The 72,089-nt window shown below is 38.5% G+C and overlaps 2 long non-coding RNA genes across 2 annotated transcripts; both read right to left on the minus strand.

The window, feature by feature from the left end:
* Nucleotides 1-9,236: 9,236 nt before the first annotated feature.
* LOC131406366 (uncharacterized) lies at nt 9,237-15,233 on the minus strand. Its single transcript, XR_009220122.1, has 3 exons — nt 15,108-15,233; nt 12,359-12,510; nt 9,237-9,703 (listed from the first exon to the last, which is right to left on the minus strand). It is a non-coding gene; the product is annotated as an uncharacterized LOC131406366 (long non-coding RNA).
* A 5,181-nt stretch (nt 15,234-20,414) lies between these two features.
* LOC131406365 (uncharacterized) lies at nt 20,415-57,172 on the minus strand. Its single transcript, XR_009220121.1, has 6 exons — nt 57,083-57,172; nt 43,221-43,316; nt 41,975-42,168; nt 40,098-40,273; nt 21,395-21,515; nt 20,415-20,454 (listed from the first exon to the last, which is right to left on the minus strand). It is a non-coding gene; the product is annotated as an uncharacterized LOC131406365 (long non-coding RNA).
* Nucleotides 57,173-72,089: the final 14,917 nt, after the last annotated feature.

Below are 72,089 nucleotides of genomic sequence, written 5' to 3' on the forward strand. Positions count from 1 at the left end.
AATTAGAAAACTGAATTCAACATACATTAAAGGGATCACACACCATAATCAAATGGGATCTATTCCAAGGATACAAGGACGGTTCGGCATCAGTAAGTCAATCATTGTGATACCCCACATTAACATAATGAAAGATGAAAATCATAAGATCATCTCCATAAATACAGAAAAAGCATTTCACAAAATTCAACATCAATTTATGATAAAAACTCTCAACAAAGTGGGTCAATTAACAACAAGGATACATTCTGAGAGATACATCATTAGGTGATATTGTCATTGTGCACCTCATAGAGTGTACTTACACAAACCTAGATGGTATAGCCTACTACACACTGAGGTTATATGGTATAGCCTATTGCTCCCAGGCTACAAACCTGTGCAGTATGTTACTGTACTGAATACTGTAAACTGCTGTAACATAATGGTATTTGTTTATTTAAACGTATATAAACGTGTATCTAAACATATCTAAAAGAACAGCTACAGTAAAAATATGGTAGAAGAGATAAAAAATGGTACACCAGTATAGGGCACTTACAATGAATGCAGCTTGCAGGATTAGAAGTTGCTCTGAGTGAATCAATGATAGAGTGGAGAGTGAATGTGAAGATATAGGATGTTACACTACTGTAGACTTTATAAGCGCTGTACACTTAGGCTACACCAATTTATAAAAAAATATCTTTCTTAATAATAAATTAACCTTAGCTTACTGTAACTTTTTTACTTTATAACCTTTTAAATTTTTTTAACTTTTGACTCTTTTTAAATAACACTTAGCTTAAAAGAGAAACACATTGTACAGCTCTACAAAAATATTTTCTTTTTTTTAATATCCTTATTCTATAAGCTTTTTTCTCTTTTTAATTTTTAATTTTTTTTTTCACTTTTTAAACTTTTTTCTTTAAACTAAGACACAAACACACACATTAGCCTAGGCCTACACAGGGTCAGGATCATCCATATCATTGTCTTTTACCTCCACATCTTGTCCTACTAGAAGGTCATCAGGCGCAATAACATGCATGGAGCTGTCATCTCCTATAATAACAATATCTTCTTCTGAAATATCTCCTGAAGGACCTACCCGAGGCTCACCTTGAGGAAGTGTCACTCTTTTCAGAAATACATCTGTGGTGGTTTGCTTGTTTGTTTGTTTTATCATAGATTTTCTTGTAAGCAGATAATGCAACATGAACATTCCTCTCTATTAAGGAAAACCTTTTGATGTTAGGGTCTATGTTTCCAAACTTTTTAAGGAGCTTGTTGAGGGGTCTGCAAAAGCTTCTGATAAATGCCTAATTGTGAATTTTCTTGGAGGTTCTTCTTTTTCTTCTTCTGCAGTTTCCTTTTCTCTTGCGTATTCTTTAGCTATGAATTCCTGTTCCAGTTCCAACAACTCCTTATTGGTCAATTTTTCAGGAACCACATCCAGGACCTCCCCAATGTCATTCTCATCCACACCCAGGTTAAATTTGTTCACCATTTCAAACACAGAATTATTTATTTTTGCAACCTCCTCATCCTTGGCAAATAATTTGAAGTCATGGATGAACCTCTTGAGTGTCTTCTTCAGATGTCATTGTCGATGCAAATAATCCATAATCAATCTACAAATCAAAATTGGGGTGAGTTTATTATGAGCCAAATTTGAGGACCATATAGCCCAGGTCCTTCCTTCCCTAAGGAAGGAAGGGCACCAAAGAAGTGGGGTGTACAGTGTGGTTATATACCATCAAAGAGCATGTATCACATATGATTGCAATGTCCCTTTTACAATGGTCACGAAATTGTCCTGTCAGATTCCCCTGTCAGCATAGTGATTGATGGATACAGCAGAAAGCAGGTCTGCTGTCTCAGTGGGCGTGGCAGGTAGCGCATCTGTTTTCTCTAGTTGGGTGGTCACAGGATGAGCACAGCAAGCAAATCCTAGCCTAGGGAGAAATGCTTATCCTTAAGGAAATGCCAGTGTGGGGGAAGTTGCATACTTATATTAAGGGCATTTGTTCTTGTCTTTGGGACATGTTAATTGCTTAAAGCAGATATACATTGTACGTTCAAAGGCCACAGGCCCTTTTGGAAAAACAAGCTCAGGCTGAATTAGTTTTACACCAAACGGCTTCCTCATATGCTCCAATATATCCTATTGCTTGCCATTTATTTATCACCATTCATATAGTCCTTGGTAACATCACCCCATGCCCAAGCCAGGTTTTTTATGCAGTCATATATGTTGCAATCTTTCCAGAACGACATGAGTGTCTTCTTCAGTTGCAGTGATAGCCTGGGCAAAAGTTTTCCTCAGGTAGTAGGCCTTAAAAGCTACTATAACTCCTTGATCCATTGGTTGGCTCAAAGAGTTAGTGTTTGGAGAGTGAAACACCACTTTTATATTGGGAAGAAGATCACCAATAAAAGAAGGATACCCGCTAGTATTATCAACAATAAGCAAAACCTTGAAAGGTATGTTATTCTCCAAACAGGACTTCCTCATTTTTCTGGCATAGCAAATCAGGAGGGTATCTGGGAAGGGGAGCTGGGTCATCCATGACTTCTTATTTCTCCTATAGTACACGGGCAGTGTGTGCTTATTAATATGCTTGAAGTTCCCTGTGGGTCTAACTGTGCCAGATCACAAAGGATTTCAATTTGTAGTTTGCAATATTGCCCTCAGCAAGACTGTTATTGTGTTCATAAAAGCCTTGAAACCTGGCACTGATTTGGCCTCCTTTTGGATACAAGTCCTTTCAGACATCAGTTCCCAGGTTATGGATGTTTCTTTTTTTGTTTTTCCATTTTCATACTTACACTTTATTTTTATTTATTTATTTTTTGTTTATTGCAGTAACATTGGTTTATAACATTGTATAAATTTCAGGTGTACATCATTATACTTCTATTTCTGCATAGATTACATCATGTTCACCACCCAAATACTAATTACAACCCATCACCACACACATGTGCCGAATTATCCCTTTCGCCATCCTCCCTCCCCCCTTCCCCTCTGGTAACCACCAATCCAATCTCTGTCTCTATGTGTTTGTTCATTGCTGTTATTATCTACTACTTAATGAAGGAAATCATACGGTATTTGACCTTCTCCCTCTGACTTATTTCACTTTGCATAATACGCTCAATGTCCATCCATGTTGTCACAAATGGCTGGACTTCATCGTTTCTTATGGCTGAGTAGTATTCCATTGTGTATATATACCACATCTTCTTTATCCATTTGTCCCTTGATAGGCACTTAGGTTGCTTCCAAGTCTTGGCTATTGTGAATAACGCTACAATGAACAGAGGGGTGCATGTATCTTTACGCATTGGTGTTTTCAAGTTCTTTGGATAAATACCCAGCAGTGGAATAGCTGGATCATATAGTAGTTCTATTCTTAATTTTTTGAGGACTATCCATATTGTTTTCCATAGTGGCTACACCAGTTTGCACTCTCATTAGCAGTGTATGAGAGTTCCCTTCTCTCCACATCCTCTCCAACATATGTTGTTTCCTGTCTTGTTAATTATGGCCATTCTGACGGGCGTGAGGTGATATCTCATTGTAGTTTTGATCTGCATTTCCCTGATAGTTAATGATTTTGAACATCTTTTCATGTGTCTGTTGGCCATCTGTATATGTTCTTTGGAGAAATGTCTGTTCAGGTCTTTTGCCCAATTTTCAATGGGGTTGTTAGTATTTTTGTTGTTGAGATGTATGAGTTCTTTATATATTTTGGAGATTAAGCCCTTATCAGATGTATGGTTTACAAATATCTTCTCCCAATTGTTAGGTTGTCTTTTCGTTTTGTTGATGGTTTCCTTTGCTGTGCAGAAGATTTTTAGTTTGATGTAGTCCCATTTGTTTATTTTTTCTATTGTTTCTCTTGCCCGGTCAGACATGGTGCTTGAAAATATCTTGCTAAGACCGATGTCAAAGAGCGTACTGCCTATGTTTTCTTCTAGAAGTTTAATAGTTTCAGGTCTTACATTCAAGTCTTGAATCCATTTGGAGTTAATTTTTGTGTATGGTGTAAGGTAAGGGTCTACTTTCATTTTTTTGCATGTGGCTATCCAGTTTTCCCAACACCATTTGTTGAAGAGACTTTCTTTTCTCCATTGTATGTTCTTGGCTCCTTTGTCAAAGATTAGCTGTTAATAGATGTGTGGGTTTATTTCTGGGCTTTAGATTCTATTCCGTTGATCTGTGTGTCTGTTTTTGTGCCAGTACTGTGCTGTTTTGGTTACTATAGCTTTGTAGTATATTTTGAAATCAAGGAGTGTGATACCTCCAGCTTTGTTCTTCTCAGGATTCCTTTAGCTATTCGGGGTCTTTTGTTGTTCCAAATAAATTTTAGGATTCTTTGTTCTATTTCTGTGAAAAATGTTGTTGGAACTTTGATAGGGATTGCATTGAATCTATAGATTGCTTTAGGAAGTATGGACATCTTAACTGTGTTAACTCTTCCAATTCAAGAGCATGGAATATCTTTCCATTTCTTTGTGTCTTCTTCAATCTCTTTCAGCACTGTTTTATAGTTTTCTGTGTACAGCTCTTTCACCTATTTGGTTAAGTTTATTCCTAGGTATTTTATTCTTTTTGTTGCAATTGTAAATGGGATGGTATTCTTAATTTCTCTTTCTGCTACTTCATTGTTAGTCTATAGAAATGCATCTGATTTTTGTGGGTTGATATTGTATCCTGCAACTTTACCATATCCGTTTATTATTTCTAAAAGTTTTCTGGTGGATTCTTTAGGGTTTTCTATATATAAAATCACTTCATCTGCAAATAGTGACAGTTTCACTTCTTCCTTTCCAATTTGGATCCATTTTATTTCTTTCTCTTGCCTGATTGCTCTGGCTAGGACTTCCAGTACTATGTTAAATAGGAGTGGTGAGAGTGGGCATTCTTGTCTGGTTCCTGTTCTTAGAGGGATAGCTTTCAGTTTTTCACCATTGAGGATGATATTAGCTGTGGGTTTCTCATATATGGCCTTTATTATCTTGAGGTACTTTCCTTCTATACCCATTTTATTCAGAGTTTTTATCATAAATGGATGCTGTATCTTGTCAAATGGTTTCTCTGCATCTATTGAGATGATCATGTGATTTTTATCCTTCATTTTATTAATGTGGTGTATCACGTTGATTGATTTGCGAATGTTAAACCATCTCTGCATACCTGGAATAAATCCCACTTGATCATGGTGTATAATCTTTTTAACGTATTGTTGTATGCGATTTGCTAGTATTTTGTTGAGGATTTTTGCATCGATGTTCATCAGTGATATTGGGTTGTAATTTTCTTTTTTTTGTGTGTTGTCCTTGTCTGGTTTTGGTATCAGGGTAATGTCGGCTTTGTAGAATGAATTAGGGAGCTTCTCCACCTCGTCAATACTTTGGAAGAGTTTGAGAAGGATAGGTATTAAGTCTTCTTTGAATGTTTGGTAGAATTCACGAGGGAAGCCGTCTGGTCCTGGACTTTTATTTTTGGGGAAGTTTTTGATTACTGTTTCGATCTCTTTACTGGTGATTGATCTATTCAAATTCTCTACTTCTTGATCCAGTTTTTGAAGGTTGTTTGATTCTAAGAATTTATCCATTTCTTCCAGATTGTCAAATTGGTTGGCATATAGCTTTGCATAGTATTCTCTTATCATCTTTTGTATTTCTGAGGTGTCTGTTGTAATTTCTCCTCTTTCATTTTTGATTTTACTTATTTGTGCCTTCTCTCTTTTTTTCTTGGTGAGTCTAGCTAAAGGTTTGTCACTTTTGTTTATCTTTTCAAAGAACCAGCTCTTGGTTTTCTTAATTTTTTCTATTGTTTTTTTGGTCTCTATTTCATTTATTTCTGCTCTGATTTGTATTATTTCCCTCCTTCTACTGATTTTGGGATTTGTTTGTTCTTCTTTTTCCAGTTCCTTTAGGTGCATTGTTAGATTGTTTATTTGACTCATTTCTTTTTGTTGAGATAGGCCTGTACTGCTATACACTTCCCTCTTAGAACCGCTTTTGCTGTTTCCCATAAATTCTGGCATGTCGTATTTTCATTTTCATTTGTCTTCAGGTAGTTTTCGATTTCTTCTTTGATTTCTTCGTTGACCCAGTCGTTGTTGAGTAGCATTTTGTTTAATCTCCACGTATTTGTGGCTTTTCTGATTTTCTTCCTATAGCTGATTTCTAGTTTCATACCGTTGTGGTCAGAAAAGATGCTTGGTATTATTTCAATCTTCTTAAATTTATGGAGACTTGTTTTGTGGCTTAATATGTGATCAATCCTGGAGAATGTTCCATGTGCATTTGAAAAGAACGTGTATTCTTCGGTTTTTGGATGGAATGCTCTGTATATATCTACTAGGTCTATCTGTTCTAGTGTATCATTTAAGGCCAATTTCCTTATTGATCTTCTGTTTGGATGATCTATCCGTTGGTGTAAGTGGAGTGTTAAAGTCCCCTTCTTTTATTGTGTTACTATCTATTTCTGTTTTTATGTCTGTTAATAATTGCTTTATATATTTAGGTGCACCTACATTGCGTGCGTTGATATTTACAAGTGTTATATCCTCTTGTTGGATTGTTCCCTTGATCATTATGTAATGCCCTTCTTTGTCTCTTTTTACAGTTTTTGTTTTAAAGTCTGTTTTGTCTGATATGAGTACTGCTACCCCAGCTTTCTTTTCATTGCAATTTGCATGAAGTATCTTTTTCCATCCCTTCACTTTCAGTTTGTGAGTGTCTTTAGGTCTGAAGTGTGTCTCTTGTATGCAGCATATATATGGGTCTTGTTTTTTTATCCAATCAGCCACCCTATGCCTTTTAATTCGAGCACTTAGTCCATTGATATTTAAAGTAGCTATTGATAAGTATGTACTTACTGCCATTTTTTAACTTTTTTTTTCTCAGTGTTTTAGTAGTCCTTCTCTGTTCCTTTCTTCTTCTATACAGAATTGATGGTCTCTTTAGTTTGACCTCTGTCTGAAAGCTCTACTCTTTTACTCCCCTCCTCCCTCCTTTTATGGTTTTGATATCATATCTAACCTCTTTTTTGTGCATTTGTATCCATTACCCTCTTATCATGGAAATAGATAATTTTTGCTATTTGTGGTCTTCTCTTTTCCCCTTAAATCAGTCACTATAACATTTCTTGTAGCACTGGTTTCTTGGTGACAAACTCCTTTAATTTTTGCTTGTCTGGGAAATTTTTTATCTCTCCTCCCATTTTGAATTATAACCTTGCTGGGTAGAGTATTCTTGGCAGTAAGTTTTTTCCTTTTAGCACTTTAAATATATCATGCCATTCTCTTCTAGCCTGTAAGGTTTCTGCTGAGAAGTCAGCCGATAGCCTATGCGGTTTCCTTTGTATGTAACTTGACTTTCTCTTGAGGCTTTTAGGATTCTCTCTTTATCTTCAATTCTGGACATTTTGATTATGATGTGTCTTGGTGTGGGCCTCTTTGGGTTTAACTTGTTTGGGGCTCTCTGTGATTCCTGTACCTGGATGTCTATTTCCTTCCTTAGGTTAGGGAAGTTGTCATCTATTATTTCTTGAAATAGATTCTCTGCCCCTTTGTCTCGCTCTTCTCCTTCTGGGACACCTATAACACGGATGTTAGTGCACTTGATGTTGTCCCACAGGTCCCTTAGACTGTCCTCACTCTTTTTAGTTCTTTTCTCTTTTACCCTGTTCAGCTTGGGTAATTTCTTCTAGTCTTTTGTCCAGCACAGAGATCCGTTCTTCTGTATCCTCTACTCTGCTTTTGCGTCCCTCTAGTGAATTTTTCATTTCCAGTATTGTATTCTTCATTTCTGATTGGTTCTTTTTTATATCTTCCATTTCTTTGTGACATTCTCACTGAGTTCATCTATTCCTCTCCCCAGATCAGTGAGCATCCTTGACACTCTTTGTTTGAACTCTCTGTTGGGTAGGTTGCTCATTTCTGTTTCACTTAGTTCCTTTTCTGGGGTTTTTGTCCTGTTCCCTTACTTGGAATGTATTCCTTTGCCTCCTCATTTTGCCTCTTTCCCTGTGCTTGTGTCTATGTATTAGGTAGGTCAGCTATGTCTCCTGCTCTTGGATAGGTGACCTTATGTAAGTGATGCCTTAGGAGGCCTCCAATATGCTTCCCTCAGTTCTCAATGTTCCAGGGGTGCCCCCTATGTGGGCTACGTGTGTGCTTCTGTTGTGGTCTGTTTGCTCTCCCTGTAGGCACCCAGGGAGGCTGAGTTATGCTCCTGGCCCGCTGTTGTAATGCTCAGCTGCTTGTAGTTGTTGTGGGCCTTTCAGTCTCTTTATCAGGGTGTGGGGAGCCCCCGCACAGTTGGCTGCAAGTTCTAATACCACATTTGTGTTGCAGTATTTTTTAAGTGAGTAGGCCCCCAGTGTGGCAGGTTGTTAGGCTTAGGGCCTTACAATTGCTGGAAGCCTCCAGCCTTTAGGTCTCTTGTCATCTCTCTGAGGATTGCAGCTGGGTGGGGCTGGCCTCAGGCATGGGAGCACCCACTTGTTTCCCGTTTTGGAAGGTGGCGCAAACCCCCATGTGGCTCTTTGAGTAGCACAAGTCTTCTGCAGCTGACAAGCCCTGCTGCCCACAGGTCCACACACAGTCAACACAGTCCTGCCCCGTGTACCCGCCCCGACCTCCCGAAGCGGACCCAGTCTCTCCAGGGCGGGAGCCCCACACACTCCACCACTGCCCCACACTCTCTACCTGCTCCTTGTGCACGCCCTGCTCCCCTGAAGTCGGCTCAGTTGCCAGGCTGCCGCGAATCCAGTCACCAACCTATGCAAGCCCACAAGTTGCCTGATGGTTTGTTGTTGGGTGGGGCCAGTCTCTAGGGTGTGCTGCCTGCCCTGGCTGAGCTGGATTAAATCAGTGCTCTAGCGGGTGGAGCAGACCCTGGGCTAGCAGGCCTCAGGGAGTACTCCAATGGCGTCTGTGTCAGCACGCCCACACCAGGCCACAACAATGGCCGCCGCCAATGTTGAGAAATGGGCAGTTATCGTTTTCATTGGTTCCAAGTAAGAATGGAGAAAAACTGGAAATATTAAGTTGGAGAGTTGTAGCCATATATTAGATAATACTAGACGAATTTAGGATTTATCAAAGACTGGCAAAATGTGTAAGCCTGAATCTGAAAGAGTACATTAGAGTTTTTTACTGAAACATAATTTTCTCTATAGTAATCATCTTTTCTACCAGAGACAATCAAAGTCACATGAATTTGTTTGCAAAATAACTCTAGTCTTATTCAACTTTGCTTTATTTTTTACCTAAGTCAGCAAGAATAATGATTGGCCACAGAGGTGTTTTGAGCTTGTATGCTGGAACTTTTCTTAAGGAATCGCAGAGTAGAAATTAAAAGACCTCTTTAGGCTAAGAAGTCAAGCCTAGTTCTTGTCATCACATTTTGCTGGCAATACCCATATATTTGAGCAAATTCCTCTTTCTCAAGTTCTCCAAAATAGCCTGTGGTTCCAGGTCCTGCCATGAACTTGCCATCCTTGCTCACCTCTAAGACAGGGAACACTATTAGCCAGGTTGAGGCGATTTTCTCCAAAGGGGGGCTTTATAAGCATTTATCCCTTAAGTCAATCACGTTCTTAAAGCTGTCTGATCGTATTTGATTCAATGCACATCATTCTCAAATATGACATTCCAGGCAAAGCCTTGATAATATAGCCAATGTTTCCAATTATGTCCTGTTATAAGGAGAAAAGATTCTATTGAAGTTACGCAAATAAATATATTTCCATAAAAATAAGAATACTAAGAATGTTCAAATTATGGAAGATTAGGTAGGGAGAAAAGGTAATTGTTGCATATTTGTTCACAAAGGTATACTTGGTTTTCTTAAGTGATCAAAGACCTGATAAAGACAACGTGAAGCAGAGGAAATTATTTTAAGACATGAAACCTTGGTTTCCCAGGCTGATTCTTTAAAAGGTAAAGAAAAAACTTTTTTACAATTTCTGTTAAGAGCCATCCAGTAACCTCTGTAAACTGTTTTGTGTTAGCAGAGAGACAGAACCAAATTCCAATTTTGCATCATTATAGTATTAATTCTTGGGCTAATTTTTAAAACCCTCTAAATAAATCCATCAAATCTTAGCCAACTTTGACTACACAAGACTAGATTCATTTTCCAAAATTATTTTTCCAGAAACATTCTACAATTTTTTTATGTCCATTTAATTTTGGTCTTACTCTTAATCTTTCGCAATCTGGAACAATTAGTCATTCCAATTTAGGTCAAAATTACTCTCTTATTGCCCCTAACAATAACACATCCTTCATCTCTTTCTTTACCAAAAATGCATCTTTTATTCTCTGCATACACAAGTTTTTTTCTTTAACCTTATTAGTCATAGTAGTGTCATTTACATATATTGATTAGAATTTTTAACCATTAGTCATCTTTCTTTTACTAGGAACTAGTACTTTTATTAGGAACTAGAACTTTTATGAGAAAACTAGGATGTAAACAATTTTTAACTGTCACATACTATCATTCTGTAGCAAAGTTATGAGCACATAATTTCATATCTTTTAGATGTATATGCTTTTTGATAGTACAATTTCTCATGTTTATTAACAGGCCAGATATACTTATCTTTTCTGTACTGTTTTAAAAAAAAGATACTCAAAATAGGAAAAACTATTGTTCAGTGATTAATGTTTCAATATTTAACTCATTTGGGAATGATCTAGGTATTCAACAAATATCTATTATCTACCTTAACTTAGTATAGATTCAAAGTTTCAACTTACCAAAATGTTTGTGGAACTATTTTTAGTAGATACATTATAAAACATATTGATTGTTTAAAAGTTCATTTATAAACTTTTATCTCACATATACTGAAGTCACTTGTTCTTAAAATTATGGTTAACTTGATCATGAAAATACTTGAGTTAAACAAACAAATCTAACCATCATCCTAAGTTATTTTTCTTGTGGACAAGTATGGCAAATAGCCAAAAAAAAAAAAAAATCACAGAAACTACAGAACTTAAAAAGTTAAACATATGGTTCCTCCCTCTTTGTTTTTCTTTCTTTCTTTTTAAAATACCATGCTTGACATGCATCTAGCAATTCATTTTTATTGTACACTTTATTTAAGGTTGTTTTTATAGTTTTATAATTGTTACCTTCTAAGAGAGAGAACTTAAGGTTGCTTGACAGGTAAAAATAGGTAGAAAAAAATGTATATTTGCATTATATTTAATGCTGGCAACTCAGAAGATACGTTTGTTTTTATTTTACCAATAATTTTAAAAAACTAGCTTTATTTACCCAAGATTGTCCTTGATTAAGTGAACTTTAAAAAAAATTGGATTCGTTTCTATATTTCTGAGTTTTAGAAATGCTTAATTTATAGAAGTGCTCACATATCTCTAGGCCAATTTGAATCAAACTCCATAAAGTGATTTTATGAAATAATTTGGTAATACATACATGCATAAACATACAGACACATGCAAACAAGATCATATAGCTTTCATTCTAAAATTTTAGCCATGAGTTAGTAAAACGTAGTTATAAAGTCTCACTGCTTATCTCTACTTTATATTTTTATCTAAATGTGATTCCGGCAAATGGGACAATTTCGGGTTCCCTGTTTACCAATATTTCTGGAGGAGACTTTTAGATTTTCTTTTTCCCTGATATGTAATCTGGTGGAGGCTGGGGACTCCATTTTAAGCCAGTGACTGTGGAAACTTCTAGCAACTGTCTAGATGTCTGCAAAACCCATCTGGGTGGACAAAACATCCAGTTCTGTTTCCAAATAGCCATTTGTACACTTATTAGCCTTGGTTCATTTGTCTTGGTGGTCCCTTGTCCCTTCAGAGCCTTGATGGAGAGTAGAGGGCTTAAATTTTAAATAACTGTAGAGAGCTGAGGGGCTAAAGTGGGAAGAAAAATGTTTGGCAAGATGGACAGAAGAATGGAGGAGGTAGGGGTTTGAAAGGGACACACCAAAGGATTCAAGGGAACTGGAAGGAAGATTTAAATCAATTAAAGGAGGAAGAAAGAGCCACTGTGATGGGAAGGGAGAGGTTTTAGAGAAGCCCTTTTGGGAAGATGAAAATTTCCCAAAGAGGCCATTGAAGTTCCAAATTATCCTTAGTAAAATCATGACAACAAGGAAGGAAGCAAACAGAGTTGCCAGAGTATATAGTCAAGAAGGGGATTTTGCAGTCCACTGAGAAGATTCCGTGTTCTTAATTAATGGTAACATTATATTCATGAACAGAGAAACTTGGGACTCTAAACTTGCCTCTGTTTGTCTGGGACTCTAACTCAGATTCTAGATTATACTTAAAATCTTAAGAATCAAAAAATCTGTTCTTACCAGCATCAAAGGATATTTATCTGGAGCAATAGTTTGGGAGTCCAGTGGATCACCAACCAATCTGTCAGCAGCAAGGTGCATTTTAGGGTCCTGGGTGAGGCGTCCAGGGTGCCAGTGATGAATCTTAACTCATGCAAACAGCAGCACTGTAACTGTCACAGAAAAACTTTAGTGGGCAGTGGTAAAATTGGTTAAAAAAAGATTTTATTCAGGACTATTGCAATATGGGAAAACAAGCCTTAATATAGAACCAGGCTCAATTCAGAATACAGTATGGACAAGTGGAAATTTAAAGCCAAAGGGTCTGGTGGGGTTCAGTGAATGGAAAATTACTAAGATAAAATCAAGAGTAAGGGGGATAACGGCTAAACCAATCTAATAGGATTCTTGCTGAAGACAGGCCATACTGATCAGAGGTCACTTGGTGGACTATGAAGATGAAACACCTGATTATATATCAACGGTGATCAGACATGGAGGATGAGACACCTTTGCTAAACTGACTTAGCAGGATTTATGCTAAGGATTTTACAAGGAAGTGCACATATGGGCCAAAGGAAGGTGCGGTAGCCTGACTAAAGTTTGGTCAAGCAAATAATTTTTGTGAATTCCAAAGGGAAATTGGGTAACTATCCCACAGTGGAGGTAAAGAAGTGTATGTCTGTAATATAGGAGATTCCTTAGGTGTCTCTTAGTATTACAGTGCCCTGTGATTAAGATCAATGGAAAACTACAACATCCCAATCCAAGCAGGACCAGTAGAGGACCTAGACCCATCACGATTGAAGGTTTGAATCACCCCATCAGTAAAGAATCACGACTATCTGAGGTGCTTGCTGATGCAAAGGAAACACAGAATGGGTAATAGCAGAAGGTAGTTATAAATCAAGCTTTGAACTCATAACCAGTTATAAAAACAAGGACTGTAATTGTCATGATTTATTTTGCTATGAATGTGTTTGTATTATACATATGTATATTAAGCAAATATTTTTGCTTTTTTATCCTCTTTATTCCTTTATTTGCAACATGAGATGTATTGACTTTATGTCATATATTTAAGTATTGTTAATTTTATACCATACTATTTGTTATAGGATATATAGGAGAAGAGTAAACATCATTCATGGACTTTACCTCCTGATCGAGGGAAGGTGTGTGTGTGTGTTTGGTTGTGCACAGGATAGATGTATCATATTAGGTAGATTCTGACCTAGTAATTATCTTTATTTGGAGATGACCTGTGGATTAAGGCAATGCCTATAGGTGTCAAGTAGGCATGGATGGACTTGTGATGGTTAATTTTATGTGTCAACTTGACTTGGCTAAGGGAAGCCTGGTGAGCTAGTAAAACATTATTTTGGAATGTGTCTGTGACGGTGTTTCTGGAAGGGATTAACATTTGTTTTAGTAGAGTGAACAAAGAGATCTGCCCTCACTAATGTGGCAGACATCATCAAATCTATTGAAGGCCTGAATAGAACAAAAAAGGGAAGAAAGGTTATAGTTCCTCTCGTCTTCTTAAGCTGGGAAGTCCATCTGTTCTTGCCCTTGGTCATCAGAACTTCTGGTTCTTGGGTCTTTGGATTCTAAACTTTATACCATGGGCCCCTGGTTCTCAGGACTTTAGTTGGGACTTGGAGTTACACCATGGGCTATCTAGTTACCACCCTTCTCTGCTTCAACTGAATTATTCCACCAGCTTTCCTGGTTCTATAGCTTGCAGATGGCAGTTTGTGGGACTTTTCAGTCTCCATAAATCCCTGAGCCAATGCCTATGAAAAATCTCCTCTTTATCTATCTATCTATCTATCTATCTATCTATCTATCTATCTATCTATCTATCTATCTATCTAATCTCTTGTTGGTTTTGCATTTCTGAAGTACCCTGACTTCCATAGATTTTGGTACCAAGAGTTGTTCTAGTTGAACACAATTTTTTTTTGAGGAAGATTGGCCCTGAGCTAACAACTGTTGCCAATCTTCCTCTTTTTCTTTTTTCTCCCCAAAGTCCCAATGCATAGTTGTATATCCTAGTTGTAGGTCCTTCTGCTTCTTCTATGTTGGATGCCGCCTCAGCATGGCTTGATGAGTGGTGGGTAGGTCTGTGCCCAGGATCTGAACTGGTGAGCCCCGGGCTGCCAAAGCAGAACAGGCAAACTTAACCACTAGGCCACTGGGCTGGCCTGGGAACAGAGTTTTAAGGATGTTTTCTCTATTCCTTCTGGGGTTCCTGGAATTGGTTCTGTAATATTATTAGATTAAAGAATGCTTATGACTCTATTTCCAGTAGAAAACAAAGCACTCACAGTTCATGTTGAGAACTGTTTTTAGAGATTTTCCTAATCAACTACCTATATGAAGGAAGGAACTAATATGTATGATACTTTTAAACATTTTTGAAATACTATGGAATGTAATGATGTTGGTTGATTCCTCCTTATGTTGCTGGACAAAGTGGTGGAAGGAAAAGATGAGTTTACAGATTCAAATTCTCAGCTCAAGTTGTGTAAATGACCTAACAGCTTCTACGTATGCCCTGAGGGACAGACTTATCATCTGTCAGAGGTGAAATTGCTGAAAATAACACTGCAATTGGTGAAGATCAATGCATGATGAACCCAAGGCTACTAGGGTGTCTACTGTTAAAGTGTGTCATTAATTGAGAAAATAAAGGATCCTGTACTGTGGGATGGGATCACGTGGCAGATGGTTGGTAATAAATATGACAAAATTCAGGGCCTTTTACCTCAGTAAAATATAAGAGTCCAGTGGTATAAGGCATGTCCAAATATCCCATTTAAGGTGAATGGTAACTTGTTGCATCTGGCTCCTCCTACAACCAAGAAAGAGGCACATTGCCTGGTGGTTCTCTTTGGATTTAGGAAGTAATATATTCCTCATCTGAGTGTGTTAAACTCGCCCATTTATTAAGCAACCCAAAAAGCCGTTAATTTTGAGTGGGGCCTAGAACAAGAGAAGGCTTTTCAACAGGTTCAGTCTGCTGCGCAAACTGCTCTGCCACTAGGGCCATATATGCCAGAAGTCTGAATGGTTCTCAAAGGTTCATTGGCAGTTAGGGATGCTATTTGGAGCATTTGACAGCCCTTGTAAATGAATAGCAGAATAGGTGTTTAGGATTTTGGTACAAGGTCTTGCTTTCATCTGCAGATATATACTCTCCTTATGAGGACAGCTCTTGGCCTGCTACTGGTCCTCAGCAGAGAGAAAATGCTTGACCATAGGCCACTAAGGTTCCATATGACTGAACTGCCCATCATGAACTGGGTGTTATCAGACCTACTAAGTCCTAAAGTTGGGCATGCACAGCAGCCTTCCACCATCAAATGAAAGTGGAATACAAATGATTAGTCCTGGGCAGGCCGTGAAAGCACTAATAAGTTACATGAAGAAATGTCACAAATGCCCTTGGTCTTTATTCCTGCTACACTGCCTTCTCTTTTGAAAACTAGCCTACACCTATCGCCTCATGGGCATCTCCCTATGATCAGTTGATAGAAGAAGAAAAGAGGTGGGCCTGGTTTACAGACGGTTCTCTTCCATATGCAAGCACCACCAGTGGTAGGCCACTACCAGTGGGTAGTTGTAGGACTAGAGCCTGTTTTGAGACATCCCTGAAGGACAGTGGTGAAAGGAATTTCTTCTAGTGGGCAGAAATTTGGGCAGTGCACCTGAGTGTTCAATTTGCTTGGGAGGAGAAATGGCAGATGTGCTATTATATACAATTGCATGGGCTAACCAATGCTTGGGTGTGATGGTCAAGGACTTGAAAAGAAAAACATTGGAAAATTGGTGACAGAAAAATTTGGTGAAGATGTATGTGGATAGTCCTCTCTCAATGGGAAAAGAACATGAAGACTTTTTTTCCATGTGAATGCTCACCAAAGGATGGTGTCATCAGAGGAGGATTTCAATAAACAAGTGCAGAGGATGACACATCAGTGAATACCAGTCAGCCTCTTTTCCTCACCACCCCTGTCATTACCCAACAGGCTCATAAAGAGAGAGGCCATAATGGCAGGGATGGAGTTCATGCATAGGATCAGCAACATGGACTTTCATTCACCAAGGCCGAGGGCCCAATCTGCCGGCAAGTGACAGCAGCATTATGTCAGTGATGTGGCATCATTTCCTAGGGTGTTCAGTCAGCTACCTGCTGATAGGTTGTTTACACTGAGCTGCTTCCATCTATGAAGGGGCAGGGTTTGTCCTTCCTGGAATAGACACTTACCCTCGATATGAAATTGCTTCCCCTTCATGTAATGCTACTGCCAAAACAAACAAACAAACAAAAAAAAACTATGGATTAAAGAATGTCTTAGCTACTACCATAGTATTCCACAAAGCAAGCATTACTTCAGATCAAAGAACTCACTTCACAGCAAAGGAAGTGTAGCAATGGGCCCACGCTCATTGAATTTACTATCTTACCATGACCATCACCATGTGAAGCAGCTGGCTTGATAGAAAGGAAGAAGGGCATTTTGTAGACTCAGTTTCAGTGCCAGCTAGGTGGCAATGTGTGGTAGCACTGTAGCAGGGGTTTCCAGGAGGCTGTATATGTTCTAAATCAGGGTCCAATAAATGGTGCTGTTTCTCTGCTACCCTGGATTCACGGGTCCAGGAATCAAGAGTTAGCAATGGGAGTGGCACCACTACCTATTACCCCTAGTGGCCTACTAGCAACATTTTTGCTTCCTGGTCCTATGATTTTACGCTCTGCTGACCTAGAAGAGGAAGGAATGCTTTCATCAGAAGACAAAACAGTGATTTCCCTTAAATGGGAATTAAGGCTGCCTAATGTCCTCTTTCTGCTCCTCATACCTCTGAATCAACAGCAAGGAAGGGATTTACCTGCTGGCTGGAGTGATTGATTCTGGCTACTATTAGAAAAAGTTCATAGTTGGGCAGTCATTAACGTGGTAAAAATGGATTTATTCAGGACTATTTTAGTAGGGGAAAGGAGACCTCTGTATAGAACCAGGTTCAAATCTGAATAAACAATTCACAAATGGGAATTAATAGTAAAGAAGCATGGTAGGGGTCACTATTTGGAAAATTGCTAATAGGAAACATCAAGGGTAAAAAAGGATTCTGACTAAACCAATCTAACTGGATTCTTGCTGAAGACAGGCTGGGCAGATCATTCATCATCTGCCAATGGAGGAGGATAAAAATCCCAATTAGATATTGAGGGTGATCAGATATGGAGGATGAAGGACTCTTGCGAAACTCACTTAGCAGGGTTCTTGCCAAGGATTTTATATGTTTTATATCTTGCCAAGCACAGATGGGCCTAGGAGAAGGTTCAGGAGCCTGACTATAGTTTGGTCAAGTAAATAATTTTTGTTAGTTTCCCCTCATGTTCAAGAAAAGAAGACATTTCTTCTTTCCTTTAACATTATAAGTCCGTTTTCTTTTTTGGTCACCCTTTGTTCACTAAGGACCTGGTTACTCATCTGTTGAGACTTGGTACTAGTGGGTATTTTCTGGATGGTGCTAGCAGTCAAGTACTTAACACAGTGAAATTTCTATAAAAGTAAAAGAAAACAAAGATTAGTAGTTAAAAACCCAGTTTCTGATTCCAGTGGGCAGCTAGGCAAGATTTCTTGATGTTGGACTCAAATCATCTGTAGATGGTAGAGTCAGGACAGCAGTGGTAAGCCAATGGATTTTTTGTTTGGCAGTTTGAATGTCTGTGGTGATAGCATTATGTTTCTAGTGAATTTTCTGAGTGGCTCACCAGCAGCAGGCAGAAAGTTTGCTCATTCATAGTCAATTGTTGTGATTTCCTTGAAGTTTATATCAAGTCATGCAGGTTCAATGAGTAAGGATTCAGGATAAGGGCAGTTTTAATTCTCAATGATTCCAAGTCAAAAGGGAGAAAAATTTGAAACATTAATTTTGAGATTTTTAGACAGATATTAGAAGAAACTAGCCGAATCTAGGATCTATCAAGGACTGTCAAAATATGCAAGATGAATCCCACAAGAATAAACTATACTTTCCACTTAAACTCGATTTTTCACTCTAAAGTCTCCACTATTTCTATCAAACAGAATCAAAATCAGACTAAATTGTTTGCAAAATAAGTCATCTCATTAACCTTGCCCTGATTATTTATGTAAGTGTAGAAAAAATAATGTTCCACATTCCACATAATTCTCTGAATTTGCTTTGCTGCAACTTTTCATAAGGACCCTCAGATTGAAGTTTTCAAAGTCTTTTGAGGCTAGGAAGCCAAGCCAAGAACTTGCCACCAGATTATGTCTATAGATTTGGGTGAATTTCTCTCTTCTTGAGGTCCCAAACATCCTGAGGTTTCTGGTTCTGCCAAGAAGATTTCGAAGAAAAATACATAAATTTACATAGGATTAAAAAAATGTAGCTCTTTTAGTATTGAGAATACTCAGTTTTTCTTAAGTAATCAAAGACCTAGTAAGGACAACGTAAAGCACAGGATATTATTTTTAAACACAAAGTCTTTGTTTCAAAGACAGAGATTATTTAAAAGTTAAAAAAAAACTTTTTTACAATATCTCATTAATAGCAGAATAGTAATCTAAGAAAACTTATTGTTTTAGTAAAGAGAGACCCAGATTCTGGATTTGCATCAGTGTACTAGTCATTCTAAGGCTAATTTTAAAGTAAACTTACAAATAAACTTATTCAATCATTGCCTGTTTTGACCACATAAGACAACATTCCTTTTTCAAGAGTACTTTGCCCCCAAATTCTACAATCAAAAAAATACATCCATTCAGTTTTTGTCTTAATCTTTTTCTCTTTTGTATTCTGGAACAACCGATCCTTCTTCTCTTGGACAAAGTTACTCACTTTTTCCCTTAACAAAAACACATCCTTCATATTTTTCTTTGTCAAAACATATCTTACTTTTCTTGCATATGGAGGTTTTATTCCTTTACTCTTGTTAGTCCTAATAGTGTCATTTGCAAATATTGATCAGAATTTCTAACCATTAGTCACATTTCTTTTACAGAGAAAACTAGGGAGTGAGCAATTTTTAACTGTCTCATACTATTGTTCTGTAGCAAATAATGAATACATCATTTCATAATTTTCTAGAGGCATATGCCTTTTCATACTACTGATCTCATGTTTATTAAGAGACCATCATATATTTGTTTCTCTAAAGTATAAAAATCAGATGCCAAAAATAGGTACATTTTTGTTCAGCAATTAATACTTTAATATTTTTGCTTAGTGGGAAATTACCTAGGTATTTAATAAATACCCATTATTTATCTTTCCACAGCATAGCTTTAAGGTTTCAAGTTCCTAAAATAGTTTGTAGAACCATTGTTAAGTAGAAATATTATTAAATATAATTATTGTTGAAAGTCAATTTATAATTGCTATCCCACTTACAACTATCTTATACTCTTGGATTCACATTTATGTTTGAACTAATCATAAAAATCATGAGCTGAACAAACAAGTGTAGCCATCGTTCTAAGTTATTTTTCTTGTTGAGAAATTATGCAAGTGTCAATAAAATCTCAGAAGCCAAGAACCTAAAAGTTAAACATATGCTCTCCCTTCTTTGTTTCTCTTTTAAATTTACTACTGTGCTTGGCGGCCATCAAGCAACTCATTTTTAATGTATATATTTTCTTTAGTTGGATTTATAGTTTTACCATCTTAAACATCTAGTAGAGGTAACATAAGCTTCTTTAAGTACGACACTTAGGTAGAAAGAAATTTTATGTGTTCATTATATTAAATTCTAACAACTCTAAGGGCATGCTTATTTTTATTTTACCAGCAGTTTTTAAAACTAGCTTTATTTATGATGGATTATCCTAGGTAAAGAAAACTTTAAGAAGATTAAATTTGTTTCTGTATTTCTGAGTTTGAGAAATATTTATATAAATGCTCATTTATTTCTAAGCATTTTTAATAGAACCCCTTTAATGGATTCTACAAATTAATGTAAAATATACTTCAGAGGTAGAAAATGTCATACATACAAAACATACATACATTCATACATACATATATATACATACATAAACTTACAGGAAGATGCAAAAGGAGATCTTGTAGCGTTCTTTCTAAAATATTAGCCATGAATTAGTAAAAGACAGTAAAATAATCTCACTGGTTTATCTCCAGTTTATATTTTTATTTAAATTGTGTTTCTGGCAAATGGGCAAGTAAGGTTATATGTTTACCAATATTTGTGGAGGAGACTATTAAGATTGTCTTTTGCCCTGACAGATAATCTGATGGAGGCGGATTAGGCCATTGACTGAGGAGACATCTAGCATCTGTCTGGATGACTCCAAAACCCATCAGAGTGAAGGAATCATCCAGTTCTGTTTCCAAATATCATTTTTCTCTTTTCAGCCTCAGATGGTGGATTTGGGGGTCTCTTAGACCCTAGGGAACCCCCAATAGAAGGTAGAGGGCCTAAAGTTTGAGTGACTGTGGGATCTGAGGTGCTGAGGTGGGAAGGGGTAGTCTGGCTGGTGGACAAAGGGTTGGCAGAGGTAGGGGTTTTGAAGGGGGCCATATCAAAGGATTAAGGGAACTAGAGGGAAGATCCAAAGCATAAAGTGAAGAAAGGGGAGCAGGGGTGATGGAAAGGGAGAGATTTTAGAGGAGTCATTGGAGAGATCATAAGTTTCCCAAAGGTCCATTGAAGTTTCAAATTATCATTAGTAAAATCATGTTAACAAACAAGGCAGTAGACAATGTTGGCAGAGCATATAGTCAGCAGGAATTCAACAAAGGGGTTTTCATTCCACTGAGAAGCTCCCATGTTGTTAACTAGTGGTACTATACACTTATCTACAGAGGAACTTGGGACTTGAACATGACTTGTTCTCTAACACAATTAATTAGAGAAAAACCCAGGACTTGAACCCTCCTCTCTTTGTCAGGGACTATAAATAAGCCATAGAGTATACACAAAATCTTATGAATCAAAATTTGTTCCTACCAGCTTCATGGGACAATTGTCTGGACCAATGGTTTAGGAGGTGGACTCACCAAAGTATCCTTGATCAATCAGATGTGAAGATAAAGTCTTCAAAGGTGCACACTTAGAGTCCTGGGAGAGTGGTCCAGAGCTCCAATGATGAATTTAATCTATCCAGTTTTGGCATTGTAACTGTTAAAGAAAAACCACCACTTTAAAGGGGTAAAACAGATTTTATTCAGGATTGTTGAAATAAGAAAAAAGAGATAATATAGGAACAGGCTCAATCCCAAAGAGAACTTGGGCAAATGGGAATTGAAAACTAGGGAGCCTGGTGTGGTTCAGTGGATGAAAAATTACTGTGAGGCAACATCAGGTTTAGGGGGGATTTTGCTAAACTGACCTAACAGGGTTCTTGCTGAAGACAGGCTAGATTGAACGGACATCACCTGTGGATGGCAGAAGATGAGACTCTTGATTAAATATCAAGGGTGATCAGACTTAGCAGATTAGAGGCCCTTGCTAAACTGATTTAGCAGGGTTGATGCAATGATTTTACAAGAAAGTGCACAGATGATCCTAGGAGAAGATTCAGGAGCTTGACAACAATTTGGTGAAGCAAAGAATCTACGTCACTACCAAAGGAAAATGGGAAAACTATACAATGGAGCAAGGGATAGTATGTCTGGGATACAAAATATCCCTTAGGGTGTCTGTTAGTATTACCATGCCCTGTGATTATGGTCAATGAAAAATGTTAACAACCAAATCCAAGAAGGACTAGTAATGGCCTAAATCCTTTGGGAAAGAAGGTTTGGGTCATTCCACCAGGTAAACAACCATAAGCAGTTGAGGTGCTTGCTGATGCAAAGGGAATCCATTACAATAGTAGAATAAGGTAGTTATAAATACCACCTACTATGACATAATCAGTTACAGAAAGGAGGACTGTAATTGTTATGAGTATTTACTTCTTATCTTTTTATGAATAAGTTTGTGTTTATATATATTGATATTAAGCCCATGTCTTTGTTTCCTAGCCTCTTTTATTTCCCTATCATGTAACATGGAATGTATTGAATTTATATAACAGTATTTAAGGGTTATTACTTTTACATCATACTAATTTTTACAGGATACTCTTCTCGTAAGAAGAGTAAACATCACCAAAGAATCTTAACTCCTTTTTGGGGGAAGAGGTTAGTGTGTTTTTGGTAGTATGCAGCATACTTCTATCATGTTAAGCAGAATTATGACCACATTATTGTCTTTAGTTAAAGATGAGTATGGTTTAAGGTGATGTGTATAGGTATTAAGGTTATAAGGGATGGACTTGTGATGGTTAATTTTGTTTCAACTTGACCGGGTTAAGGAATTTACAGATAGCTGCTAAAACATTATTTCTCATTGTGTCTGTGAGGGTGTTTCAGAAAGGATTAGCATTTGATTCAGTAGACTGAGTAAAGAGATTTGCTCTCACCAATGTGGGAGAGCATCCTCCAGTTGGAATAAAGGGCCACGATAGACCAAAAAGGCAAAGGAAGGGCAAATTTCTTCTCCTCTCCCAGAGCTTGGATGTCCATCTTTTCCTGTGTTTAGACATCAGAGCTCCTCAGTTTTGGATCTTTGGACTTTAAGACTTACACCAAGGACCCCCTAGTTCTCAGGCCGTTGGCATGAGACTAGCAGTTACACCTGGGCTGGTCTGGTTCTCAGGCCATTGGGCTCAGACTGAAGTATATCACTGGTTTTTCTGGTTCTAAAGCTAGAAGATGGCATATTATGAGACTTCTATCCTCCATAGCCACCTGAAACAGTTTCTATGATAAATATTCTCTTATGTATACCTGCATATCTATTTATTTATTATAAGTTCTGTTTTTCTGTTTATACTGACTAGTATAGATTTTGTATTGGATAGTGGTTCTAGAGAACAGAATTCTAAAGATAAGTTTCCTGAATTGGTTATGGGGTTTCTGGAATTGTGCCTCTAATTTGATAAGATTTAAATACACTAATGACTGTATTTCCAGTAGTAGTCAGAGCACTATTTGTCCATAGTATGAGCTGTTTATAGAGATATGCAAAATGTCTGCATTGGATATTCCTAATCAACCACTTATAAGAAGTGAGGAGCTAAGTAACTCTGTATATCACAGTTTAGAATATTTTGGGAAAACTAAGGAATATAATGACATTGGTTGGTTCCCCCTATTGTTGCTGGACAAAGTGGTGAAAGAAAACGATGATCTCAGGGATTTGAAATCTCAGCTCAAGGATTACATCAATAACCTAAGAACTTCAAAGTATGCCCTGAGAGACCTCATCTCCTGTCAGGGCTGAGGCTGCTACAAATCAAACTATGATTATACGAATTTTTAACCTGGTGACTCCCAGAATCCCTGGGTATCTATTGTTAAACACAGAGTATTGATTGCTCAAGAATAGTTTTCTGTGTCTTGGTTTGGCATGTGGGAAGATCTCGATGATCTGAGGACATAGAGCTGCTAAATTGTGATGAGTCGTCTTCGCCAGTGAAACTGGTCTCCCAACACCCAGTGGAAATGATCTCCTTAACACCATTGGCAATGGCATCCCCATCCCAAGTGGTAGCAGCCTCCCAATCCACATGGTATCATCATTTATACCTCTGTTGGAGGGGATTAACCCTGCATTGACTGAGAAAATGATAATGGCAGATCATTCTCCTGAGGCAGTGAACACCTATGACTAGATTCAAGTCTCACCAGGCTACTAAATGTGAGGCACAATGTGTGATCCATGAGGAAGTGTACTGCACTCAAAAGAACTACTTAAGTTTCCTAATTTTACAAGAAGAAATCTTGGGGGTATGTGTAGAAATATTTACCAAGGGTGTTGGATAATGGTGGAAGGAATCAAAGTTGGATCAGCTGTATTTATTTATATAGACCCACTAAGTAGAGATTCTACATTTAATGTCTGGTTCTTGAGTTGGAAAGGGCTACAGCAGTTTGTTGGATTGGTTGGCAACAACATAGATCAAAAGATAGATTACAGTGAGTGAAATGAAAATGCTTAATCTCCCTTGGTTTAATGTAGAAGAAAGTATTCAAAAGCTTAGGGAGATTGGAATGTTAGAGTGAGTTTGTCATAGAAGACCTATTTACCCATACTAAGAGGGACCATAAGACCTACCTATTTCCAATAATTTGAGAAATAAATTTGAGAGTGAAGCCCCAGAATCGTTGCTGAACTGCGTGATTTCTCTTCTCTTGAGGCCAGGCCCTACAGTGGGAACCACAGCCACTCAACTGGAAAGTCTAAATGCAGTGGGAGTAATTGGGTCCCAGAAAGGCAGTGGCCAAGTGGCATCGCTCAAACATCAAAGGCCAGGTAGCCATAGTAACTGCAGAGGAAAGCAGGCTCAAAACAGCAATCAGAACAATTTCACTGGCATAGACTTAAAGCATTGACTAGTTAATCATGGTATTACTAGAGTGAAAGAAATACCCTACTAAAATCCCACATGATTTTAGTATAAGTATAAGGATAAGTATTAGGATTTAGTATTAGTATAAGTATAAGGAGAAAATTTCTATATCAAGTAAATCAAACTTTAACTTGAATTAGAAAAACAGATTCACAGCTTTTATTTTAATTCACAGATTTTATAATTTCACAATTATAAAAACAGTCAATCCCAAGACTTGAGAAAAAAAGAGTCACAGCCCCTCAATCAATTCCCCAACTTGAGCCATTTAGTGACCCAGAATCCCTTGAATAAAGGGAGACCATGTCCCCTTGAGGAAGGGCCTTGTTACAGTAACAAAATTTACGGTTAATCTTGCTCCCAGCCTTCCCCAAAGGGACCTATGGTCTTTTACTAGGGTACTGTGCATTGGGGGAAAGGATATAATCAGACATTTCAGGAACTACTTGAACACTGGCTCTGAACTGTATTGTTTCCAGGAGACCCAAAAGAATACTATGCACTCCAGTCAGAGAAAGAGCTAATGGGGGTTATGTATTCAATAGAGTTTTATCTCAGGTTCATCTCACAGTGGGTCCATCGTTTCCACAACCCATCCTGTGGTTATTTCCAACACCTAGTATGCATTATTGGAATAGAGATACACAGCATCTGGCAGAATTCCTTCAGTGGTTTTTCACTCTGAGGAGTGATGGCTGTGTATGGTGGGTACATATGGAAGCCATTTGAACTGCCTCTACCTAGTAAAATAGTAAATCAAAAACAATACCGCATTTCTGGAGGAATTGCAGAGATTCATGCCACCATCAAGAAACTGAAAGATGCAGGGGTGTTGATTTCCATCACATCCTACCAAACTCTTCTCTTGGGCCTGCACAGAACAGATGGCTCTTGGAGAATAACAGTGGATTAAGGAAATCTTATTTTATTTTTTGTGAGGAAGACCAGCCTTGAGCTAACATCTGTTGCCAATCCTCCTCTATTTTGCTGAGGAAGATTGGCCCCTGGCTAACAACTGTGTCCATCTTCTTCTACTTTATACGGGATGCTGCCACAGTATGGCTTTACAAGCAGTGTGTTGGTGCGTGCCTGGGATCTGAACCTGCAAACCCTGGGCCGCCAAAGCAGAGCATGCACACTTAACTGCTATGCCACCAGGCCGGCCCCAAGGAAATCTTATAAAATTTTGACATTAACTGCAGCTGCTGTACCAGATGTGGTTTCACTGTGAGCAAATTAACACAACCCTTGGTGGTTCATAAGCAGTTACTGATCTGGTACCTGCCTTTTTCTCATACTTGTTCATAGACGCATCAGAAGCAGTTTTGTTTAAGGTGGCAAGGCCAGCAATACATATTCACTGTCCTACCTCTGCGGTATATCAACTCTCCAGCCCTATATTACATTTAGTTTACAGGGATCTTGATCACCATTCCCTTTTACAAGATATCATACTGATCCATTATGTTGATGAAATTATGCTGAATGGGCCTGCTGAGCAGAGATAACAACTACTCTAGACTTATGGGTAGGATGTCGGCGTGTGTGTGGGGGGGAATAAATCCAAGTAAAATTCAGTTGTCTTCCACCTAGAGAGATTTCTAGGGGTCCAAGGTTTGGAGCATATATCATCTGGAGTCCAGATATCAATTGCAAGGTAAAGAATAAGTGGTTTCATCTGGCCTTTTGTACATCCTGAAAGAGTCATAATGCCTAGTGGGCCTCTTTGTACTTTGGAGGCAACATATTCCTCATTTAGGTGCATTATACTGGTTCGTTTAACTTGAAAATCTGCTAGTTTTGAGTAGGGCCCAGAATGAGAGAAGGCTCTGAAACAGGTCCAGGTCGTTTTCAAGCTGCTCTGCCACTTGGGCCATATATTCCAGCAGACTCAATGGTTCCTGAATTTCATTGGCAGATAGGGATGCTGTCTGGAGCGTTGGCAGCCTCTATAGATGAATCACAAGGCAGGCATTTAAGATATTGAAGAAGGCTCTACCATCTTTCGCAGATAACTACTCTTCTTTTGAGAAAAGTTCCTGGCATGCTACTGGGCCTTAGTAGAGACTGAATGCTCAACTATGGGCCACCAAGATACCATATGACCTGAGATGCCCATCATTAACTGGATGTTATCTGACCAAACAAACCATAAATATGGGAGTGCACAGCAATATTTCATCATGAAATTGAAGTTGTACATATGTGATTGGGCCTGTGTAGGACCTGTGGGCACAAGTAAGTTACATGAAGTAGCCCAAATTTTTGTAGTCCTTACTCTTGCTACTCTGCCTTTTAACTCTCAGTCCACTTCTATGGCCTTGTGGGGAGGTCCCTAAGATCTTTTGACAGAGGGAAAAAAATGCGAGTCGTTTGCAGATGGTTCTGCATGATATGCAGGAATTCCCTGAAGGATAGTGGTGAAGGAAAATACTCCCAGGGGCAGAAATTTGTACAGTGCACCTAGTTGTTTACATTGCTTAGAGGAGAAATGGTCAGACATGGAATTATACACTGATTCATGGGCTGTGGCCAATGGTCAGGCTTGATGGCCAGGAACATGAAAGGAATGTGATTGGAAAGTTTGTGATGATGAAATTTGAGGACGAGGCATGTGCATACACCTCTCTTATTGGGCAAAAAAAAATAAAGATATTCATGTCTCATTTGAATGCTCATTAAAGGATGACCTCAGCAGAAGAGGATTTCAAAAATCAAGTGGGTAGGATGACATGTTCTATGGATACAGTCAGCCTCTTGCCCAGCAACCTCTGTCATTGTCCAAGGACTCATGAATATGTTGTCATGGTGGCAGAATTGAAGGTTATGCATGGGCTCAGAAACATGGACCTCCATTCACCTAGGCTGAGTTCCCAGTCTGCCTGCAGCAGACAGCAACACTGTGTCATTGACATGGCACAATTTCCAAGGGTGTTCAGCCAACTATTTGGTGGCAGGTTGATTATGTTGGATGACTTTCATCATGGAAGGGTCAGAATTTTGTCCTTAATGGAATACACATATACTCTGAATACAGATTTGCCTTACCTGCATGCAATTCTTTTGCCAAAACTACCATATGTGGAGTTACAGAATGCCTTATCTATTGACATGGTATTCCACCCAACGCTGCTTGGGATTAAGGACCTCACTTCACAACAAAAGAAGTGTGGCTATGGGCCCATTTTCATGGATTTCACTGGTTTCACCATGTTCCCCACCATTCTGAAGCAGCTGGCTTGATAGAATACTGGAAGGGCCTTTTGAAGATTCAGTAACAGTGCCAGCCAGATGGCAATATGTGGTAAGGCAGTGGCAAGGTTCTCCAGGAGGCTATATGTGTTACGAATCAGCAACCAATATATGATGCTGTTTCTCTGATTGCCTTGATTCACAGGTCGAGGAATCAAGGGGTGGAAATGAGAGGGACACCACATAATATAATCCCTAGTAACCTACTAACAACACTTTTTCCTTCCTGTTCCCTCAACTTTATACTCTGCTGACCTAGAGGTCTTAGTTCCAATGAAGAAACTCTTCCACCAGTAGACAAAAATAAGAAAAAATGATTCCCAAACTGGAAGTTAAGACTGCCACCTTCCCACTTTAGGCTCCTCATGCCTCTGAATCAACAGGCAATGAGCGGTGTTACTGTGCTGGCTGGGATACATTTTTAAAACTAGTGTTAAAGAAAAACCATAGCTTAAAAGTAATTAAAGCCGAAAAACCAGATTTATTCAGAAGTAGTGTAATAGGGGGAAAACACCTCAATATAGACTCTTACTCAATACCATTTTGTTCTCTACTCAACCTCAGGTGGTAGATTTTGGAGATCCCTTAGTTCCTTGGGAGCCCTCAATGGAGGGTAGTGGACTTAAAGTTCAAGTGACTGTAGGGAGCTGAGGGGCTGAAGCGGGAAGGGAAAAATCTTGTAGGGTGAACAGAAGGATGGAGAAGGTGGAGGTTTGAAGGAGGACATCTCAAAAGATTCAAGGGAAGATAAAAAGCAGCAAAAGGAGGAATCAAGAACAGCTGTGATTGGAAGGGAGAGGTTTAAGCAGCCAGTTGGAGATTTTAATTTTTCCAAAAAGGCTATTGGAGTTACCAATTATCCTTAGTAAAACCATGCCAACAAGAAAGGAAGCAAACAGCAGTTGTGGAGCACAGTTTCAGCAGGGGTTCAAGAAGGGGGTTTTCAGCTCTCAGAACATGAGATTCTCTCATGCTCTTAACTAATGGTACCTTTATACTTATAAAGAGAGTAAGTTGGGGACCTAACCAGTTTCTGATTGTCGGGGTTTCTAACACAGCTTCTTACACACTGTGCTTGCTTTTGACTCTAACTCAACGTGTCTTGCCTGGGACTGTAACCCAGCTTCTTACAAACAGAGAAACCTATCATTCTATCCAGCCTTTCTTTGTATAGGACTCTAATCTATCCACTTGAGTATAATAAAAATCTAAATAAGCAATATCTGCCCCTTTGGTCTCAAGGGACTTTTGTCTGGGGCAGTGGTTTAGGATTCAGACTCACTAATGGATCCCTGATCAATCTGTCTGGAGTGAAGACAAAGTTTTCAAAGTGGCACACTTAGGATCCTGGGTGAGGGGTATGGTGTCCAATGATAAGTTTGATCCTATTTGAGTAATGACACCACAATAATCAAAGAAAACCCAGAACTGAGGATTAATTAAAGTGGTAAAAAAAAAGATATGTTAAAGACTTTTACAGTAGGGGAAAAGAGATCTCATTGTAGAACTGGGATCAAATCCAAATACAGCATGGGCAAGTGGGAATTTACAGCCAAGGGGCCTAGTGGGTGTCAAGATGGAATATTACTAAGAGGAGCCAGCAAGGATAAGGGAGATTCTGGCTAAATTGTCTTAATAAGATTCTTGTTGAAGACAGGCCAGGCTAATCAGACATAACTTGTAGATGGCAGAGGATGAGAAATCTGATTAGATATTGATGGTGATCAGACATGAGAGACCCTTTTTAAAGTGACTTAGCAGGGTTCTTGCTAATGATTTTACAAGGAAGTGCACAGATGGACCTAGGAGAACGTACAGGAAGCTGACTAATATTTGGTCAAGCAACGAATCTGTGTCACTACCAAGGAGAAATTGGGCAACTACTCTACACTGGAGGTAAGGAAGAGTATGTCTGTAATACATGGTATCCTTTAGGGTTTCTCTTAGTATTACCATGACCTAAGAATAAGGTCAATGGAAAACTACAACAACCTAATCTAACCAGGACAAGTAATGACTGAGACCCTTCAGGAAAGAAAGTTTGGGTCACTCCACTGGGTAAAAGTGCAGGAAGCTGATGTGCTGCTGATGTAACAAAATGCAGACTAGATAGTAGAAGAAGGTGGTTATAAATCTACATAAGATATGTGATCAATTATAGAAATGAGAATTGTGATTGTCATTAATATTTCCTCCTCATTTTGTTATGAATACATTTGTGTATATATACATATAGTAATCAAATTTTTTTTCTATCTTTTCTTATTCTCTTATAATGTAACATGAGATGTGCTGAATTTATACTATAGTATTTAAGTACTCTTAATTTTATATCACACGATTTGTTACATGATGTCAAGGAGAATAGTAAACATCATCCTAGGAGTTTACTTTCTCTTCTGTGGAAGAAAATAGTGTGTTTTGGTTGTATACAGGATAGTTTTATCATGTTAGGCAGAATTATGACCTCATTTTCATCTTTATTTAAAGATTAAGTATGGTGTAAGGCAATGTGTACACATGTCAAGTTGGCAAAAGTAGACTTGTGATGGTTAATTTTATGTGTTAACTTGATTGGGCTAAGGGAAGCCTAGATAGCTAGTGAAACATTATTTCTGGGTGTTTCTGTGAGTGAATATTCAGAAGGAATTAGCATTTGATTCAGTAGACTCAGTAAAGAGATTCACCCTCACTGATGTGGGCAGATGTGTATCTCCTACTGGTTCTGTTTTTCTGGAGAATGCTAACCAATATAGATTTTGGCATTAAGAGTGGTTCTTGAATAACAAAATTTTAAGTATGAGTTTTCTGAATTGGTTCTGGGGTTTCTGGATTTTGATCTCTAATGTGATTAGATTTAAAGATAATGAGGACTCTATTTCCAGTAGTAAACAGTGCACTGTTAGACATTGGTCTGAGCTGTTTATAGAGATAAACACTGGATTCTCCCAAAACTTGTAAGAAGCAAAGAATTATGTAACTCTATATATGATACTTCTGAACATTTTTGGAAAATTAAAGAATATAGTAATGTTCATTGGTTCTTCCTAATGTCACTGGACAAAGTAACGAAAGAAAAGAGTGTAGTCAGGGACTCAAATTCTTAGTACAAGGGTTGTATCAATGACCTAAGAGCATCTAGGTGTGCCCTGAAAGTGAGATTTATATCATGTCAGGGCTGAAATTGATGATGATTTTTACTAAAATTGGCTGAATTTCAAAACAAGTTGAACTGCCAAGTTGTAAATGTATTCACTGTTAGAGTGAGGGCACTGATTGTGAAAGCGGGAGGTCCTGAAGCAGTTGGAGAGAAGTCAAGATGGTAGTGTACGTGGACTCTGAACTCACCTCTTCCCATGGACACAGCAGACTTACAACTATTCTTGGAACGATTACCCTTGAGAGAGAACTGAAAACTGTACAAGAGGAACCCTTGCAACAAATGACAGTCCTGATTGAGGTGAAAGAGGCATAAATTCCCTTCTGGAGAGAAAAATTACCACCTTCACAAGCTGTAGTGCCCCATGGCTACCCGGGAGCAATCCAAAGGTATGTAGCCTTCCCTGGAGGAGTGGGGAACCTGAGCCAGGCAGTGTTGCTGCTATAAGCATTTTTTGGACCCAGCACAACTGAGGCCAGTGTCATAATATGTGGCATTGCTGGCTGCTAACAACAAGAGGGAATACCCCAGAAAAGCTGGAACATAAAGAAATTAAAGCCAGCTCTTAAAGGGCCCACACACAAATTCACCTGTTACAGAAAGCAACCTAAAATCATCAGAAAGAAAGGTATACAGTCCTTTAGTGAAAGGAGACTCACCTGCTAGTCTCTGGGTGCATCTCAGTGAGAGGTGAGGCCTCTCCAGGGACTGGGATATTGGTGGCAGCCATTGCTGTGACCTGCTGACACAGATGCTGTCAGATGCCATTCAAGTTCTCCCTGTGGCCTGCTAGTGGAGGGTCTACCGCACCTACTAGAGCACTGATTTAATATAGCTCAGCCAAAGAAAGCAGCCCACCCTAGAGAATGTCCCCACCCAACAACAAGCCCTCAGGCAACTTGTGGGCCTGCGTAGGCTACATTCTTGAACTCTTTTCAGCCTCATGAGTGGGTCCACTTCTGTGGGGCAGGGCATACACAAGGAGCAGGTGGAGTGTGTGGGGCCTCTGCCGTGGGGCAACTGGGTCTGCTTCAGGGGGTCAGGGCATGTGCATAAGGCAGGACTGTGTTGACTGTGTGTGTGGACCTGTAGGCAGTGGGGCTTGTCAGCTGCGGAAGACTTGTGCTTCTCAAAGAGTGACACAGGGGGTTGGCCCCATCTTCTAAAGCATGAAACAATTGGGTGCTCCCATGCCTGAGGCAAGCCCCACCTGGCTGCAATCCTCAGAAAGCTGACAAGAGCCTTATACCATGGAGGTCTATAGCAATCGTAAGCCCCTGAGCCCAACAACCAGCCACACAGGGGCCTACTTACTTAATAGGAAACCTGTAACAGGAATGTGCTATTAGACCTTGCAGCCAACTGTGCTGGGGCTCCCCATACCCGATAAAGAGACTGAAGGGTACACAACAACCACACACAGCTGAGCATTACAACCAGCCAGCCAGAGGGACAGCTCAGCCTCCCTGGGCACCTATGGAAAGAGCAACCCTGCCACAACAGAAGGACACAAGTAGCCCACACAGGAGTTACGCCTGGAACATTTGGAACTGGTGACGAGAGGGAAGCACACTGCTGGGCTTCATAAGGCATCACTTACATAAGGTCACCTCTCCAAGATCAGGCGACATAGCTGACCTACCTAATACATAGATACAAACACAGAGAAAGAGGCAAATGTGGAGGCAAAGGAATAAAATCCAAGTAAGGGAACAGGAGAAACCCCCAGAAAATGAAGGAAATGAAAGAGAAATGGGGAATCTATCTGACAGAGAATTCAAAGAAAGAGGCATAAGAATGCTCACTGATCTGGGGAGAAGAATGGATGAACTCAGTGAGAACGTCGACAAAGAAATGGAAGATATATAAAAGAACCAATCAGAAATGAAGAATACAATACTGGAAATGAAAAATTCACTAGAGGGACTCAAAAACAGAGTAGAGGATACAGAAGAAAGGATCAGCAGGCTAGAGGAAAGGCTAGAGGAAATCACCCAAGCTGATCAGATAAAAGAAAAAAATAATTAAAAAGAGTGAGGACAGTCAAAAGGACCTCTGTGACAGCATCAAGTGCACTAACATCCATGTTATAGGTGTCCCAGAAGGAGAAGAAAGAGACAAAGGGGCAGAGAATCTATTTGAAGAAACAATAGCTGAAAACTTCCCTAATCTAAGGAAGGAAACAGACATCCAGGTACAGGAGGCACAGAGAGCACCAAAAAACAGAAATCCAAAGAGGCCCACACCAAGACACATCATAATTAAAATGTCCAGAATTAAAGATGAGGAGACAATCCTAAAAGCCACAAGAGAAAGGCAACAAGTTACATACAAAGGAAACCACATAAGGCTATCAGCAGAAATCTTACAGGCTAGAAGAGAGTGGCACGATATATTTAAAGTGCTAAAAGGAAAAAACCTACAGCCAAGAATACTCTACACTGCAAGGTTATCATTCATAATGGAAGGAGAGATAAAGAGTTTCCCAGACAAGCAAAAATTAAGGAGTTTATCACCTAGAAACCAATCCTACAAGATATGCTAAAGGGACTTATTTAAGGGGGAAAGAGAAGACCATAAATAGGAAAAAATTATCTATTTCAATGATAAGAGGGTAACAGATACAAACACACAAAAAAGAGGGTAGATATGATATCAAAAACGTAAAGTGTGGGGGGGGGGGGCGTGAAAGAGTAGAACTTTTAGTAAAAGGTCAAACTAAAGAGACCATTGGCATAATATAGATTGCTATATAAGTAGGTTATTATACATGAACCTCATGGTAACCACAAACCAGAAACCTATAATAAATACACAAAAAACTAAGAGAAAGGAATGCAAACATAATACTATAGGAAGCCATCAAACCAAAAGCGAAGAGAGCAAGAGAAGAAGAAAAGAACAGAGAAGAACTACTGAAACACCCAGAAAAAAGTAAAAAAAAAAATAGTAGTAAGTACAAACTTATCAATGGCTACTTTAAGTGTCAGTGGAGTAAATGTTCCAATCAAAAGGCATACTGTGGCTGATTGGATAAAAAAACAAGACCCATATATATGCTACATACAGGAGACACCCTTCAGACCTAAAGACACTCACAAACTGAAAGTGAAGGGATGGAAAAAGATGTTCCATGCAAATGGCAATGAAATGAAAGCTGGGGTAGCAATACTCATATCAGACGAGATAGACTTTAAAACAAAAACTGTAACAAGAGACAAAGAAGGGCACTACGTAACGATCAAGGGAACAATCCAACAAGAGGATATAACACTCATAAATATCTATGCACCCAATGTAGGATCACCTAAATATATAAAGCAATTGTTAACAGACATAAAAGGAGAAATAGACCGTAACACAATAATAGTAGGGGACTTTAACACTCCACTTACACCAATGGGTATATCATCCAGACAGAAGACCAATAAGGAAACATTGGGCATAAATGACACAATAGACCTCATGGACTTAGTAGATATGTACAGAACATTCCATCCACAAACTGAAGAATACACATTCTTTTCAAATGCACATGGAACATTCTCCAGGATTGATCACATATTAGGCCACAAAACAAGTCTTCATAAATATAAGAAGACTGAAATAATACCAGACATCTTTTTTGACCACAATGGAGTGAAACTAGAAATAAACTATAGGAAGAAAATCAGAAAAGCCAAAAATATGTGGAGATTAAACAAACGCTACCGAACAATGATTAAGTCAATGAAAAAAATCACAGGAGAAACAAAAAAATACCTGGAGACAAATGAAAATGAAAATATGACATGCCAGAATTTATGGGATACAGCCAAAGTGGTTCTAAGAGGGAAGTTTATAGCAACACAGGCCTATCTCAACAAACAAGAAAAATCTCAAATAAGCAATCTAATAGTGCACCTAAAGGAACTGGAAAAAGAAGAACAAACAAAGCCCCAAATCAGTATAAGGAAGGAAATAATAAAAATCAGAGCAGAAATAAATGAAATAGAGACTAAAAAAACAGTAGAAAAAAATCAATGTAACCAAGAGCTGGTTCTTTGAAAAGATGAACAAAATTGACAAACTCTTACCAAGACTCACCAGGAAAAAGAGAGAGAAGGCTCAAATAAGTAAAATCAGAAGTCAAAGAGGAGAAATTACAACAGACACCTCAGAAATACAAAAGATTACAAGAGAATACTATATGCCAACAAATTGGATAATCTAGAAGAAATGGATAAATTCTTAGAATCATACAACCTTCCAAAACTGAATCAAGAAGAAATAGGGAATTTGAATAGACCAATGACCAGTAAGGAGATCGAAACAGTAATCAGAAACCTCCCCCAAAATAAAAATCCAGGACCAGACAGCTTCCCTGGTGAATTCTACCAAACATTCAAAGAAGACTTAATACCTATCCTTCTCAAACTCTTCCAAAATTGAAGAGGCGGGGAGGATTCCTAACTCATTCTATGAAGCCAACATTACCCTGATACCAAAAACAGATAAGGAAAACACAAAAAAAGAAAATCATAGGGCAATATCACTGAAGAACATGGAGGCAAAAATCCTCAACAAAATACTAGCAAATCAAATACAACAATACATTAAAAAGATCATACACCACGATCAAGTGGGATTTGTTCCAGGGATGCAAGGGTGGCTCAACATCTGCAAATCAATCAACGTGATGCACTACATTAGCAAAATGGAGAATAAGAACTACATGATCATGTCAATAGATGCAGAGAAAGCATTTGACAACATACAGCATCCATTTATGATAAACACTCTGAATAAAATGGGTATAGAAAGAAAGTACCTCAACATAATAAAAGCCATATATGACAAACCCACAGCTAATATTATCCTCAATGGTGAAAAAGTGACAGCTATCCCTCTAAGAACAGGAAGCAGACAAGGATGCCCACTCTCACCACTCCTATTTAACATAGTATTGGAAGTCCTAGCCAGAGCAATCAGGCAAGAAAAAGAAATAAAAAGGATCCAAACTGGAAAGGAAGAAGTGAAATCGTCACTATTGGCAGATGACATGATTTTATATATAGAAAACCCTGAAGAATCCACCAAAAAACTTCTAAAAATAATAAATGAATATGGTAAAGTTGCAGGATACAAAATTAACATACAAAAATAAATTGCATTTCTATACACTAACAATGAAGTAGCAGAGAGAGAAATTAAGAACACAATCCTAGGGACTGGCCTGGTGGCCCAGGCGGTTAAGTGTGCATGCTCCACTGCAGCATCCAGGGTTTGCCGGTCAGATCTCGTGCGTGCACCGATGCACCGCTTGGCAATCCATGCTGTGGCGGCATCACATATAAAGTGGAGGAAGATGGGCATGGGTGTTAGCCCAGGGCCAGTCTTCCTCAGCAAAAAAAAGAGGAGGATTGGCAGATGTTAGCACAGGGCTGATCTTCCTCACACACACAAAAAAGAATACAATCCTATTTATAATTGCAACAAAAAGAATAAAATATCTAGAAATAAACTTAAGCAAAGAGGTGAAAGATCTTTACACTGAAAAGTATAAAACATTGTTGAAAGAAATAGAAGAACACACAAAGAAGTAGAAAGATATTCCATGCTCTTGGATTGGAAGAATCAACATAGTTAAAATGTCCACACTTCCTAAAGCAATCTATAGATTCAATGCAATTGCTATCAAAGTTCCAACAACACCTTTCACAGAAATAGTACAAAGAATCCTAAAATTTATATGGAAAAACAAAAGAACTCGATTAGCCAAAGGAATCGTGAAAAAAAAGAACAAAGCTGGTGGTATCACACTCCCTGATTTGAAAATATACTACAAAGCTATAGTAACCAAAACAGCATGGTACTGCCACAAAAACAGACACACATATCAATGGAACACAATCGAGAGCCCAGAAATAAACCCACACATCTATGGACAGCAAATTTTCAACAAGGGAGCCAAGAAGATACAATGGAGAAAGGAAAGTCTCTTCAATAAATGGTGCTGGGAAAACTGGACAGACACAGGCAAAAAAACAAGACCATTATCTTAGACCATTATCTTACACCATACATAAAAATTAACTCAAAATAGATTAAAGACTTGAATGTAAGACCTGAAACCATGAAACTTCCAGAAGAAAACATATGCAGTATGCTCTTCAACATGGGTCTCAGCAACATATTTTCAAGTACTGTGTTTGACCAGGCAAGGGAAACAACAGAAAAAATAAACAAATGGAACTATATCAAACTGAAAACCTGCACAGCAAAGGAAACCATTGACAAAACGAGAAGACAATCTAACAATTGGGAGAAGTTATTTGCAAACTGTATATCTGAGAAGGGGTTAATCTCCAAAATGTATAAAAAACTCATACATCTCAACAACAAAAAAACTAAAGCCCAATTAAAAAATGGGCAAAACTCCTGAACAGACATTTCTCCAAAGAAGATATACAGATGGCCAACAGGCACATGAAAAGATGTTCAACATCATTAACTATCAGGGAAATGTAAATCACAAATACAATGAGATATCGCCTCACGCCCATCCGAATGGCTATAATGAACAAGACAGGAAACAACAAGTATTGGAGAGGATGTGGAGAGAAGGGAACTCTCACATACTGCTGGTGGGAGTGCAAACTTGTGCAGCCATTATGAAAAATAGTATGGAGATTCCTCAAAAAATTAAGAATAGAACTACCGTACGATCCAGCTATTCCACTGCTGCGTATTTATCCAAAGAACATGAAAACACATATGCATAAAGATACATGCACCCCTGTGTGCATCATTGCATCATTGCATCATTATTCACAATAGCCAAGACTTGGAAGCAACCTAAGAGCTCATCGAGGGATGAATGGATAAAGAAGATGTGCTATATATACACAATGGAATACTACTCAGCCATAAGAAAGGATGAAATCCAGCCATTTGTGACAACATGGATGGCCATTGAGAGTATTATGCTAAGTGAAATAAGTCAGAGGGAGAAGGTCAAATACTGTATGATCTCACTCATAAGTAAAAGACAAAAACAACTACAAACGAACACATAGAGACAAAGATTAGATTGGTGGTTACCAGAGGGGAAGGAGGGAGGGAGGAGGACGAAAGGGATGATTAGGCACATGTGTGTGGTGATGGATTGTAATTAGTCTTTGGGTGGTGAACATGATGTAATCTACGCAGAAATAGAAGTATAATGATGTACACTTGAAATTTATACAATGTTATAAACCAATGTGAATGCAATAAAAAAAAAAGTAAGATGGAGGTCCTGTAAATTGGGATGGAGACGTGTGACAATATCCTGATGAAACTGGTGACAATGAGCCCGTAAGTTCTGATAAGTCTTCTTTACCAGTGGAATTTGTCTCCCAATGCCCAATAAAAGTGGCCTCCAAAATTCCAGGGGTAAGGGCATCCCCACACCGAGTTGCAGCAGCCTCACTATACATAGTAGCATCACCCTTTCAACCTGCATTTGAGTGATTAACCTCGCATTGCCTGAGAAAATGGTAATGGCCTCTCCTGAGGCAGGTGCCACCTATGACTAGACTCCAGTACCAGCAGACCACTAAAGGAAGGTACAAATTATGACCCATGAGGAGGTATGCTATACTCTAAAAGAACTACTTGAGTTTTATAATTTATACAAGCAGAAATCGGGAGAATATATGTAGGAATAGTTATTAAGGGTGTGGAATAGTGGTAGAAGAAACAAAGTTGGATTGGGCTGAATCTATTGATATGAGCCCACCAAGTAGAGATTTTGCATTTAAGGTTGTAGCTTGGATCCTTAGAAAAGGCACTAACAGTTTGTTGGGATGGTTGGCTGAAACATGGATCAAAGATGCCCACCACGAGTAAAATAGAAATGCCTGATTTCCCTTAGTTTAATGTAGAGTAAGGGATTCAAAAGCCTCACACTGGCAGTACCCAAAAGACAGACCTTTCACTAATACTTGGAGAAATATATTGTGAGTGGAGCCCCAGCATCCTTGGAGAACTCTGTGATTGATCTTCTCTGTAGGACAGACTCTACAGTTGGAACTGCAGCCATTTTTTAACTTTACTTAGAAAATCTAAAGTAGCAGGAGTAACTGGATCCTAGAGTGGAGTGGGCCAAGTCATTTCGTTCATTCACCAAAGGCATTGTTAGTATAGTACTCTAATAGGCAGCAGAGATAAAGCAACATTCTTAGTAGTGTGACTGCACAGACTTATGGCATTAGCTAGCTAATCATGGTGTTCCCAGAAGTCAAAAAGATAGAAAATCTACTTAATTCTTACTCGATTTGTATAAGCAGAAAAGTTCTAAGTCAAGTGAAAAAAGTCTAACTTGAACCATAAAAAGTGTGTCACCACCCGTCAATCAAATCCCTGATTTGAGAGGGTTTACAGACCCAGATTCCCATGAATGAAGAGGAGACCGGGAATGATTCTGGCACACTATCAAAAATTTATTTTGTTAATTTTTCTCCCAGTCTTCCCTAAAGTAGCTATTGCCTTTCACCAGGTAACTGTGCATTGTAGGAAAGAAAATAATCAAACTATTCAGGGTCTACTGGACACTGTCTCTGTACTAAATTTTTTTCCAAGAGAACCAAAATGTCACTGTAGCCCTCCAGTCAGATTAGGGACTGATGAGGGTCAGGATATCAATGGCGTTTTAGTTCAGGTCAGTTTCACAGTGGGCCCAGTGGGTATATTTCCCCAGTTCTAGAGTACATTATTGAAATAGAAATACTTAGCAGCTTGCACAATCCCCATATTGTTTCCCTGACCTGTGGAGTGAGGTCTGTTATTGCGGGAAATGACAAACAGAAGCCATTGGAACTACTGCCTATACCTAGAAAAATAGTAAATCAAAAGCAATATCACATACCTGGAGAGATTGAAGAGATTTGTGCCACTATCAAGGAGTTGAAAGATTTAGGGGAATTGTTTCCCAGGAATCCCCATTCTATACTTCTATTCGGCCTGTGTAGAAGAGAGATGGATCTTGGAGAAAGACAGTGGATTATCACAAGCTTAGCCAAGTGGTGACTTCAACTGCAGCTTCTGTAACAGATGTAGTTTTATTGTTTGAGCAAACTAACAAACCTCCTGCTACCTAGTATGCAGCTAATGATTTGGCAAATGCTTTTTTCACTAAACCTGTCTATGAGGCCCACCAGAAGCATTTTTCTTTCTGCTGGCATGGCCTTCAATATAGCTTCAGGATCCTATAGCAGTGGTAAACAAACTGTACAGCTCTGTGTATCAATTTTGTTTTTCAGTAATCTCAATCACCTTCTCTTCTAAAAAAGATTGCACTGGTCTGTCACATTAACGACAAACTGATAGAAACTATTGAGCAGGAATTGCAACTTCTCTACACTTATTGGCAAGGCATTTGTGTACCAAGGGTACAGAATAAATCCCACTAAATTTTAGAGACCTTCTATTTCAGTGAAATTTCAAGAAGTCCAGTGGTGTGGGTATTATCCAGATATTCCTTTTAAGGTGAAGAATGAATTTAGCATCTGCTTCCTCCTATAACCACACAAGAGATACATTGTCTAGTGGTCCTTTTTAGATTTTGGAGGCAACATATTCCCCATGTGGGTGTGTTACTCCAGCCCATTTATCCAGTGTCCTGAAAAGCTGTTAGGTTTGACTTTCACCAGAATAAAAGAAGGCTCTGCAACAGGTCCAGCCTGCTGTGCAAGCTCTTTTGCCACTTTTGTCACATTCCAGCAGACTCAATCATTCTAGAAGTTTCATTGGAAGATTTTGTTTGTAGCTTTGACAGCCTCTATAGGTGTATCATAGGGAAAGCTTTTAGGATTTTGGAGAAAGGCCCTGCTATCATCTGCAGATATCTACTCCATTTACAATAAACAATTATTGATCTGTTAGTGGGCATACCAGGGACTGAATGTATGATCATGGGCCACATAGTTACCATATGACCAGAGCTGCCCATCATAAACTGGGTGTTATGTGACATACCAAGTCATAAATTTGGGAGTGCAATGAAATACTGCATCATGAAATGAAAGTGGTATATACACGATTGGGCCAGGGCACACGCTGAAGGCACAGGTAATTACATGGAGAAGTGGCCCAAATGTCCATGGTCCTTAATCCTGCTACACTGTCTTCTTTCTCCCAACTCACACCTATGGAATCATGGAGAAATCCCTTTGATAGTCGACAAAGGAATAAAGAATGGAGGGCTGGTTTATAGCTGGTCCTGCAATACCTGCATATACTCCCAAACTGTGGAGAGCTGCATCACTATAGCTCATCTCTCAGAAATCGCTGAAAAACAGTGGTGAAGGGAAATTATTCCAGTGGCAGAACTTTGAGCAGTGTACCTGATCATTCTCTTTGATTATAAGGACAACTGTCTAGATGTGTGATTATATACTGATTCATGGGCTGTGGCTAAGGGTGTGGCTTGATGATCAGGGACTAGAAAGGACATTGAGTGGAAAATTAGTGACAACAAAATTTGAGGAAGAAGTATGTGGATAAACCTCTCTCACTGGGCCAAATGCCATAAGATATTTGTGTCCTATGTAAATTCTCACCAAAGTGTGACCTCCCTGGAGGTGGATATCAATAATCAAATGGATAAGATGACATGTTATGTGGATACCAGTCTGGATCTTTCCCCAGTCACCCCTGCCATTAAAAATGGGCTCATGAAGAAAGTGGCCATGGTGGCAGGGATGGAGAATATTACTGGGGTCAACAATATTGACTTTCACTCACCAGGGACGAGAGTCCACTTTTCCAGCAATGGACAGCAACACTAAGTTCCTGACATGTCACCTGTCCCAGAGGAGTTCAGTGAGCTACCTGGTGGTGGGTTGACCACACTGGACTGCTTCCAGTTTTCTGTCCATACTGGAATTCACACTTCCTATGAATATGGATGCTTTCTCTGTGTGCAGTGCTTCAAGCATCTGTGTACATAGAGAATGGACTATTTACTGTCTTGGTATACAACTGAGCATTATTTCAGATCAAAGAACTCTCTTCTCAGAAGAAAAGTGTTTCAATGGGTCCACACTTAGAGAATTCACTAGCTTATCATGTTCCCCACCATCCTGAAGTAGCTAGCTTGATAGAATGACAGAAAGGCCTTTTAAAGACTCCATTACAAAGCCAGTAAGGTCGCAAAATGTTGCAGAGCTATGGCAAGGTTCTCCCCAGGAGGCTATATATGTTCTGAATCAGCATCCAATATATGGTTCTGTTTCTCTTATATCCAAGATTCATGGGTCCAAGAATCGAGGGGTTGAAATGGGTATGGCACCATTTTTGCTTCTTGTTCCCTTGAACAGCTTTGCTATTCTTAGAAGGAATGTGTCCACCAGTAGATAAAACAATTCTCCTGAAATCAAAGTTAAGACTGCCAGGGGGCCACATTGGGCTTGTCAAGTCTCTTAATCCACATGCAGGGAAGGGAGTTTGAGTACTGATTAAGGTGATTGATTCTGACTGCTGTCAGAGAAAACCCATAGCTAGACAAGTGTTAAAGTGGTAAAAACAGATGTATTCAGGACTACTGTAATAGAATAAAAGAGTCCTCAGTGTTGAGCTGGGGTCAATTTTAAATACAGCATGAGCAAGTGGGAATTCATATCCAAGGAGCCTGAGGGGGTCAGTGGATGGCAAATTAGTAGGAGGAAACATGAAGGGTAAGTGGATTTTGGCTAAACTGTCTTAACAAGATTTTTGCTGCAAACAGGCCAGTTTACCAGACATCACCTGGCAGATGGTGGAGGATAAGAAACCTGACTAGATGTCAAGATTGAGAAAATATGGAGGAAGTGAGACTCTTGTTATATACTAAGTTAGCAGGGTTCTTGCTGAGAATTTTTAAGGAATTGTACAAGAAGTTTCAGGGGCCTAACTGAAGTTTGGTCAAGAGAATTATCTTGGTCTGTCCTCCCTATTTTTCAAAGGAATGAAGAGACATTATTCCTTTCTTGTAACAATTTAAGTCACCTACTGTTCATTAAACACATGCTGAATCATCTCTTGAGACTTGGTAGTAGAGGATCCACTTTTTGGTTCTATCCATCAGGTATTTAATGAGGTGGGGTTTCTATGAAAAGAACAGAAAAACAAAGGTTAATATGAGAAAAACAGTTTCTGATTTCAGAGTGCCGCAGTTGAGCAGATTCCTAGAGGTTAGGCTTAAAGCATTGGTAGATGCAGGAATGAGGACAGCAGTGGCAATCCAATGGATTCCTGGTTTGCAGTTTGAATATCTGTGGTAAAGGCATCAGGTGTACCAGTGAACTTTCTGTTCTATACATGATCTGTTGTGGTGGTTGCCTTGAGGTTTATATCAAGTCACCCAGCTTCAACTTGCAGAGCTTCAGGAAAAGAAAAGTTTTAGTTCTCATTGTTTCTGAGTCAGATGGGAGAAAAGTGGGAAAACTTAATTTGGGGAGTTGTAGGCAGATATTCAAGAAAACTAGAAGAATTCAGGCTTTGGCGTGGTTCGCAAAATGTGCAAGATGAAAACCACAAGGGTGCATTATACTTTTCCAAAGAAACAATTTTTCTCACTACAGTCACCACCATTCAATCAAAGGTAATCAGACTAAGGCTAATTTGTTTGCAAATAAGTCTAGTCTCATTAATACTGATCTGATTATTTACGTAAGTGGAGCAGGAAGATTGGTTGACTACATAGATCTCTTGAGTTTGCTTTGCTGTGCCTTTTCATAAGGAATTTCAGATTGAAGATTTCAGAATCCTGAGGCTGGGAAGCCAAGCCAAAAACTTGCTGCCAGATTTTGCCTGCAATACCTCAAGATTTGGGTGAATTCCTCTCTTTTAGGGTACGGAGAATATCCTGAGATTGCTGGCCTACCAGGAAGTGACCTTTCTTACTGACCTGTAATGTGGGAAACTCTATAAGAGAGACACAGGTTGGTTTTTCTGAGGAGTGTTTATAAGCATTGGCTCTCTAATTCAGCCTTAGTTTCTTAAAACTGTCTGGTTGTTTCTGATTCTTTGCCATCATTCTCAAATATGACATTCTAATCAAAGCCTTGGTAATATAACCAATTTTTCTAATTGTGTTCTGTTACAAGGTGAACAGACTTTTATTGAAATTGTGCAAATAATTTTATTGCCCTAAAAATAAGAATACTCAGTAAGAGTTTTTGAGTTCTGGAGAGATCAGCTAGGTAGAAAAAGGAATTGTTTCATCTTTTCTCACAAAGGTATACTTTACCCAATTGCCATAAGTTATGTGGAGTTTAAGAGAAAAAGTTTTCTTTCAATATGGTAAACAAAACTTTAAAAAAACAGAAATGTTTTAACAAAAAGTTATAAAAATTATAATTGTCCTCATCTGTTCATTCAGCCTCGTGAAATTAATCCTTATTCTGCTAATTCTTGGGTTCGTAATTTTTGTTTGTGTGTGTGCATGTGTTAGGAAGATTAGCACTGAGCTAACATCTGTTGCCAATCCTCCTCTTTTTGTTGAGGAAGACTGGCCTGGGGCTAACATCCGTACCCATCTTCCTCTTTCCTCAGGATTGTTCAGTCACCTATTGTTCATTAAAGACATGCTGAATTATCTTCTGAGGCTTGGTAGTAGAGGGTCCACATTCTGGTTCTACACATCAGGTATTTAATGAGGGGGAGTTTCCTATATGGGACGCCGCCACAGCATGGCTTGCCAAGTGGTTACAACGGTGCATGCCCAGGATCCAAACCCCAGGCCACAGCAGTGGAGCATGTGCACTTAACTGCTACGCCACCGGGCTAGCCCCTTGGGTTCATAGTTTAATGAATCCATCAGCTTCCTCATTACCTCTGGAAATATTTTTTTTTTTTTAATTTTTGGTTTATTGCAGTAACATTGGTTTATAACATTGTATAAATTTCAGGTGTACGTCATTATACTTCTATTTCTGCATAGATTACATCATGTTCACCACCCAAATACTAATTGCAACCCATCACCACACACACGTGCCGAATTATCCCTTTCGCCCTCCTCCCTCCCCCATTCCTCTCTGGTAACCACGAATCCAATCTCTGTCTCTATGTGTTTGCTTATTGTTGTTATTATCTACTACTTAATGAAGGAAATCATATGGTATTTGACCTTCTCCCTCTGACTTATTTCACTTTGTGTAATACCCTCAATGTCCATCCATGTTGTCACAAATGGCTGGATTTCATCGTTTCTTATGGCTGAGTAGTATTCCATTGTGTATATATACCACATCTTCTTTACCCATTCGTCCCTTGATGGGCACTTAGGTTGCTTCCAAGTCTTGGCTATTGTGGGTAATGCTGCAATGAACACAGGGGTGCATGTATCTTTATGCATTGGTGTTTTCAAGTTCTTTGGATAAATACCCAGCAGTGGAATAGCTGGATCATATGGTAGTTCTATCCTTGACTTTTTGAGGAATCTCCATACTGTTTTCCATAGTGGCTGCACCAGTTTGCACTCCCACCAGCAGTGTATGAGAGTTCCCTTCTCTCCACATCCTCTCCAACATATGTTGTTTCCTGTCTTGTTAATTATAGCCATTCTGACGGGCATGAGGTGATATCTCATTGTAGTTTTGATTTGCATTTCCCTGATAGTTAATGATTTTGAACATCTTTTCATGTGCCTGTTGGCCATCTGTATATGTTCTTTGGAGAAATGTCTGTTCAGGTCATTTGCCCATTTTTTAATGGGGTTGGTAGTTTTTTTGTTGTTGAGATGCATGAGTTCCTTATATATTTTGGAGATTAACCCCTTATCAGATGTATGGTTTGCAAATTTCTTCTCCCAATTGTTGGTTGTCTTTTCATTTTGTTGATGGTTTCCTTTGCTGTGCAGAAGATTTTTAGTTTGATGTAGTCCCATTTGTTTATTTTTTCTATTGTTTCTCTTGCCCAGTCAGACATGGTGCTTGAAAATATCCTGCTAAGACCGATGTCAAAGAGTATACTGCCTATGATTTCTTCTAGACGTTTCATAGTTTCAGGTCTTACATTCAAGTCTTGAATCCATTTGGAGTTAATTTTTGTGTATGGTGTAAGGTAAGGGTCTACTTTCATTACTTTGCATGTGGCTATCCAGTTTTCCCAACACCATTTGTTGAAGAGATTTTCTTTTCGCCATTGTATGTTCTTGGCTCCTTTGTCAAAGATTAGCTGTCCATAGATGTGTGGGTTTATTTCTGGGCTTTCGGTTCTATTTCATTGATCTGTGTGTCTGTTTTTGTGCCAGTACCATGCTGTTTTGGATACTATAGCTTTGTAGTATATTTTGAAATCAGGGAGTGTGATACCTCCAGCTTTGTTCTTTTTTCTCAGGATTCCTTTAGCTATTCGGGATCTTTTGTTGTTCCATATAAATTTTAGGATTCTTTGTTCTATTTCTGTGAAAAATGTTGTTGGAACTTTGATAGGGATTGCACTGAATCTATAGATGGCTTTAGGAAGTATGGACATCTTAACTATGTTAATTCTTCCAATCCAAGAGCACGGAATATCTTTCCATTTCTTTGTGTCTTCTTCAATTTCTTTCAGCAATGTTTTATAGTTTTTGGTGTACAGCTCTTTCATCTCTTTGGCTAAGTTTTTCCCTAGGTATTATATTCATTTTGTTGCAATTGTACATGGGATTGTATTCTTAATTTTTCTTTCTGCCACTTTGTTGTTAGTGTATAGAAATGCAACTGATTTCTGTATGTTGATTTTGTATCCTGCAACTTTACCATATCCGTTTATTACTTCTAAAAGTTTTCTGGTGGATTCTTTAGGGTTTTTTATATATAAAATCATGTCATCTGCAAATAGTGACAGTTTCACTTCTTCCTTTCCAATTTGGATCCCTTTTATTTCTTTCTCTTGCCTGATTGCTCTGGCTAGGACTTCCACTACTATGTTAAATAGGAGTGGTGAGAGTGGGCATCCTTGTCTGGTTCTTGTTCCTGGAGGGATAGCTTTCAGTTTTTCACCATTGAGGATGATATTAGCTGTGGGTTTTTCATATATGGCCTTTATTATGTTGAGGTACTTTCCTTCTATACCCATTTTATTCATAGTTTTTATCATAAATGGATGCCGTATCTTGTCAAATGCTTTCTCTGTATCTATTGTGATGATCATGTGATTTTTATTCTTCATTTTATTAATGTGGTGTATTACGTTGATTGATTTGCGAATGTTAAACCATCCCTGCATACCTGGAATAAATCCCACTTGATCATGGTGTATAATCTTTTTGACGTATTGCTTTATGTGATTTGCTAGTATTTTGTTGAGGATTTTTGCATCGATGTTCATCAGTGATATTGGCCTGTAATTTTCTTTTTTTTGTGTTGTCCTTTTCTGGTTTTGTATCAGGGTAATGTTGGCTTCGTAGAATGAGTTAGGGAGCTTCCCCCCTCCTCAATTTTTTGGAAGAGTTTGAGAAGGACAGATATTAAGTCTTCTTTGAATGTTTGGTAGAATTCAGCAGGGAAGCCGTCTGGTCCTGGACTTTTATTTTTGGGGAAGTTTTTGATTACTGTTTCGATCTCCTTACTGGTGATTGGTCTATTCAAAGTATTTACTTCTTCTTGATCCAGTTTTGGAAGGTTGTATGATTCTAAGAATTTATCCATTTCTTCCAGATTGTCGAATTTGTTGGCATATAGCTTTTCATAGTATTCTCTTATCATCTTTTGTATTTCTGAGGTGTCTCTTTTAATTTCTCCTCTTTCATTTCTGATTTTACTTATTTGAGCATTCTCTCTCTTTTTTTGGTGAGTCTAGCTAAAGGTTTGTCAATTTTGTTGATCTTTTCAAAGAACCAGCTCTTGCTTTTATTAATTTTTTCTATTGTTTTTTTGGTCTCTATTTCATTTATTTCTGCTCTGATTTTTATGGTTTCCCTTCTTCTACTGATTTGGGGCTTGGTTTGTTCTTCTTTTTCCCGTTCCTTTAGGTGCACTGTTACATTGTTTATTTGAGATTTTTCTTGTTTGTTGAGATAGGCCTGTACTGCTATACACTTCCCTCTTATAACCGCTTTTGCTGTTTCCCATAAATTCTGGCATGTCGTATTTTCATTTTCATTTGTCCCAGGTATTTTTTGATTTCTTCTCTCATTTCTTCGTTGACCCAGTCATTGTTCAGTAGCATTTTGTTGAATCTCCACGTATTTGTGGCTTTTCTGATTTTCTTCCTATAGTTGATTTCTAATTTCATACTGTTGTGGTCTGAAAAGATGCTTGGTATTATTTCAATCTTCTTAAATTTATGGAGACTTGTTTTGTGGTCTAATATGTGATCAATCCTGGAGAATTTTCCATGTGCATTTGTAAAGAACGTGTATTCTTCTGTTTTTGGATGGAATGCTCTGTATATATCTACTAGGTCCATCTGTTCTAGTGTGTCGTTTAAGGCCAATGTTTCCTTATTGGTCTTCTGTTTTGATGATCTATCCGTTGGTGTAAGTGGAGTGTTAAAGTCTCCTACTATTATTGTGTTACTGTCTATTTCTGTTTTTATGTCTGTTAATAATAGGTTTATATATTTAGGTGCACCTACATTGGGTGCGTAGATATTTACAAGTGTTATATCCTCTTGTTGGATTGTTCCCTTGATCATTATGTAATGCCCTTCTTTGTCTCTTTTTACAGTTTTTGTTTTAAAGTCTATTTTGTCTGATATATGTACTGCTACCCCAGCTTTCTTTTCATTGCCATTTACGTGGAGTATCTTTTTCTATCCCTTCACTTTCAGTTTGTGAGTGTCTTTAGGTCTGAAGTGTGTCTCTTGTACGCAGCATATATATGGGTCTTGTTTTTTTATCCAATCAGCCACCCTATGCCTTTTAATTGGAGCATTTAGTCCATTGACGTTTAAAGTAGCTATTGATAAGTATGTACTTACTGCCATTTTTTAACTATTTTTTTCCTCAGTGTTTTAGTAATCCTTCTCTCTTCCTTTCTTCTTCTATACAGAATTGATGGTCTCTTTATTTTGACCTCTGTCTGAAAGCTCTAATCTTTAACTCCCCTCCTTCCTCCTTTTATGTTTTTGATATCATATTTAACCTATTTTTTGTGCATTTGTATCCATTACTCTCTTATCATTGAAATAGATAATTTTTCCTATTTGCGGTCTTCTCTTTTCCTCTTAAATCAGTCCCTTTAACATTTCTTGTAGCACTGGTTTCTTGGTGACAAGCTCCTTTAATCTTTACTTGTCTGGGAAATTTTTTATCTCTCCTTCCATTTTGAATGATAACCTTGCTGGGTAGAGTATTCTTGGCTGTAAGTTTTTTCCTTTTAGCACTTTAAATATATCATGCCACTCTCTTCTAGCCTGTAAGCTTTCTGCTGAGAAGTCAGTTGATAGCCTTATGGGGTTTCCTTTGTATGTAACTTGACTTTCTCTTGAGGCTTTTAGGATTCTCTCTTTATCTTTAATTCTGGACATTTTGATTATGATGTGTCTTGGTGTGGGCCTCTTTGGGTTTATCTTGTTTGGGGCTCTCTGTGCTTCCTGTACCTGGATGTCTGTTTCCTTCCTTAGGTTAGGGAAGTTGTCATCTATTATTTCTTGAAATAGATTCTCTGCCTCTTTGTCTCGCTCTTCTCCTTCTGGGACACCTATAACACGGATGTTAGTGCGCTTGATGTTGTCCCAGAGCTCCCTTAGACTGTCCTCACTCTTTTTAATTCTTTTCTCTTTTACCTGTTCAGCTTGGGTAATTTCTTCTAGTCTTTCGTCCAGCTCACAGATCGTTCTTCTGTATCCTCTACTCTGTTTTTGAGTCCCTCTAGTGAATGTTTCATTTCCAGTATTGCATCCTTCATTTCTGATTGGTTCTTTTTTATATCTTCCATTTATTTGTTGACATTCTCACTGAGTTCATCTATTCTTCTCCCCAGATCAGTGAGCATCCTTAACACTCTTTGTTTGAACTCTCTCTTGGGTAGGTTGCTCATTTCTGTTTCACTTAGTTCCTTTTCTGTTGTTTTGTCCTTTTCCCTTACTTGGAATGTATTCCTTTGCCTCCTCATTTTGCCTCTTTCCCTGTGCTTGTGTCTATGTATTATGTAGGTCAGCTATGTCTCCTGCTCTTGGATAGGTGACCTTATGTAAGTGATGCCTTAGGAGGCCTCCAATATGCTTCCCTCAGTTCTCAATGTTCCAGGGGTGCCCCCTATGTGGGCTACGTGTGTGCTTCTGTTGTGGCTTGTTTGCTCTCCCTGTAGGCACCCAGGGAGGCCAAGTTATGCTCCTGACCAGCTGTTGTAATGCTCAGCTGCTTGTAGTTGTTGTTGGCCCTTCAGTCTCTTTATCACGAGTGGGGAGCCCCAGCAGAGTTGACTGCAAGTTCTAATACCACATTTGTGTTGCAGTATTTCTTTTAAGTGAGTAGGCCCCCCAGCATGGCAGGTTGTTAGGCTCAGGGCCTTACAATTGCTATAAGCCTCCAGCCTTTAGGTCTCTTGTCAGCTCTCTGAGGATTGCAGCTGTATTGGGCTGGCCTCAGGCATGGGAGCACCCAATTGTTTCAAGCTTTGGAAGGTGGGGCAAACCCCCTATGTGGGTCTTTGAGAAGCACAAGTCTTCTGCAGCTGACAAGCCCTGCCGCCCACATGTCCACACACACAGTCAACACAGTCCTGCCCTGTGTGTGCACCCCGACCTCCCGAAGTGGACCCAGTCTCTCCACGGCGGGAGCCCCACACACTCCACCACCAGCTGCACACTCTCCACCAGGTCCTTGTGCACGCCCTGCCCCACTGAAGTGGGCTCAGTTGCCAGGCTGCAGAGAATCCAGTCACCAATCTCTGTAGGCCCAAAAGTTGCCTGAGGGCTTGTTGTTGGGTGGGGCCAGTCTCTAGGGTGTGCTGCTAGCCCTGGCTGAGCTGGATTAAATCAATGCTCTAGTGGGAGGGGCAGACCTGGGCTAGCAGGCCCCAGGGAGAACTCCAATGTCTTCTCTGTCAGCATGCCCACACCAAGAAACAACAATGGCTACCGCCAATGTCCCAGTCCCTGGAGAGGTCTCATCTCTCACCAAGATGCACTCAAGGCCTATTAGGAGAGTCTCTTTTCACCAAAGCACTCTGCATCTTTCTTTCTGGTGATTTTAGGTTGCTTTTTGAAACAGGTCAGTTTGCGCATGGGCCCTTTAAGAGCCGGTTTTAATTTCTTTGTAAACCAGCTTTTCTGGGGGTATGCCCCAATGTTTTAGTAGCAGGCAAAGTCAGATATTATGCCACTCGTCTCGATTGTGTTGGGTCCACAAAATGCCCACAGCAGGGGCGCTCCCCGGCTCAGGGTCCGGCTCCTCCAGGGAGGCTGTTTACATGTGGGTTGCTCCCGGGCGGCCGTGAGGCACTGCGGCTTGTGAAGGTGGCATTTTTTCTCTCCAGAAGGGAGTTTCTGTCTCTTCTACCTCAATTAGGATTGTCCGTTGTTGCAGGAGTTCCTCTTATCCAGTTTTCAGTTCTGTCTCAGGGGTAATTTTTCCACAAGTAGTTGTAAATTGGCTGTGTCCACGGGAGGAGGTGAGTTCAGAGTCCGCCTACGCCACCATCTTGACTTCTCTCCTCTGGAAATTCTTATTCAGTCCAAAGGCATGGTCTCAAACATATTCAAGTGTTACCATCATGGAGCATTCTTGTCTATAGCTGAGTGCAAACACTTTTGGAGAAGAATCAGAGTAAAACAATAATTATCTGTTACTGACAAGTGACTTAAAAAGGCCATAATTGAAGTTCTCATGAGAGTTAATTTGATAAGGGGAATTAGTCATTTCTTTGGCATACAAAATTTAAACATAATAGCTGGACAATGAGGATATTGATAATTTTTCGTAAGCTCCATACAATTTGTTGTTTACCTGTATAAGTAACATATATCCACACACATATAATCTCAGAAGGTTTATCATCATTTCTTATTTGACAGTGTTTGCATGTAATTTAACATATCAAATAAACCTAATTAGTTTAGCATCTACCTTTTCAAGGGGAGAAACAAATCCTTTGAGATTTTCCAGGGGCAACCTAGAAAATCTCAAAGTTAATTTGAGTTCACAAAGACTCTATTTAGAATTTTATTTTGGGAAGTTGTCAAAAATGTCAAAAGATTTGAATACTTGACTGAATAGAATCATAAGTCACTGTGACACTATACTTAGTTATCGATTTAACCAAAGTGACAATTAAAATATTTCAAAGGCAAATACAGAAAGTTACATAGCTATATAAAATCTAGCTGTTTTAATATTTAGAAGATTCAGTATTTTAAGCAACCAATGACCTGATAAAGAAAATACGAAACAAAGGAAATTATTTTAAGTCCCAAAATCTTGGTTCCCCAGAGAGAATACTTAATACTGAAAGGAAAACGTTTTTTATAATTTCTTATTACAGGTAGATCAATAATCTAAGAAAACTTTGTTTTTGTAGCAAAGACAGAGAACCAAATTGTAGTTTTGCATCACTATACTATTAATTCTAAGGCTAATTTTTAAAAATCTTATAAATAAATTCCTCCCAATCTCAGGTTTGAGCACACAAGATAAGATTCCTTTACCGAGATTCCTTCCCTACAATTCTTATACAACTTTTTTCCCCCTTATATCCATTCAGTTTTTGTCTTACTCTTGACTTCTTTCTCATTGTGGAACAATCAGTAATTGTATGTTAGGACAAAATTATTTTCTTTTCCTTAATAAAAGCAGATCTTTCGTATCTATCCTTACCAAAAAGATTTTTCCTTTCCCTGCAGACTTGAGTCTATTTCTTTCCCCTTATTATCTTAATAGTTTTATTTATGTATATTTATTATAATTTTTAACCAATAATCTCCTTTCTTTTACAGAGCAACCTAGGAAGTAAGCAAACATTAACTGTCTGGCACATAATATTCCATAGCAAATTTATGAATATGTCATTTCACATTGATCTAGAGGAAAATAGCTTTTTTATAGTACAATTTCTCATGTTTAAAAACAGATCAAATATATTTAGCTTCTCTCTATCATATAAAAACAAAATGCGAAAAGTAGATAAACTTATGTTCAGCAATTAATATTGCCATAATTTTCTTATTGGAAATGATCTGGATATTAAACAATTATCCATTCTTTACCTTTAGTATAGCATTGAAGTTTCAATTTATCAAAAGGTTTGTGAAACTGTGTATTTTATTTTTTTGCTGAGGAAGATTCACCCTGAGCTAACATCTGTTGCCAACCTTCCTCTTTTTGCTTGAGGAAGATTTGCCCTGAGCTAACAGCCGTGTCAGCCTTCTTCTATGTTGCATGTGGGTCGCTGCCACAGCATGGCTGCCAACGCATGGTATAGGTTCACAGCCGGGAACCGAACCCAGGCCGACAAAGTGGAGCACACCTAACTTAACCACTAGGCCATGGATCCAGCCCTTGTGAAACTATTTTTAGGTAGATATATTATAAAAAATAATTATTATAAATCATATAAAACATAATTTTTAAAATTTAATTTATAAATTTTATAAATTGACTTGATTTGAATGTAAGTTCTGAAACCATAAAACTCCTGCAAGATAACTTCACGGGTAATGTCTGTGACATCTGTCTTGGAAAGGATTTTTTTCTGTTGAAACCAAAAGCAAAGTGAACAAAAGCAAAAATTAAGTGGGATTACATCAAACTAAAAATCTTCTGCACAGCAAAGGAAACCATCAGCAAAATGAAAAGACAACCTAAAGAATGAGAGAAATTATTTTCAAATCATATATTTGATAAGGGGTCATATCCAGAATATATAAAGAACCCATACATGTCAATAGCAAAACATTAAGCATTCCGATTAAAAAATGAGTGGAGGGCTCAACAGACTTGTTTTCAAAGAAGACATACAATGGCCAACAGGGCCATGCAAAGGAGCTCAACATCACTAATCATCAGGGAAACACAAATCAAAACCACAATGAGCTATCACCTCACACACGTTAGAATGGCTGTCATCAAAAAGACAAGAGATATCAGGTATTGGTGAGGGTGATAAAACAGAACGCTTGTGTGTTGTTGGTGCGAATGTAAACTAGTACAGCCACTGTGTAAAACAGTATGGAGGTTCCTCAAGAAATTACAAATATGACTACCACGTGATCCAGCAATTTCACTTCTGGGTATATATCCAAAGAAAATGAAATACGTATCTCGAAGAGATATCTGCACCCCCACGTTTACTGAAGCATTATTTCTCATAACCAAGGCATGGAAAGACCTAAGTGTCTCTTGACAGATAAATGTAAAAGAATTATGTATACATAAATATAATATATATATATATAGAATCATATATATATGAACATTATTCAGCTATAAAGAAGCAAGAAATTCTGCCATTTGTGACAACATAGATGAACTTTGAGGCATTATTTTAAGTGAAATAAGTCATGCAGAGAAATACAAATACTGTATGATCTCACTTATATGTGATATCTAAAAAAAAAAAATGAATCCATAGAAATAGAAAATAGATTGGCAGTGGCCAAAGGTGTGTAGGAGGGGATGAGAGAAATGGATAAACGTAGTCAAAAGGCATAAACTTCCAGTTAAAAGATAAAAATGTTCTAGGATATAAGGTGCATCATGGTGACTATAGTTAACAATACTGTATTGTATATTAAAATTGCTAGGGGCCGGCATCGTGGCTTAGCGGTTAAGTGCGCACACTCCGCTACTGGCAGCCTGGGTTCAGATCCTGGGCGCGCACCAATGCACCGCTTCTCTGGCCATGCTGAGGCCGCATCCCACATACAGCAACTAGAAGGATGTGCAACTATGATGTACAACTATCTCCTGGGGCTTTGGGGAAGAAAAAAAAGGAGGAAGATTGGCAATAGATGTTAGCTCAGGGCCGGTCTTCCTCAGCAAAAAGAGGAGGAGTAGCACGGGATGTTAGCTCAGGGCTGATCTTCCTCAAAAAAAAAAAAAAATTGCTAGAAGACTAGATGTTCAAAGTTGTCATCACAAGATTAAAAATTTTGTAGCTATATGAGGTGTTTGATGTTAACTAAACTTATTGTGGTAATTATTTTGAAATATATACATATATCAAAACATTTCATCATATATCTTAAACTAATACAATGTTACATGTCAATTTTATCTCAATAAAACTGTGATTAAAAATGATATGCCGATGGAAATGTATAAAAAAGAAACATAAAGCAGATTGTTGAAATGTTTATTTATAAATTTTATCCTACTGAGATTTATTTAATTCACTGGTGCTTATCATAATTATGAAAATTTCACGAGCTAAATAAACAAATCTAACTATCACCCTAAGTTATTTTTCTTATTGACAAGTTAGGCAAGTATCTAAAAGTTCTCAGAAACAAAGATCCAAAATATTAAACATATCTTTCTCTCTTTTTTCTTTTTAAAAAATTATCTACTGTACTTCACATGCATCAAGCTATTCATTTTTATTGTATATTCTACTCTTATGTTAGATGTATAGTTTCACAATCTTAAACATCAGTAGAGATAACATAAACTTATTTGACTACTAAACCCAGGTAGATAAACTGTTATGTATGCACTATAATTAATGCTGACAACTCTGAAGACATGCCTGCTTTTATTTTACAAATAATTTTTTAGTGTTATTATAGTAATGTTACTATATTACTAGCTTTATTATCAAGAATTATTCCAGGTGAAAGAACATTTAAAAATTGTATTCTTTTATATATTTCTGAAAGTTTTAAAAATAATTTATAGAAGCAGTCATTTACCTCTAAGCCAATTTGAATAGAACTATTTTAAAGGATTTTATAAATTAACTTGAGAATATCATCCAGAGGTAGAAAAATGTCATGTATATATAAGATATATGTATACAGAAACATACAAACAGATGCAAACAAACATCTTAGTGCTTTCATTCTGAAATTTTAGCCTTGAGTCAATAAAACAGCAATATAATGTCACCGGTTTATCTCTACTTAGATTTTTCTCTGAACTGTGTTTCTGGCAAACGGAACAAATTATTGTTACCTGTTTACCAATACTTGTAGAGTAGACTTTTAAGATTTTCTTTTGCCCTGCCATGTAATCTGATGGAAGGTGTAGACTCCATTTAAGACCAGTGACTGAGGTGACTTTTAGAAAATGTCTGGATGTCTCTAAAACCCATCTGAGTGGACAAAGCATCCAGGTATGTTTCCAAATAGCCTTTGTTAACTTACTAGCCCTGGTTCATTGCTCTTGGGAGATTTGTAGTGGAATGCAGGGGGCCTAAAGTTTAAGTGACTGTAGGGATCTGAGAGGCTGAAGTGAGAAAAGAATGACAGTGCAGAGAAGGATGGAGGAAGTAGTGGTTAGAAGGGAGCCATATCAAAGGATTCAAGGGAACTGGAGGGAAGATCCAGGGCAATAAAAGGAAACAGAAGCAAAGGTAATGGAAAGGGAGAGTGTTAAGGAGCCAGTCTGAGAAGACCCTAAATTTCCCAAAGAGGCCACTGAAGTTCCAGGTTATCTTTAGTAAAATCATGCCAAGAAGAAAGAAAGCAGACACAGTTGGTAGAGCACATTTTCCATAGGGATTCAATAAAAGGTTTTCAGTCCACTGAGAGGCTCCCATGATCTTAACTTATGGTACCTTTATACATATAAACAGATACAGTTAATACTCTGAATCAGTTTATGCTGGCCTGAGTCTATCTTAGCTTCTTACGAACAGAGACACACACACTATAACCCAGCATCTCTTTGTTTGGGACTCTAACCTAGCTTCTAGAGTATAAGCGAAATCTTGAGAACCGAAATCTGTCCCTAAAGCTACAACGGATGTTTGTCTGGACCAAAGGTGTGGGAGTCAGACTCACCAGTATTTCTCTGACCAACCAGTCAGGAGTTGAAGCCAAAGTCTTCAAAGGTGTATACTTATGGTCCTGGGTGATGGGTCTGTAGTTCCGACGATAAATCTGGTACTATTTGGTCATAACTGTCAAAGAAAGACCAGAGATGGACATTAGTTAAAGCAGTAAAAACAGGTTTTATTCAGGATTATTGCAATAGGGAAAAAGAGACCTTAGTATAGAACCAGAATATAGCATGGGCGATTGGGAATGTTAGCCAAGGAGCCTGGTGGCAGTTAGTGAAAGAAACATCAAGGATGAGGAGTATTTTGGCTAAACTCACCTAATAGGATTCTTTCTAAGGACATGCCAGGCTGGTCAGATATCATTTGGTATATGATGAAAAATGAGAAACCTGATTAGATATTGAGGTGATCAGACAAGCAGGATGAGACACTCTTGCTAAACTGTCTTAGCAGGGTTCTAGCTAGGGATTTTACAAGGAAGTGCACAGATGGTCCTTGGAGAAGTTATAGGAGCCTCACTAGTATTTGGTGAAGCAAGAATATTTGTTACTACCAAAGAGAATTTGAACAACTACTACAATGGACATAAGGAAGAGTAGGTCTGTAATACACAGTAACCCTAGGGTGTCTCTTAGTATTACCAGGCCATGTGATTAAGGTCAATGAAAAACTACAACAAGCCAATCTGCTAGTGATGGCCCAAATCCTTCAGGAATGAAGATATAGTTTCCCCAATCAGATAAAGATCCTTAACCAGATGAGGTTGTTGCTGAGGGAAAAAAAATACAGAATGAGTAGTAGAAGGAGGTAAGTATAAATTTCAGCTTCAAATTTATGACCAGTTATAGAAAAGAGGACTCTAATTGTCATGAGTATTTTATTGTTTTATATGAATATATTTGCATGTATGCACACATCTTAAGCAAATATCTTTTTATTCCCTTATTATGCAACATGAGATGTATTGATTTTACATCCTGTATTTAATTGTTAATTTACATCAAACTATTTGTTTATATAAATAAAGAAGAGTGAACATCAATTAAGGACTTTCCTTCCTCTTCTGGCGAAGGAGTTAGTGTATTTTCAGTTGTATGCAGGATAGAGGTATTATGTTAGGCAGAATGATGGCCTCATTATTGTGTTTATTTGGAGATTAACGTGGTTTAATGAGATTCATAAGGGTGTTAACTTGATAAAGGGTGGACTTGTGATGGTTAATTTTATGTGTCAACTTGATTGGAATACAGGAATTACAAACAGGTGATAAAACATCATTTTTGGGTGTGTCTGTGAGGGAGTCTAAAGGGATTAGCATTTGAGTCTGTAGACTGAGTAAACGGATTGATTTTCCCTTACCAGCGTGGGCAGCCATCATCCACTCTGAACAGAAGGCCTGAATAGAACAAAAATCAAGGGAAGGGTAAATCCCTATCTTTCTTCCTTAGCTGGATGACCATCTTTTCCTGCCCTAGGACGTAGTGCTCCTTGTTCTTGAAGCTTTAGACCCTGGAATTTACACCAGCGGCTCCCTTGTTCTCAGGCCTTTTGCCTGAGATTGGAAGTTACACCATCTGCTCTCCTCTTCTCAGGCCTCTGAGATGGAATGAATCGTACTTTTGGCTTTTCACCAGCTTGCAGGTGGCACATAGTGAGATGTCTGGGCCTCCATAACCACTTGAGTCAATTCCTATAATGCATCTTCTTTTATATCTATGTATCTATCTATGTATCTATCTATGTATCTATCTATCTATCATCATCATCACCATCATCATCATCATCATCATCATCATCATCATCATCATCATCATCATCTGTCTCTCTATATCCCATTAATTCTGTTTTCTGAGGAATGCTAACTTTATAGATTTTGGTACCAAGAGTGGTTCTTGAGGAACAGAATTTTATTTTTTTGTGAGGAAGACCAGCCCTGAGCTAACGTCCAATGCCAATCCTCCTCTTTTTTGCTGAGGAAGACTGGCCCTTGGCTAACATCCGTGCCCATCTTCCTCTACTTTACATGGGACGCCGCCACAGCATGGCTTAACAAGTGGTGTGTCGGTGCGCGCCCACGATCCAAACCAGCAAACCCCCAGCCGCCGCAGCAGAGCGTGCGCACTTAATCGCTTGCACCCTTAACCGCTTGCGCCACCGGGCCGGCCCCCAGAATTTCTTAAATTAAGTATAAATGTCATAGGACATTATATTAATTTCAGGTGTACAAAATAATAATTTTATATTCATATATATTGCAAAATGATCACCACAATGTCTAGTTAATATCTGTCACCATACATAGTTACAATGTTTTTTATTTTGGTATAATTGACATCACATTATGTTAGTTTTAGGTGTACAGAATAATGATTCAATATTGGTATAGATCGTGAAAAGATCACTACAATAAGTCTAGTTAATATCTGTCATCATACATAGTTAAATTTTTTTCTTGTGATGAGAACTTTTAAGATCTACTCTCATAGCTACTTACAAGTATACAATACAGCATTAACTATATTGCCATGCTACACATTACATCTCCATGACTTATTTATTTTATAACTGAAAGTTTGTACCTTTTGACCACCTTCACTAATTTCACCCCCCCCCACCTCTGGCAACCACCAATCTGTTCTCTGTATCTATTAGCTAGGCTTCTTTTTTTAAGATTCCACAGATAAGTGAGATCATATGGTATTTGTCTTTCTCTGTCTGACTTATTTTACTTAGCATAGGGCCCTCAAGGTACATCCCTGTTGTAAATGGCAAGATTTCCTTCTTTATATAGCTGAATAACATACTCTTGTATATATATACCATGTCTTCTTTGTCCATTTATCTGTTGATGGATGCTTAGGTTGTTTTCACATCTTGACTATTGTAAATAATGCTGCAATGAACATGAGGGTGCATGTATCTTTTTGAATTAGTGTTTTTGTTTTCTTCAGATAAATACCCAGAAGTGGAATTGCTAAATTACATGGTAGCTCTATTTTTGATGTTTTGAAGAACCTCCATATTCTCCATAGCAATGCTCCAACTCCCACCAACAGTGCACAAGGGTTCCCTTTTCTCCAAATCCTCACCCACATTTGTTATTTCTCATCTTTTTGATAATAGGCATTCTAACAGGTGTGAGGTGATATTTCTTTGTGGTATTGGTTCACATTTCCCTGGTGATTAGTGATGCTGAGCATCTTTGCATGTACTTTTTGGCTACCTATATGTCTTCTTTGAAAAAAATGTCTATTCAGATCCTCTACCTGTTTTTTAATTGGATCCTTTGTTTTTTTGTTATTGAGTTGTATGGGTTCTTTATATATTTTGCATATTAACCCCTTATCAGATATATAGTTTGCAAATATTTTCTCCCATTCCTTAGGTTGCCAATTCATTTTGTTGATGATTTCTTTTGCTGTGCAGAAGCTTTTTAGTTTGATGTAGTCCTATTTGTTTATTTTTGTTATTGTTGCCTTTGCTTTTGATGTCAGATCCAAAAAATCATCACCAAGACCAATGCAGAAAACTGCACATGTTTTATTCTAAGAGTTTTATTGCTTCAGGTTTTATAGTCAAACCTTTAATCAATTTTGTCTTAATTTTTATGCATGGTGTAAGATAGTGGTCTAGTTTCATTCTTTTGCATGTGGCTGTCCAGTGTACCCAACACCATTTATTGAAGAGCGTGGCCTTTCCTCATTGCTTGTTCTTGGTTCTTTTGTCATAAATTAATTGACCGTATATGTGTTGATTTATTTCTGGGATCTCTATTCTGTTTCATTCACCTATGTGTCTTTTTTTATACCAATACCTTACTTTTTTGACTATTATGCCTCTGTAATATAGTTTGAAATCAGGAAGTGTGATGCCTCCAGCTTTGTTCTTCTTTCTCAAGATGGCTTTATTTATTCAGGATCAAGGAACGTAATTTTAATGATAGGTTTTCTGGATTGGTTCTGTTATTCCTTGAATTTGCTCTCCAATCTTATTAGTCTTAAAGATGATCACGAATCTATTTACAGTATAAACTGAGTACTGGTAGACAATGATGTGAGCTGCTTATAGAGATAAACATTGGATTATACTAATAAACCACTTATAAGAAGAAAGGAGCTAAGTAACTATGTATGATGATTTTGAACAGTTTTTGAAAACTAAAGAATATAATAATATTGGTTGGCTCTTCCTAATGTTGCTGAGAAAAATGGTAAAAGAAAAGGATGAGCTCAGGAATTCAAATTCTTGGTACAAAGGTTTCATGAAGACTTTAGAGTGTCTAGGTGTGCCCTGAAGTAGAGCCTTGTATCATGTCATGGCTGATATTGATATAATTGAACTGAAATGGATGGATTTCAAAGCAAGTTTAACTCCCAAGCTGGAAGGGTGTTCACTGATAAAATGAGTTCATTGATTGCAAAAGAGTGAGATCCTTTGAATTGGGATAGGGATGTGTGAAAATATCTTGATGAAGCTGCGGACAACAACACTCTAACATCTGATGAGTCTTGTTTGCCAATTGAATTGGTCTCCCAACCTCCAGTTAAAGTGGCCTCCCCAAACTCAGTAGCAATGGTATTCTCACACCAGGTCGTAACAGACTCCCTATCCACAGTAATATCAGCCTTTCAACCTCAATCTGAGGGATTAGCTTGCGTTGCATGAGAAAATGGTAATGGTCTCCCCTGAGTCAGTTGGCACCTATGACTAGACTCAAGTGCCAGTGGGTCCCTAAAGATGAGGTATAAAATGTGAGCCATGAAAAGGTGCACTACACACAAAAGAACTACCTGAATTTTCTAATTTATACAAGCAGAAATCTGGAAAATAGTGTGGGAATAGTTATTAAGAATGTGGGATAATGTTGCAAGAAACATAAAGTTGGTCAGTCCAAATTTATTGATATTGGCCCACTAAGCAGAGATTCTGCATTTAATGCTGCAACTCGAGTCCTTAGAAAGGGCTCTAACAGTTTGTTTAGGTGGTTGGGTGAAACATGGATCAAAAGATGGCCCACCATGAAGGAAATGAAAATGCCCAATCTTCCTTGGTTTAATGTAGAAGTAGGGATTCAAAAGTTTAGAGATGTTGGAGGGGCCGACCCGGTGGCGCAGGCGGTTAGGTGCGGGCGCTCCGCTGCGGCGGCCCGGGGTTCGCTGGTTCGGATCCCGGGCGCGCACCGACGCACTGCTTGGCAAGCCATGCTGTGGCGGCGTCCCATATAAAGTGGAGGAAGATGGGCACAGATGTTAGCCCAGGGCCGTCTTCCTCAGCAAAAAAAAAAAAAAAAGAGGAGGATTGGCGGATGTTAGCACAGGGCTGATCTCCTCACAGAAAAAAAAAAAAAAAAAAAAAAAAGAAAAAAAAAAAAAAAAGTTTAGAGATGTTGGAATGTTAGTGTGGATTTGTCATTGAGACCTATTCACCTACACTGAGAGGATCCAGAAGACATACCTTTCACCAGTACTGTGAGAAATATATTTGTGAGTGGAACATCAGCATCCTTGAAGTGCTCCATGATTGTTCTTCTTTGTAGGCCAGGCCTTACACTGAAAATCATAGCCACTCAATTGAAAAATCTAAATGCAGTGTGAGTAATTGATCCTAGAGAGGATTTGGGCCAAGTGCTCCACTCAACTACTAACGGCAAGATTGGAGTAGTTACTCTAATGGACGGTAGAATCAAAGCAGCATTCACAATTGTCTAACTCACACAGACCTATGGCATTGGCTAGTTAATCATGGTGTTCCTAAAACAAGGATAGGAAGTGTACTAAATTTTCACTTGAACTGTTTAAGCAGAAAAGTACTAGGTCAAGCTACAAAAGTCTAACTTGAACTATAAAAATAGTGTGTCACAGCCCCTCAGTCAATTCCCTGACTTGAACTGGTATACAGACCCAGAATCTTTTGAATAAGGAGAAGACCGGGTCCCCTTGAGGAAGGACATGGCACACTACCAAAAATTTATACTGTTCATCTTTCTCCCAGCCTTCCTCAAGGGTAGCCACTGCCTTTTAACAGAGTAATTGTGCAATGGGGGAAGGGAAATAATCAGACCACTCAGAGACTACTGGACACTGGCTCTGAGATGATATTAATTTTAGGAGAGCAAAAACATCACTGTAGCCCTCCAGTCAGATTAGAGACTTATAGGGGTTAGAATATCAATGGCATTTTAGCACAGTTCCATCTCACAGTGGGTTTAGTGGGTCTCTGAAACCCCACTGTGGGTATTTCCCCAGTTCTATAATGTATAGTTGGAATAGAAATACTTACTAGCTGACAAAATCCTCATATGGGTTCCCTGACCTGTGGAGCGAGGACTATTATGGTGGGAGAGGCTAAATGGAAGTTATTAGGACTGCCTATACCTGGGAAAATAGATCAAAAACAATATCACATTCCTGGCAGGATTGTGATCTGTGCTACCATCAAGGATTTAAAAGAAGCTGGAGTGGTGATTCTTGCCATTCTCCTTTCAAGTCTTCTATTTTGCCTGTGTATAAAACAGATGGATCGTAAAGAAAAACAGTGGATTACTGCAAGCTTAACCAAATGCTAACTTCAACTACAGCTGCTACCAGATGTAGTTTTATTGTGTGAGCAAACTCATACACTCCTTGCTACCCGTTATGCAGCTATTGATCTGGAAAATGACTTTTTTTGCCACACATGTCCCACCAGAAGCTTTTTTCTTCAGCGTGTACAGCATCTGATACGCCTTCGCTACTAACACAATGGTATATGATCTCTTTAGTTCTATGTATCTTTTCTGTTTTTCAGGGATTTTTATCATCATTTCCTCCCCAAAGATATTACATTAGTCCACTACATTAATGAAATTATGCTGATAGAACCTAATGAACAAGAATTGCAACTTCGCTACACTTATTGGTAAGGCATTTGTGTGTCAGGGATATGGAAAAAATCTGAACAAAATTCAGACACCTTCTACTTCTATGAAATTTCTAGGAGTCCAGTGGTGTGGAGATTGTCCAGATACCCCATTTAAAGTAGGGATGAGTTTAATATCTGGGCCCTTTTACAACCAAGAAAGAGACACACCATCTAGTGGACCTTTTTGGATTTGGGAGGCAACATATTTCTCATTTATCCATTAACCTGAAAAGCTGCCAGTTTTGAGTAGGGCCCAGAAGTATAGAAGGCTCTGCAACAGGTCTAAACTGTAGACCTGTTGGTGCTTTGCCACTTGGGCCATGTATTCCAGCAAATCCAAAGGTTCTTGAAGTTTCATTAGCAGATACAGATGCTGTTTAGAGCCTTGGCAGCCCCTGTAGAGAATCACAGTGCAGGCATTTAGGATTTTGAGGTAAGTTCATACTATCATTCACATATAACTTCTCTCATTTTGGAACAAATCTTAGCCTGCTACTGGGCCTCAGAAGAAACTGAATGCTTGACCATTGGCCACCAAGTAACTGTGTGACCTGAGCTGCTCATCATGAGCTGGATGCCATCTGACCTATCATGCACAAAGATAGGCATGCACAGTAATACTCCATCATGAACAGGAAGTGGTAAATACATGATTGGGCCTGAGCAGGCTATGAAGGCACGAGTAAGTTACCTGAAGAAGTGTCACAAATGCCTAGGTCTCTAAATCCTGCCTCTCTGCTTTCTCTCTCCTAGCCCACACCTAAGACCTCCTGAGTAGTTCCCTAAGATCAGTTGGCAGATGAAGAAAAAACATGGGCCTGATTTAAAGACGGTTCTGCACAATATGCAAGTACCATCCAAAAGTGGACATTTGCAGCACTACACCCTCTCTCTGGGATAGCCCCAGAGTGCAGTGGTGAAGGGAATTCCTCCCAGTAAGCAGAACTTCATGCAGTGCACCCAGTTGCTCATATTTCCTGGAAATAGAAAAGGCCAGACATGGTATTATATACTGATTTCTGGGCTATGTCCAATGGTCAGGCTATATGGTCAGGGACTTGAAAGTAACACGATTGAAAAATTGGTGCCAATGCAATTTGGGGAAGAGGCATGTGGATAGACCTCTCTTACTCAAAAATATGGAGATATTTGTGTTCCATGTAAATGCTCACTGAAGGGTGACCTCAGCAGATGATGATTTCAATAATCAAGTGGATAGGATGACACATTCTATGGATACCAGTCAGCTTCTTTCCCCAGCCATCCCTGTCATTGACAATGGATACATGAACAAGGTGGCCATGGTGGCAAGGATGGAGGTTATATACGGGCTCAGAAACACATACTTTACTTCACCAAGGCTGAGGTACCAATCTGCCAGCAGCCAGCAGTAACACTAAGTATCTGTTATGGCACCATTCCCTGAGTTGTTCAGCAAGCTACCTAGTGATAAGTTCATTAAATGGACTACTTTCACCAGAAAAGAGTCAGAACTTTGTCCTTACTGGCATACGCACATACTCTGAATATGGATTTGCCTTATCTGATGCAGTGCTTCTGCCCAAAATACCATTCATGGAGTTTTAGAATGCCTTATCCATTCTCATGGTGTTCCACTCAGTACTGCTTGGGATTAAGAACCTTACTTCACTGGGAAAAAGGTGTAGCAACGGACCCATGCTTATGGAATTCTGGTCACACCATGTTCCCAACCATCCTGAAGTAGCTGGCTTGAAAGAATGGTAGAAAGGCCTTTAGAAGACATTGTTATAGAGCCAGTAAGGCAGCAATATGTTGCAGGGTTGTTGCAAGGTTCTTCAGGAGTCTATATATGCTCTGAATCTACATCTAATATATGGTACTGTTTCTCTTATAGCCAGGATTCAGAGTCCAGGAATCAAAGGGAGGAAATGGGAGGGGCATTATATACTTCTACCCTCAGTGACATAGTAACAATATTCTTGCTTCCTGTTCCTAAGACTTTAAGCTCTGTTGAAGTAAATAATGCTTCCAACAGGAGATAAAATGATAATTCCCCTAAACGGAAGTTAAGACTGCTACTTGGCTACATTGTGCATCTCAAACATCTGAATAAACTTGCAAGGAAGGGAGTCTGGGTGCTGACTAGGGTGACTGATTCTTACTACTGTCAGAGATAGCCACAACTGGACATTAGTTAAAGTGGTAAAAACAGATTTCTTCTGCACTATTGTAATAGGGAAAAAGAGTCCTCAGTATTAAACTGAAGTCAATTCTGAATGGACAAATAGAAATTTATAGCCAAGAAGCCTGAGGTGGTTCAGTGGATGCAAAATTATAGGAGGAAACATGAAGTATAAGGGAATTTGGGTTGAAGTGACCTAACAGAATTCCTGCTGAAGACAGGCCAGACATCCCTGGTGGATGGTGGAGAAATGGAAACCTGAGGAGATATTGAGGGTGATCAAATACGGAGGATGAGGGACTTTTGCTATACCGAGTTAGCAGGAATCTTGCTGAGGATTTTACAAGGAAATGTGCAGATGGGCCTAGGAGAATATTCGGGAGCCTGATTAAAACTTGGTCAAACAAAAAATCTTTGTCTGTTTGTCCTATTGTTTTAAGGAGAGAAGAGATATTCTTCTTTCCTTAGAACAATGTAAGTCCATTTCTTGTTAGGTCAAATTTTGTTCATTAAGGACCTTTTGAATAATATGTTGAGAATTGGTAGTATAGGGTATGCTTTATGGTGCTAGCCATCTGGTGTTTAATGAGCATATATTGTTTTCTATGAAAATAAAAGAAGACAAAGATTAATGTTAAAAACCTAGTTTCTGATTTCACAGGGAAGCCTGTTTAGAAAATTTCTTGATTTGGGGTTTGAGGCATTTTTAGATAGTGGGTGTGGACAGCAGTGACAATGTATTGAATTTTCTGGTTTGCAATTTGAATGTCTGTGGTGATGGCATTGGGTTTTCCAGTGAACTTTCTGAGTGGCATACTTAGCAGCAGACACAAAGTTTGCCCATATATAATCTGTTGTGCTGATTTTCTTTGTGTTTCTATCATGTCATCCAGCCTCTGCTTGCAGGGCTTCATGAAAAGGGCAGTTTTAGTTCTCAGTGATTTCTAGCCAGAAGAGAGAAAAAATAGAAATATTAGTTTGGAGAGTATAGCCAGATATTGAAGGAAAGTAGAAAAATACATGCCTTGGCATGCAATGGCAAAATTTACAATGTGAAATCCAAAAGGTTATGTTGATGCAAATAACCAATAATCAATCTGTAGATCAAAATTGAGGTAAGTTTAATATATGAGCCAATTCTGAGAACCTATAACTTCGAAAGGCAACCTCTACCAGGGAAAGAAGCACTCCAGAGAAGTGAAGTGTACAGCATGGTTATATGGAACACACATCATTGTACGTTCCAATATACATATATCGGAACAAGGAACATACATAAAATATGATAGAAATACTTTTTTTTTTCTTTAAACTACAGTCACAAGATGTTTTGCTGTGTACAGCAGGTCAATCTGACCCTGGTTTCTGGGAAGAAATGCTTATCTTCAAAGAAATGCTGATATGGGAGGGAGGCATTCATCCCTATCTTTAAAGGCAGCATTCTTTGCTGTGGGATACTGTAAATGTTTAAAGCAGATGTACAACACATGCTTGATAGGCCACTTCAGGTCATTCTAGAAAAACAAGGTCAGGGAAAGTCAGTTTTAAACCAAAATGGCTTCCTCATACACCTCAATGTAATAACTTTCCTTATTGCTTTTTATTTATTCCATCAGGTACATTACAGTTTTCCATTGAAATATATTTTTTCTCTCTACACTCACTACCATTCAATCAGAGATAATCAAAGTAAGACTAATTTGTTTGCAAGACAAATCTAGTTTCATTAAACTTCGTCTGATTATTTACATAAGCACAGCAGGAATAATGACTGACCACACAGGTCTCTTGAGTTTGCTTTGCTGGAACTATTCATAAGAAATCTTGGATTAGAACTTTCAAAGCCTCTCAGGAGGCCAAACAAAGAACTTGCCACCAAAATTTCCCTTCAAAACCTAAAGATTTGGGTGAATTCCTCTCTTCCAGAGATCCTGAAAATATCCTGAAATTCCTGGGCATGCCAGATGGTGATTTTCCTTTCTGACTTGTAAGGTGGGAGACCCTAAAGACAGATACAGGCTGGTTTGTCCATAGGAGGGGTCATAAACATTGGCTTCTTATAGTCAACCTATATTTCTTAAAGCTGTCTGGTCACATCTGATTTTATGCACATCATTCTCAAAAAGACAGTCTAGTCAAAGCCTTGGATAATAAAATCAATGTTTCCAATTGTGTCCTGTTACAAGGAGAACAGATTCTTATTGAACTTATGTAAATAATTATATTTACATAAAAATACAAATATGTAATAAGAGTTTCCAAATTCTGAAAGATCAAGTAGGATGAAAAAGTAATTGTGGCATTTTTGTTCACAAAGCTATACTTTAGCGAATTGCTGTCAGTTACACATAGCTTAAGAGAACAAGATTTCCTTTAATCTTGAAGACAAACATTAAAAACCAGCAATGTTTCAAACAAATTCATTAAAAGTTCACAATGGTTCTTATCAATTCTTTCAGCCCCATGTAATTAATTCTTGTTCTGACAGATCTTGGGTTAGCAGTTTTACAAATCCAACAGTTTCTTCATTTCTTTTGCAAATTCTTACTCAGCCTAGAGGCGTGGTCTCAAAGTTATTCCCATGATGCCATTATGGAGCATTCGTTACCGTAGCTGTTTGTAAACGCTTTGAGAGAAATATCAAAGTCAAACAATCACAGTCTGTGAATGATAAATGACTTAAAATGGTGTTGGCTATAGTTCTGATGAGAATTCATTTGATAAGGAAATTTATTTATTTACGTGGCATACAACATTTTTGCATCCGTGAACCTAGGACTCTAACCCAACCTCTGTCTGTCTGAGACCTTAACCTAGGTTCAAGAGTATACTCATAATCTTAAGAATCAAAATCTGTCCCTACCAGTTTTGAAGAACATTTCTGGAAAAATGGTTTAGGAGTTGGACTCACCAATAGATCCCTAATCAGTCAGTCAGGAGTGAAGACAGAGGCTTCAAAGGTGCATATTTTGGGTCCCAGGTGTACAAGAGTTGAGTAAGGAATTTTATCTCATCCAAGTAGTGGCACCATAACTGCCAAAGAAAAATAATAGCCAGACAGTAGTTAAATAGGTAAAAACAGATTTTAGTCAGGACTATTGTAATAGGGTAAAAGAGACCTCAATATAGAACAGGCTCAATTCTGAATACAGCATAGGGAAGTGTGAACTTACAGCCAAGGGTCCTGTATATTTAGTTAGTAGATTATATAGGTTTAGTAGATGAAAAGTTACTAAGAGGAAACATCAAGAGTAATGGGGATTCTGTCTAAACAGACCTAACAGGAGGACTCTTGCTGCAGGTAGGCCAGACTAATCAGCCATAGCTTGGCGCATGTTGAAGATGAAAAATCTGATTAGATATTAAGGGTGATAAGATACGTAAGATAAAAGTCTCTTGCTAAACTGACTTAGAAGGGTTCTTGATAAGGATTTTACAAGGAAGTGCATAGATGGGCTTAGGGGGTGGTTCAGTATCCTGATTAAAGTTTGGTTAAGCAAAAAATCTTTGTCGCTATTAAAGTGAAGTTGGACTGCTACTCCATAATGTAGGTAAAAAAGAGTGTGTTTGGAACACAGAAGATTCCTCAGAGTGTCTCAGTATTACAATTCCCTGTGATTAAAATCAACGGAAAACTACAAAACCCATTTCAAGCAGGACTAGAAATGGCTCAGATGCTTCAGGAATGAAGGTTTGGGTCACACCACCAGTAAAGAATCAGGACCAGCTGAAGTGCTTGCTGAAGCAAAGGTAATACAGAATGAGTAGCAGCAGAAGGTAGTTATAAATCCAGCTACAAACTTATGACCAGTTAGAGAAACAAGGATTGCATCTGTCATGAGTATTCCTCCATACTTTGATATGCATATGTGTGTATATATACATATATTAAGCAAATATATTTTTTCTATTCTCTCTTACTCCCTTATCGTGCACATGAGATGCATTGACTCTATATCACGGTATTTAAGTACTGTAAATTTTATATCATACTATATGCTATGGGATATTTAGGAGAAGAGTAAATATCATTCAAGGACTTTATCTCCTCTTCTGGGGAAGGAGTTAGCATGTTCTTGATTGTAATCAGGATATTAATGCTAGATAGAATTATGACCTCAATATTTTCTTTATTTGTAGATTTAGGATGGTTTAAAATGACACATACAGGTTCCAAGTTGAAAAAAGATGGGCATGCGATGGTTCATTTTATTTTTCAACTTGACTTGGCTAATGGAAGTCCAGATAGTGGTAAAACGTTATTTTGGGTGTGTCTGTCTGGCAGGGTGTTTGTGGAAGCTTTTTTTTTTTAACTGCGGTAACCTTGGTTTATATAATTATATAAATTTCAAGTGTACCTCATTATATTTTGATTTCTATGTAGATTACATCATATTCACCCCCCAAAAACTAATTACAATCCATCACCACACACGTGTACCTAATCACCCCTTTTTCCCTCCTCCAACCCCCCTATGTGGAAGCTTTGATTCAGTAGACTGAGTAAAAGATCTGCCTTTATCAACGTGGGCAGGCAGCATACAATCCATTGATGGCCAGAAGAGAACAAATAGGTGGAGGAAGGGCTTACTCTTTCTCCTGTTCTTGAGCTGGGGTGTCCAGATTTTCTTGCCCTTTAACATCAGAGCTTCTGGTTCTTGGTTCTGGGGACATGCAACTTACACCAGTGGACCCCAAGTTCTCGGGCCTTTGGCCTTGGCCTAGAAGCTACACCATAGACTCCCTGGTTCTCAGGCTTTCACACTTAGACTGAATTATTCCATAGGCTTTCCTGCTTCTCCACCTTGCAGAAGTTAGGTTTGTGGGACTCCTTGGCCTCCAAAAATGCTTGAGCCGATTCCTCTAAGAAATCTCCTCTTTTTTCCTAACTATCTATCTATCATCTATCCATCCTACTTGTTCAGTTTTTTTGAAGAATCCTGACTTATAAAGATTTTGGAACTGAGAGAGGTTCTAGTTGAAAAGAATTTTAAGGATGTGTTTTCTGAATTACATCTGGGGTTCCTGGAATTGACTCTCTAATCTTGTTAGATTAAAGGAAACCGATGATTCTATTTCCAGTAGTAAACTGAGCACTAATCCTTGGTGAGAATTGTTTTTAGAGTTACACAAAATATCTGGATTGGATATTCGTAATCAACCACTTACAAGAATCAAGGAGCTAAGTAAATCCATTTATGATACTTTGTGTTTTTCTTTTTGCTCCTCTTTCTATGTGGATCCTCTAGTTCCCCACACCTCCCCCCACCAACAGCACACTGTATTCCTGTCTAGTCCCTAAGGGCAGTTAGTGTGAGATCCCCAATTTAAATCGTTTGCAGTGGGACTTTGGTACTCCACTTTCATTAATGAATCTCAGTTTTTTAACAACAAAATGAGTATAATGTGAAGGTTAAATGAAAGGAGGAATATGAGTATTTCGGAAACTGGGCCAGTGCAAGGTTATAATAATTTGTAATTGATGATGAGTTTGGGTCATTCAAACTCCGTCTAACAAGTTTAGTAAGTCAGGCATTTAGAAGAAACAGGGCAGGTACTGCATTGAGGAACCTCAGGATCTACTTAGCAGAGTAATACTAGGCAATGAAGATAAACAGGACAATACAGTAAAAATGGTGGACATTCAGGTAGTGTTTGCTCTGAGAAGGTGATGAAGGCAGAAAAGCAGGAAACTGCAAGAGAACTTGGGAGCGATCATCATAAATCCAAGTTGTGGTTAATCTTTATTATTACTGACAGTGATTTTCATTACGGAAAATATTTTTGTACCACTGGCAGTAAACAATGTAACGATTACAGGCTTCATTTACTAAAGGCCTGTTTTGTGCCAGGTATGTGTTCCCCAGCACATTCAACTATTCAACTTCATTACAAACATATTTATTGAATCGCAACCATGTGCCTGAAGCTGGGGATACGGTGA

The sequence above is a fragment of the Diceros bicornis genome, chromosome 5 (assembly GCF_020826845.1).
Source record: "Diceros bicornis minor isolate mBicDic1 chromosome 5, mDicBic1.mat.cur, whole genome shotgun sequence".
NCBI classification, from domain to species: domain Eukaryota; kingdom Metazoa; phylum Chordata; class Mammalia; order Perissodactyla; family Rhinocerotidae; genus Diceros; species Diceros bicornis.